At 40.5% G+C, this 72,089-nt stretch overlaps 2 protein-coding genes across 2 annotated transcripts in view; one reads left to right on the forward strand and one right to left on the reverse strand.

Moving 5' to 3' along the window:
* Positions 1 to 743: 743 nt before the first annotated feature.
* Positions 744 to 30,393, reverse strand: VPS4B (vacuolar protein sorting 4 homolog B). Its single transcript, XM_079718273.1, has 11 exons — positions 30,324 to 30,393; positions 19,166 to 19,277; positions 17,688 to 17,844; positions 14,508 to 14,575; positions 10,745 to 10,864; positions 8,092 to 8,248; positions 7,552 to 7,700; positions 6,969 to 7,050; positions 5,314 to 5,533; positions 2,532 to 2,672; positions 744 to 939 (listed from the first exon to the last, which is right to left on the reverse strand). The coding sequence occupies exons 1-11, from the start codon at positions 30,348 to 30,350 to the stop codon at positions 838 to 840; spliced, it is 1,335 nt and encodes a 444-aa protein (XP_079574399.1). The 5' UTR covers positions 30,351 to 30,393; the 3' UTR covers positions 744 to 837.
* A 32,308-nt stretch (positions 30,394 to 62,701) lies between these two features.
* LOC307062033 (serpin B5) overlaps positions 62,702 to 72,089 on the forward strand; it is a 17,696-nt gene continuing 8,308 nt past the window's right edge. Inside the window, exons 1-4 of the mRNA XM_079717494.1 lie at positions 62,702 to 62,872; positions 66,082 to 66,219; positions 69,156 to 69,273; positions 71,575 to 71,717. Coding sequence (XP_079573620.1) covers positions 62,705 to 62,872; positions 66,082 to 66,219; positions 69,156 to 69,273; positions 71,575 to 71,717 — 567 coding nt within the window. The 5' untranslated portion in view covers positions 62,702 to 62,704. The remainder of the gene's footprint in view (positions 62,873 to 66,081; positions 66,220 to 69,155; positions 69,274 to 71,574; positions 71,718 to 72,089) is intronic.

Genomic DNA, 72,089 nt, shown 5'->3' on the forward strand with positions numbered 1-72,089 from the left:
ACTTCCCATAATCCAAAGGGAGGCTGTTCCTTTTAGCAAAGGTTCCCATTACAGTATTTCATGGCAGAATTATTTAAAAAGTACACATTTATTAACCACCTGTTTTGGTCAATCTTGCTACAAAAAGACACTGAAATAGACAATTTTCTTCTTCAAGATAGAGACAATGCCTAATTTAGAGAGTCTTTCTCTTGAGATTGCACAGTAAAAGGTATTATTTAGTTAATATAAAAAAGCTTGTGGCTTTTATAGAAATTATTTAAATCTACATGGAGAAAAAAGCCAACCTACCAAAAAACCAATAAGAGCCTTGGCTAGAACACAATTCAAAACCTCTCAAACCCAATCAGTGCTCTTTGCTGTTTTACTGCCCATCCCTGAGAGTAAATAAATCATTTTTAATATTTTTAATAAAGTAAATAAATTTTACATTGACAAGAATGATGCTTAAGTTTTTTTTCAAAATAGGAAATAAGCCCCACTTCATTTTAGTTTAAAAAAAAAAGAATGCTCTTTGCAAAGACCACTATTTATAACAATTTTAAATATTTGTATCTCAATTTTAATCTTCTTTTTACTAGGTAATTTCTGTGTTTTTGCTATTTATGTCACTCATTTGCTTATAACCCATTATTTTACAATTTTTGTTAACAGGAGGATTTAATTGGTAATGGAGCAAAAGTACACATAAAACTTAAAAGAATGCTGAAGCGAGATCTCTGTTTTCCTGCAGTGAAAGAGTTTTACTGGAAAGAATCTGACTGCCATCCAAGAAAGGCAAAAATACCTATGAAAGAGAGAACACACATGGTAAACGTCTTCCTTGTTGTCTTTGGTCTAGCCTTCTTGGCCAAAATCTTCTGTAAACTTCTTTAATTTCAACAAGTCATGTTCATTGACTGTGGGCTTTGTGCTAGATAGTGACCGTAACATATCCGACTGTCAGGAAAAAGAAGGGGGGGGAGTATTAGTAATAGATTTAATGGAATAAAAAACATTTCATTATCAACATTCCTAACTTTTGCCTACGGTTAAATCTGAAAATCTGCATCGTGCCATAAACTACTGACAATAAACTCTCCTGTTTTCCTGAAGGACATCTTTGACCAAGTTATTCCTTTGCTTAGAAACTTTCAGTTGCTTGCCTTGTCCCGATCACAACTTTCAAAGGCTCCTCAGCACCCTAAGGAAGTACAGTCCTCTTAGCCTGATGATCAAGGCCTCCAGAATTAAGTCCCCGATCGCTTTTCTGGCCGTATCTGTTTATTCCTAAACAAGAGAGCAGTTGTCCAAGTGCAACTCAAAAGGAATACAGTCATTCACTTATACTTATGTGAAACAGAATAATACCATTTAATCAAAATCAACTAATCAAAAATTTTAACTGTTAGTTAAAATTACAATCAAAGTGGTAAGAAAATATACAAATATCAAGGATTCATTAAAAAATTAACTTCTAGGCCATGTCTCCTATAAAACAGTATGGAAAACAGTCAAAAGAAAACTTTAAAAAATAAACCAAGGATTGCAACAAAAAAGGATTTCTGAATAATTTCTCAGATAAGCATTGTGGTTGATTAACACATAAATATATCTATGTTTACAGATATATTTCTCTCTATATATGCATACAAACTTATATACATATATGTACATATTTGTCTATATATCTAGGTCTACACATCATGTGAAAGTTTCCCCTTTGAAAGTTACTGTTAATTTTGACATATAGATTTGAAAATCTATAACTAAAGCAGAAGATTTTAAAAAGTGACTGTTCATCAATAAGAAAACATAAACATAATAAATGTACCTTTTCAATCGCAGTAAGTTCCCTAAAATTAATATGGCTTACAAAATAATAAAGTCTTATGAATTATTTTATTTCTTCCAATAGAATTTTTATGAATAGTTTAATTCCTCTAATATAAACAGAAATGTAATTTTTTATAATAAAAATTTTGTTTTCAGAACTTTTTAAAAGAGTAGTGCATTATTTAAACTTTCTATGAAGCTTTGAGAATAAAACAGAAAAATAATATTATGAATACTATGATTCACACATTAGCGTTTCTGGATATTTTACAAAATCTGAGATTCAGGGAAAAAAATTTTAACCAATCCCACCATTTTGGTGATAATATCCCAGCTATAAGACCTATAATGTCAGAAACCTGTATGTTTTTAAAAATAGCTTATTCACTTAAAATGTCCTTGAAGCCCAAGAAAACATTTTAAAGATAATTATTTTGTATATTTTACATTCAACTAATCTTTAAAACTTTTTAAGTAGTTAGTATTAACTTTTTTGAACTAATTTTAAAAAACTGAAAATTTTATCTGACAAATTATAAAATACAATTTTTTTTGGCTGCACGGTGCAGCATGCAGGAGGTTTAGTTCCCCAACCAGGACTCGAACCCGTGCCCCCTTCACTGGAAGCATGGAGTCTTAACCATTGGACTGCCAGGGAAGTCCCCATAAAATATAATGTTTTAAGATTTTTCTTAAAAGCAAACAAAATGTCAGACCATGCAAACAACTGGCTCCAAAAGTTTATCCCCAGGGACATCCATCCACGTCATCTCAATGGCACCAGGATCACCTGGAGAACAGGGTGTTAGCAGATCATCTACTATATTGTTAGGATCAGCTTGTGAAGGTCCGCGAACCTGGAATAAACAGTACAACAACAGAACAAATTAAATAAACATTAAGATTTAGACCATTATCAGGAAATCTGAAAATGTACTATTATTTTATGTTTTGTTAAAATGCTTACTTCTGAAAATAAACAGAAGGGTATACAACAAAAAGTGCAATTAGCTCTGGGTGATGGGATAGATTTTGCTTGATTTTAATTTTTTTCTTGGATGATTTTCTATATTTGAAATTTCCTACAATAACTTACTTAGATGATCATAGGGAGAAAATAAGTTAAAATAAAGAAACAATTACCTGTAGCTAAAATTTTCTTTTTTTTTTCCTAATGATTATTAAGTGGTCATAACCCTAGAGACCAAAATTACACACTGCTATATTTAAAATAGATAACCAACAAGGACCTACTGTATAACACAGGGAACTCCGCTCAATACTCTGTAATAACCTAAATAGGAAAAGAATTCGAAAAAGAATAGATACATGTATAACAATCACTTTGCTGTACGAAACTACCACAGCAACGTTAATCAACTGTACGCCAATAAAAAAAAAAAAAAGACCTACTTAAAAATTCCTTTAAGTTACTCTGTTTCCATAGCCGAGAAATTTCTGTGATCTTTGGGAGGTTTATTATTGTGAAATTACTGAATCTTTCTGTCTTTCCCCACAAAAACTCCTTCTTCAAATATAAGTACAAAATGAAATGCCGAATGTAATTTCAGTGCTATCTTACAACTCATAACTGATTTAAAAGAAAAAGTTTTAATAACATTCAGAAAAAGAACCTTTGTGACATACAGTCACATATAATATTTAGAAGGCAACACACTTGTATCAAACCAGGGACTGCTTTCATACTTAATACTTGTTTTACAATGATCAATCTTAAATACTGTCTCAGGATTGGGGTGGGGTAGAGAAATAAATATTTTCACTTTACTATGTGTATTTTAGTGTCTGTCTTTGCTCACAACAATTTCAGTGGCAGGGGTTTTGTGTTTTTTAACTATTGTACTCTGACCTACCTCTGGGCCCAGATTAGTACTTATACATTTAATAAATAAAATACACAGGCAAACTTGTTCTTGCTAACTGAAAAATGGAGAAGAGGGAGCCACAGAAAGATCTACTATAGTTGGTGATACAAAAGGCCTGATGTTAAAAGAGATTTGCCTGGGAACTCCCCAGCGGTCCAGTGGTTAGGACTCGCTGCTTTCACTGCCGGGTTCAATCCCTGGTCTGGGAACTAAGATCCTGCAAGCTGTGCAAGCTGTGCAAGCTGTGCAGCACAGCCAAAAAACAAAAAGAGAACGAAAGAAAGAAAGAAAAATGAAATTTGGCTGCTTCACCTTTATCCTCCTAACAAGGGCCTGGCTTTAGGGTCATACAAGCCATCCCTAGTAGTTATACAGAGAACTGAATGGAAAGTTCTGAGTATGGAAGGACTGAGTTCCTTCTAAATGGCCAAGAGAATTTAAGAAAAAACACAATGGTTGTGGCATAAACTTGATTCTGAGCTAACTGTATTTCTCTCAGTAATGAAATGGCTGAAGAAGAGATGAGTAATATTTACTGGGCTATTCAGGTACCATGACAGCTGTTTTATGAATATTCCTTCATTTCATTTTCATAAGAGCATTTCAAAGTAGTATTATCATCCTTACCTAAGAGATGATAAAAAATGAGACTTAAAAAGGTAATGCAACTTGGTCAAAGAGGTAAAACAAGTAAATTGTAGAGTCAGGCTTCAAATCCAGGTTTTAATTCAAGCTCCTCATTTAAAAAAAAATCTTTACTGTGGTATATAACAGACATATATGTGTATCCGAGTCATGACATATTAATTGGTCATATACTAATGGATTAGGTTTGCTAACAGTGTTTCAGGATTTTCACATCTACGTTCATGAGCATACTGGAGACTGCTGCCCTCAGCAGGAGAGCTGGTCCAAATTACCTAGTCTACTGTTACTTAAATTGAATATCCCAAGACCACGGTCTTTTCACAAAATTCTCTCTCAAACCATATACACTCAAGTCATTCATGCAGACCAAACAGTGCATGGGAGAAGCAGGAGAGGAGAATGGTTGAGGCTTCTGAAGTACACCTTACCTAGAGAAAAACCACACCTCCAATCCTCTCTAGCTGTACCTTGGCAAACTGTGTTAAAAACATCCAAGTCCCAGTTTAATCATGTTAGTCTAGGACTAACCATCAACAGGTGGCTATATGTACCTTTTGTAGAGCTTCTGTGAGGACCAAATAAAATAGGAAGATGATGGAGCAAACACAGTGCTGGGCACGTGAATATTTAAACAATATTAGCTATTATTATTTTTACTTTATTAATGAGGTGTAAACGTACCAGATTCTGCTCGAGGATATTCTAGTTACATCAGAGACAATCATAGATTTAAGTTTCTATATTTACATCAAAATAGTAAATACTTCAAAAATCCCTGCATACAAAGTTTTAAAACACTTTGGGAGAACTTATTTTCAATGAAATGGAAACATAATCTTTTATGTAAATCTACTTATTTATTATACAAAACTGAAATCTTCCTAAAATTCTTCAAAGACAAGTCAATCATGGTCTCAAAACTTGATTTTAAAAATATATGAAAAGATGGATAAAAGTTCCTTACCTTTTTAAAATGAGTAGCTGACTGTACTTTCCTAACTGGCTGCATAAGTGCATCACGTACAATGACACTTATGTCTGCCCCTGAATAGCCTTCAGTTTTCTTCCCAAGTTCCCGGACATCTGCTTCTGTCAGACTGTTCTGAGTGGTCCCCAAGTGCAGTCTAAACATTGCTGCTCGGGCATGGGCCTCAGGCAAAGGAATATAAATTCGTTTCTCAAATCTTAAAATGAAAAAAAAAAAATTACATCAAGAATATTACTATATAATACTATTTAATTTCTATTAAAAATTAGTTTTTCAAGAAGAAACAAGATATTGAGATATTCTCATTTATACAAAGTTAAGCTGAATAAACTAAATGGGCCCATATCCATCAGAGTTAAACAGATACAAATTCAGGTTAATAAAGGGAAAATATCCAGAACACTAACAAAAAACAAATAAAACCAAAATAGCCAGGGAACCAGTCTGGAGTGCTTTAGTTTTTCTCACATGATTTTTGAATTATTTTAGCCAGAGTGTTCACATGTCTGGAATTCATGACACAACATGTCCTACAGGATTACAATTTCCTGTAGAATGACACTCTGCACTCCTGATCAAGGGATTAATACGATTAAAAGTGTGAAATAAGAGATGACAAAAGAAATTACTTAAATTCTAAAGAGTTAAATTACTCAAAATCTTATAATTTTGCTTGCCTTCTTAGAATTTCAGCATTTGGAGATACGGTGGAAGCAATGAGGGACAATTTAAATGGGTCTGTGGAGGGGGTGCTTCCCTGGTGGTCCAGTGGTTAAGACTTTGCCCTCCAATGCAGGGGGTGTGGGTTCGATCCTTCATCAGGGAAGTAAGACCACGCATGCCTCAGGGCCAATAAAACCAAAAAAACATAAATGGGTCTGTGGAGACATTTTCTTCTCCAGGTAATTATTCTCTGTGGCAATAAGAGGAATTTTTAAAGTTTCCACCATCTCTAGAGATGGGTTTAGAATTAGGCCGTTTTTCAAAAATAACCAGCGCATTTCCTTTCTTGATACTGGATGGTAATCTAACATTCTGGCAAACCATCAAGTGAACGGGGGTAAAAGCAGCAAAAACTGAAGTGTTCATTTTTACCATGCACAATTAAATCAGTGGGATAGGGAACTGTGAAGCAGTGAAAAGTAAGAAGTCTGTATACCTTTCCTGTAGCTCAAGTTTCATATTCAGTTAAAAAATTATAGACAGAATTTTTTAACTGAAACTATATCTTTCTTAGCATACTTTAACTTGTAGAATTGCCATTTTGCTAAAATTTTATATTTAGCAAAATGGAAAAACCTTCAATGGAAGGTTTTTCCATTGAAATATCAAACTATATATGTAAATTTCTGAAGCATCAGCGCATCTACTAAGCTTAATTAGAACTAAAGTAAGCATTAGGTAACATACTTTCTGATGTGAAAGATTCCAGTAGGTGTAAATCTTGGATCTTGAACACAGCAGGCAAACAAATGCCTGCCTCTCTTCCCCAAGGCAGGGGTCAACAGGGTTCGAGCACATTAAAAAACATTCTGAAGTTATCAGAATGCCTCCTCAACTAGACAGAATGGGAATTAATATTCACTTGTTATATTGTAATTAGAAATAAGATATTTACTGTCTCATCATACCTTCGCCTAATGGCAGAATCCAGAACCCAGGGTATATTTGTAGCTCCCAGAACCAAAATTCCATCGTTGTCCACACCAACCCCTGCATCAAAATAGGTAATGTTTTAAATAATTTGTCATTTCAAGTGTTCTTTGAACATCATCTGTGTGTTCTCTTATGAACGTGGTACTTTAATGTTAAAATGCCTCATCTTGACACTTTCTGAAAAAAACTGTATTTAACCACATTTCTTATTACTAGAATATGATGCAAATATTCCCTAGAATTTCCTAAACTGTGGGAAAATACTATTAATATTCTTTTCAAAATATTTCTTGAAAGATTTAATTTGAAGTTTACATATTCCTTTTATTGATATTGTTTCTGGCATGTTATAAGTGAATATATTAATCTCTTCACTATTTATACCAACGAGATGATTACAACTGGGTAAAAATTATGTATGCATGTGGATCAGAATGAGACATGGCATAAGACTTGGCCTATAAGAACGGAGAAATTCTGCTTGAAATTTTTTCCATTACTATCATAATAATGGTTATACAATAAAGAGAAACTATTTTAAAAAATCAGTAACACTACCTTGCATTTGAACTAGGAACTCTGTCTTAATTCTACGTGCAGCTTCACTTTCATTTTCACTTCTTGAACCACACAGAGAATCAATTTCATCAATGAAGATAATGGAAGGTTTATTCTCTCTGGCAAGTTGGAATAAGTACTTAACTTGCCTAAAAATAAATAAAGGTTTCAATTTCTAAAAAAAAAATAGTAAATGACACATGGCAATGAAAAAATTAAAACAAAACTATATACCAATATTATAGGAACTCTACAGACTAAAAAGTCTCATCACGTTTTGATCTTTAAAATAAGATTACTACATTTGGATAATTCATTTTATGATTTACTAAACCATGCACATATCATATATGCTATCTTCTCTCTGTGAAATAAATTCCAAACTAGGGACTAATCTAACAGAAATGAATACCACCTGTATTTATAATAGCACTTTTTTTGAATGTCTATTAATGATATAAGAAACCTATTACTTTATAGACTGAAATAGTGACTATCAGGCAAAGAAAAATTTTTTTAAAAAATCAATTTACTACTTACTTTTCACTTTCACCTAGCCACTTAGAAACAAGGTCAGAGGAAGATATTGAGAAAAATGTTGAGTTGTTTGCTTCTGTTGCTACAGCTTTGGCTAAATAGGATTTTCCTGTTCCAGGTGGCCCAAATAACAGGATTCCCCTCCAAGGTGTTCTCTTGCCTAAAATTTGCATTAGAAAAATAACATGAGATTTTCAAGACTGTTGACTTCAGTTACCAGAGACATCATCCACAGTGAAGAGTACCGTGAAGAGGTTTCCACTCTAAAGCTAGCCGTAGAATAAAACAAAATTTAAATAAATCCATCTAAGGTAAGTATGTCCCAAGTGTACTTTGCTTTTTCTAGAGACCACTTTGTCAAACTGTGTTTATATAGCTATAATCCTTCTAAGAGGAAGTTCATTTGCTTGCTCACTCATTCAACCACTACGTATTGAAACCATGACATGTAGGCAGAGAACTATGAATACAAGGATCTCTGCCTTCCAAGGCCTTCCAGTCTATTAAAGAGAAAAGAATTCAGTTAGAAGGTACTTCCTGATCATCTACTATGTGCACTGCTCAACATCAGAATATTGTAGGAGGAACTACACTCACAGGGGAAGGGCATCTGGAAATAGATTTTTTAAGTATTTATGACCTTTGGAGGAGTGAAATTAACACAGTTTGGATGACTCGTGAAGTTCTACTCAATTCCTGATTCCACAAGGAAGCACAGGTTATTTCAGGTGGCAGATTCCCATTCCAGCGCTTGGGTAATGATAAGCGGACTCTACCTTAAGTACTAGTTTTGCCAAAATATAATAGCAAGTGAACAAGTAAATTCTTTGTATCTCAATTCTGCTCATGAGAAATTATAATGCTGCCTTAAATAAACCAGGCTGGGTTACAACTGGCAATAAAATATCAAATACACATTAAAAAAAACTACTAGGTGTAAACTGTGGGTGGACACATGGTGTCTGTAAAAGAATGATAAACAGATGACTGATGGCAAAACTAAATATCATGTTTATTGTTATGAAAGCCTCAACTTTTACTTGAATTCTATTTGCCTATTTTAAATGTCTGCAATTATAAATCAGTGTGCCCTTAAGTGTGGTACATATACCATTGGTGGCAATGAGATGCTTTTAGGTGGTATACAAATACTTTTCAATTAAGTAATGTTTAAAATGCATTCTATAAAAACACTACTTTTTCCATTTACAGAGATACAAAGAAGTCTTCTAAAATAAAGTTACTAAGTAAAAACAAGTGAGCAAAACAATCTATGGTATTGGAAGTCAAATATGGGCAAAACAATCTATGGCATTAGAAGTCAAAAGAGTGATTACCTCTGGGGAGGAAAGAGGCAGAGAGGGAGTTCTAGGTTACCAGCAGTACTTTTTTATCTGAGTGATGATTATACAGGTGTACTCTGATAATTTATGAAGCTGAACAATTATGGGTTCCTGCATATCTTTGTACATTATGTTACAGTTTAATAAAAAGTCTGCTCTAAAAGTGAGTGATTTAAAGAAAAATATTTTAAAAATAATGGTACATGTATATGGAAAAATTCATGAAGATGATACATATAGGACTCATGTTTGGGAAACACTGGTATAAGTAACACAACATAAAATGAGTTCAACCGTATTTTTGTACCTTTATAGGGTTATGATGTCAACTTTTACACTGTTAGTTTCATATTCCTGAAGTGAGGTTGTGAGTCGTACCTCGAAGCTAGGTGGACAATGGGTGGCCCACGGGTTCTCGCTCTTCATCACTGCTCTATACGACATCACTGTCTGGACCTGTTCAGTTTGAGGCCAATATCACAGATTTGCTCTCTACATAAACCAGCTTGTTTTTAAAAGGAAAAACCTCTGTTTCACTGTTAGATTGTGGGTATAGCCATATCACAAACACAGGCTATCAGTCACAAAAAGGACAATGTGAAGGAACGGTTCAGCACAGACAAACCACCTACTGCTGGAGCTGTAACTTCAACTGTACCCAGATGGTGGGTTAGCAATATTCTCCTTGCAGTGATAAAGAGCTACTAGAGGATATGCGCTTCCTATGAAACTGTTAAATAATTTTAACTCCTCTGTTTAAGAAACGGAAATACTCTATAAGACTAGTACATGTCCACTGCAAAAAAATTCAGATGAAAGTCAAAGGAGAAAGTAAAAATCACCCATAATCTCATCTCCTAGACATACATTAACATTTTTATGTCAATCTTTCTACACCTATTTCTCAGCACACACATTTATTTAACAATGTGGAATCATACTATACATACTATGTAACTTGCTTTTTGATCTTTACAATATAGGTGGACATTCTTCTATGCCAATTATAATGTAGATCTAAATTTCTTAATGTAGATGGTATCCTATACTCTAATGAGTGCACAGTATTCTACTGTATGTCCATGATTTACCCTATGCCCTACTGCTTGACATTTAGTTTTTTTTGCAATAAATATATTACAAGTATGTATATGCATATGAAATAAGTATCTGTGTAAAGATATATCACTGCCTTACAACAGAATTAAGGTAACAACTCGTGATATAATGACAAGAATTCACAATACTTTACTTCAGTCATCAACACATTTAAAAAAAAATCATCAAAAATAATTATTTAAAAGTTATCTCACCCGTAAAGAGATGAGGAAATTTAATAGGCAATATCACAGCCTCTTTCAGTGCTTCTTTGGCTCCTTCGAGACCGGCAACATCACTCCATTTCACATTTGGTCGCTCTATAACAATGGCGCCTACAAAAAATTAGGTCATCTTTAAAGAGGACTATTCCATCAAATTTAGAAGACAACATGAAATAATGATGAAATACAGAAATGCATTATAACTTTGTCTGGAAAAGTTCTATGTATTAAAAACATTTCTGGAAGTGTGTGATGAGCACGAAGTTGTTAGGGAGCAGTGAGGGGGAGTTGGGACCTGGGGTGGGGAGCCAGGTAACCTGCGGTAAGGTCACTTAACTTTCCTATCTCCACTTCCTCATGGTGAAGTAAAAACAATACCATCTGCCCAAACTACTTAGACAGGTTAGTATAAAGATCAAATGATGTAATGAACAGGAAAAGCACAAAACGTTACAAAAACTAGTTGTAATGTTTGAGTACGCTGATTCTGGAGTATCTCCTATTTCTCCTTTTAACCAAAAGAAACGGTGATCTAATGCTCTCCTTAACTACAGAAAGAAAATATACTTAACGACTTTAACTGAAGATAGGCAGATGGATGGATGGACAGATAGAGGGACAGGGGAAGGGAGGGGCGAGGAAGGGACGGGGATGATGGAGAGGAGAAGGTGTACTCTTACAGACTTGCAATACTTCCCCAAGATGTGCCAAATTTTCTATTCGGCTTCTGAATAGACCTATTTACCATTTTTGTACATTAACAAAGTCATTCAAATGATTTAGTTTTGGGACACAATATATTCAAAAGCCATAGCAAACTGTTGCAGTAAGGAGAAGTAAAAATCAGTAAGAGTCCACAAAAGATTTCTCTTACTATAGCGTGCTGGCAAAACTTTCCAGATCTTTTATCAAAATCTTTCCCAATTTTCAGTATATAGAAATTGCTCAACTACAAACTACAAAGTAGCCTGTTCAAAGGTGATGTGTAATTGTTTTAAGTATAATATCACCACTCACACAATCTACTATTATCTATGATATTACTTTTATGGGTATTTTTTTTGTTTTGAAAGATCATCTGTTATTCTAAGAATGCTATACTCTGCAACTTACTTCCCTAAATTATGAAAATGATTAGTTATACATTAAAATGAAATGAGGGACTTCCCTGGTGGCGCAATGGTTAAGAATCCGCCTGCCAATGCAGGGGACATGGGTTCGAGCCCTGGTCCGGAAAGATCCCACATGCCGCGGAGCAACTAAGCCCGTGTGCCACAAACTACTGAGCCTGCGCTCTTGAGCCCGCGAGCCACAACTACTGAGCCCATGAGCCACAACTACTGAGCCCGCACACCTAGAGCCCCTGCTCTGGAACAAAAGAAGCCACCGCAATGAGAAGCCCACACACAGCAAGGAAGAGTAGCCCCCGCTCGCCACAACTAGAGAAAGCCCGCGCACAGCAACAAAGACCCAACACAGACGAAAATAAATAAGTTTATGAAAAAAAAATGAAATGAAACCATAAACACTTCTAGCATTCTAAAAGTTCAGACTAAGTATAAATTAAGAAAAAAAGCCAATTCACTTTTTCTCTTCTATGTCCCATACAGATTAGTAACCCTACATGAGAAAAATATTACATCATCTGATAGGATTTTGTGTCAGTTAAACAAAAGTAAATTTATATATAAGCATTATCTGGTCAACTAAAATTTTTTGTTATGAATTTTCTAAATGTGTCATAATTTATCTTCACATTTAACTAATACTTTTCTCTTTAAAAGTTTAAGCTGGGTGACTTTGGAATGTTCAGTGATAAAAGACTATTTAGACAAAAGTAGTATCAATTATTAGACATTGATTTTTAAAATTAAAAGAGAGGGATTATTAGAAAATAAAAGCCAAATAATTTGATAATTCCCAATTGTACAAATTTATCCATTTTTTGATTATACTATTTATTACACTAATATGTTATTTAACCTCAAAGTCACTGAATATCAAAATTAACAGAAAATTCAAATCATGAACTTTAATTTTAATAATAAAATATTACACTTAATGTTATAACCTAAAACAGAAGTAAAAAGATTTGGAAAACTGTTTCAGGAAAAATGAGGAAAGATTCAAAAAAGGATATTATATGATGAAATCCATCAGCAAACCATAAAACTAAAAGATGCAGAAAAAGGACTCTCAGATACAAAAGGCTAGGACTCCTTCACATTCCATTTCATCCTGAAATTCCAAATAAATTTCCTCATTTAAATGTTTTAAGCATCTGTATTTTTATACATCCCTGGGCCTTATCAGCACTCATAGGAAATGTAAAAAAAAATTCCTTATTAAAAATTGTACCTTTTTCAAGATTAAAGATACAATCCAATTTTTACTTCAGTGGGGCAGAACCAGAGAGAGGAGGAACAAAACCGAAAGAACAGATAGAAAAAGCTTTTTGCCTTACAAGTAAAATAAAGCCACTTGGCATGGACCACTGGGTTGCCCAAAAATACTTACTGAGGATGAAGCATGACCACACTGCTTGAGGCAGTGGAAACTCAGTTACTGCCCTTGGACTACACCCACCATTGACGCTGGCGTGGAAAAATACCCTCGTTAACTGTAGTGTTTTCAAAATACTATCCTTATAGTATTACCCTATACATCCCAGAGGGGTCGGTAAGACAAATATTACCAAAATGGAGATTAGAATAGCAAGATTAAAGGTCTGGCCAAGCTAGGTAAGTTCACCAATCACTAACTAAGGCTGAGCCTGTGTAATGGATATCTTTCCCAGATATGTGTTCTATTCAGCAAGATTCAAATGAATAAAACACATGTTACCAGTGACTGAGCATAAAATTCAACTTGAAAAATCATTAGATAACATATCAAAGAACAATCAAGTCTCAGTAACTAAAGAAGCCAGCAATTAAATAGATGCCTTTTTAGATACACAGAGCTACTATTTATTGAGTCCTTAGTACTGTCAGATGTAATATTAGGCAGTTTTTACATTGTCATTAACCTTTTAATTGCCCTGAAAGTATTCTTAACTTCCATTTTAGAGTTGGGTCTCAGACTCTGAGAGGTTAGGGAACTTGCCCAAGACTAAACAGATTTAAGCAGCAGATCCCAGAGCAGAATCCAGATGTGAATGGAGCTACAATCTATGCCCTCTGGATCATGCCACTTCACTACAGTAGAGGAGAAAGGGCTTTTTATAGGTATGGAAGGTAAAAAACTGAAAGCGGAAAGAGGGAAATGTAAATGGGAATGCTGAAATAGGATAAAAAAGCAGATTAGGAAGAGCAGGTAGGAAACATGAAATAAATAGCATCAATGAATAAGCTACAGCAACAGCAATAAAAGCCAAGTGTGAGTCCTAATGCATTCTGTTCCTCTGACAGGAAATTTCAATACCATCAGATTTTATAGTAAGCTAATAGTATAACTGCTACCCTCTCCAAAAGGGGGCAAATAAGACAAAATGAAAGAGAGTAAGCTTTTTAAGGAAGATACAAAATGAAACTATTTTTACTGCATGGAAAAAAACCAACCCATTAGAGACCCTACAGAGCAAATCTTATAAAAATGGTCTCAACAAAGCCAGCATGTAACCACTGGGAACCAAAGCCAGTTCTTGAACCTCATTTAAATACAGGTGGGGAAAAAAAACCCAATTCAAATAGACAATTCACTATGAGCTTTTTAAAAATAAAATAGTAAATTTAAAAATGAAATCTAAAGCAACCTTGAAGTTGACTCTGTAGTTTCTTTTTTTCAGGATCATCAGATTCTCCTTCCCCATCACTGTCATTCCTAATAAAAAGAATTTAATATATTCAAATAATCACTCATTGCTATCAAAGTAAGGCAAAAAATAAAGGAAAAGATTAACCTGAAATATCCGTAATTTAAGTGGCAAAGTAAGACATTCACATTAAAAGTTAAGCTTATTTTATTACTTTTCAGAATATACTAAACAAAATAGTAAGCAGGCATATTACCCATCAAAATGGAATCATGAACAGGAAATGGACAAAACGATCAGAATGAAGTCAGGAACTAGCTCCAAGTTCCCACGACATACCTATTTATGTACTGATATTAATTCATAAATGCATGACCCACACCTCATTCCACAAAAGATTTAAGATGAATTACAGGAGTGTTGTAAACAATTAACAATAAAAAAAATCAGGACCAGGCAAACTATATATTACAACAAGAAGCCATAACTAGGAGGAAAAATATCCCCCAAAACATCAACTATTTAAGGTACAAAGGTGCATAACCCTTAGCCCAGGGGTTCCAAAGGATGGATGAAGCTTTTGATGAAAATGAACCGACCCCAAAGAACAAGGAGATCAATGCACACATTTCATATCTAGGGATTTATTCTGAGGAAACAATTTTAAATGAGTTCAAGGATTTGACTACAAGGAGAATCATGCCCATATTGTTTGCAATAGGGAAAAAATTAGAAATAATGTATATTCAATTATAAGGATTAGCATGTGACAGAATACACTGCAATCTTCAAAGCAAAAAATATGGCATTACATTATTTTTCACATATAAGACATAAGGGGGAATAAAAAGATTGACAGGTTTTATCTCAGAATGGGCTTGCTTGGTTATCACAGGATGGTGGGGTCTATGGGTAAGGTGGAGACTGCAAACTGATTCACCCTGACATTCACCCCAACCTTCTTCTACTGCGCTTTCCTGTACAGTAAAGACTGTACTTGTTATAAAACTGCCCTTCCCAGGCTCCCCTGCAGCTGAGGCTCCACAGGAGACCAAAGTCCTGCTGGAAGGCAGAAGCAAGCAACTGAGGTAGGGGCTGCATGCGAGGAGACGCCTGTAGGTGAAAGCACTGCTTTGCTGAGGGCGCTGTGGCAGGGCCTGCTGCCCACTCCCCGGCACCGGAATGCTGGGCAAGGGAGCTGGCAGCAGTGGGATCCCTGCTGGAACTACCCTGGTGGAGGGGGGCACTTCTCCTAGCCATATGGAATCCAAACTTGACTCCCTGGCCCTCGAATTCTGTAAGGGAATGCACTACAGGGATCCCTGCTTTCCCAAAGTTTGCTTTATGCCACTTTGCTTTTACGAAAGACCTACATTAGTACCTGTTTTCAGTAACTGAACGATATCCAAAGACGATCATCGCTTTAATGAAAGCAAAAAACGGAAATAGCATTTAGTGTTTGTTTTGCAGTGAGCTCTTATGAGGCAGCACGCACCCTGAGCAGTGAGAGGGGCCCCACCAAGAGCCTGCCGAGAACCACACTCCATCTCAGCACCAAGCTGCCACAGCTTTGAACTGTGTCTGTGAGCATCTGTGCTTTAGCTCCATTTATTTTTGTGCATCCATTAGCAAGAGGTAATTGCTTCTCTGCTTTACCCCATTTCAGCTTAAAGTGGGTCCCGCCATCCAACACAGAACTGGTATCCCCCTGCTAGGCAGACATCTTAGGAGGGACACTACACGGTCTCCAAGCAAGACCAGGTGAGGCTCAACTCCCAGGGGAGAGGACGTTTCTGCGGGCCAGGGGGTCTCAGCGAGATCTGGGGGTCCAGGTACTTGAGGTCAACTGATCCTTCCCAGCAGCTTTCATTTCATTTTCATCTGGAGTCCCAGTCTTACAATACATGCCCTAACTTTCACATAAGAAACCCAGTGAGGTTCAACTGATTTTGAAATCCAATAAGCTACGAGATCAGCTGGGGTCTAATTTTTGTCACGCCAATGCTAGAGCTGTAAGATAAAATATTCTTAGGGTATCAACGGAACTCCCCGGTTCCCCGACCATGTCTTGAACAGAGAATATAAAACCTTGAGCTTATAAGTTTTTTCAAACTCTCCCATGTAATTTGAAGCAGGCTGTCAACCCTAGTTCTTAAAATGGCCTTTCGTAGTAGCCACAAAGCCCCCAAAGCACTGCCTTCAGGGCACTCCATGCCTGGTGACCACAGGGATTATCTAAGTTACTTGTACCACTGCTTACCATGAACTGTAAGTATTACATCCTATAATGCTAACCAGAATTTCCTGCCTTCATATCCATCGAGGCCAGATAACCCCACCCCAGAGTCTTGTTTTCTCAGAGTATGTAGTCACTTGGAACCACTTCTGGCACCAATGAATAGAATGATCAGAGGATCTGGGTAGAATATGTTCCCACTGCTCAGCACAGAGCCTGACATGCACACATTAGGTGCTGAATATATAAATTCTGCATCTGTAAGTGATATATCCCCCATCTAGGAAGACATTTCAAAAATGAGTTTTGATGTTTATAAATTATGCTGTGTCGCTTTCTTTACAACGATAAAGTAAAGCAAATCTGATGCAAATCCACATCAAAAAACTTATATATCCAAAATTTGTTTTACATTACCAGAGTTGTTTTTCATTTTGTCCGTGTGCTTAGTACTAAGTCAATACTACTAGTCAAAGATTCAATTCACAGATTACTCCTACAATTTTAAACTTCATTACATAATGGCCAGAGAGTAAAGAAGTGAATAGCATTCCTACCAAATGTTTTTTCTACTACTACCAGGCAGTCAAGGAGAGCAATTTGAGGTATATCACCCCCGAAGCTTGGTAAACTAGGGGTCCACAAACTTTTTCCGTAAAGGACAAGACAGTAAATATTTTAGATTTTGTAGGCCATACGGTTCCTTGTCACAACTACTCAGCTTTGCTGGTACAGCACAAAAACAGCCACCGACAACAGGTAAGTGAAGGCATGAGGCCGTGTTCCAATAAAACTTTAGTTACAAAAGCAGGCAGCAAGTCAGATTTGGCCCATGAGTCACGGTTTGCCAACACCTAATTTAAACAAAAGAAATTTACTTCACAAATTAAATTAAATTTTATCCTGTAATTCGAAACAATACAATCTCACTCTAAAATACATACCCCTTCTCATCAGCTGGACTTGGCTGTCCCTCTTTCACTGGCTTCTGTGGTTTTTTCTCCTTCTTCTTCAGGTACTCCTTCAGTTTTTCTGCTCTATCAAGATACTCTGTACACTTTGCCCTGATGCTTTGCTTGGCTTTATCACCCTGTGCTTCATCTATTGAAGGGAAACGAGAGAGATTTTTCCTTTAGTATTCTTTACAGACAGGTCTAAAACCCCTAGACATACTTTTCCAACAAGGAAAATCTATTTTGGAGGAGAGAGAAAAGATCATCTCTAGCTCATCATAATCCATGATTATCAATCTTTTCTACTCCTTCCTCCAGCAGGGTTGGGGGCCAACAGTGAGTGTGAGTCAGAAAGAGTTCTGAGCAAGACACTAGGATATCTTAAGTTAATGTTAAATAATAGTAAGAAATTATTTAATATTCTGTGGGCTTCATACTGTTCCCTTACATTCTGTGCAGACAGCTGAAAGCTGCTTATCTCATACAAAACCAATTATAAGACAAATATAAGTAAAGCAATATTAACCATTTCCATCAACGTCTACATAAGCTTTATTTCAGAGTATAAAAAGCGACAGAAATCCATATTATGAGTACCACCAGTACAGTAATTTTACTAAAGGCCCGTGAGAGCTGTTTGAAAAGGAGACTTCAGCAATATACGCAGTGTATGGGATTAGCCCCACCTATCTTATATGTTATGATTCATTCTTAGTTTCACTTTAATGTGACAGAAAAACCTCAAAATTAAATAGGGAAGCTCAAAAGAAAATCCTAAATTATCCAACCACTAAAATTTTTATTTAAAAAAAAAAAAACTAAGTTTGCCAGAAAGACACTTTTTCAATGTCTTATTTCACATACGGTTCAGCATTAGGTTTAAGATCCATGAAGGCAGGGGTCTTTATCCATTTCTTCCTTACTGCTGTATCTCAGTGCCTAGAACAGTAGCTGGCAGGTGGTAAACACTGAACACATATTTGGAAATACACAAAATGTCTCCCAAGCTATTTTTGTTTGTTTCTGTTTTGGCTGCACCGCACAGCATGTGGGAATCTTAGTTTCCCCACCAGGGATCGAACCCGCGCCCCCTGCAGTGGAAGCGTGGAGTCTTAACCACTGGACCGCCAGGAAAGTCCCCCAACCTATTTTTAAAACATCTATTTTCAAAGAGATGTTTAGAAAATGAGAAGGTCCAGATTACATAATCTGGGTACATAACCAGTAAAATGAAAACTTTTTCCCACTGACTATATGGCATTTTAATATGTTTAGGTGTACAAAGTAATAACTATGATAGCTGTGCACATTTGTTGGCTGAGTACTTAAAAACTACTAAGAAGCTAGTGGGACTTTTTTGCAAATTGATGGTTTATAATTTTCTGGCATTGTGCTTCAATTTTTATAAATGAAATAGAATAATCTTTTCTTTTAGTGTTTTTAAATAAAAAAACAAATGATGACCTTACATTTAACTACATGGAGAAAATACTGTACAGCGTGTTGGTAGAGTTGAAGGGCTTCCTCGTAGTTCCCAGCTTTGTCTTCCTGGGCTGCTTTGCTAGCAAGATCTATCGCTTTCTGTTTGAAGGGAGGCAAAACCATACCATCAAAATCAAAGCAAAGCATAAGTTTGAAATAAATAATCACATTGAACGTTTTCTTTAAAAATGAAAGCAACCTTAAAACAAATCTATCTTTTTTTCCTAAATCACAACTGCATTGTATTATAAATTATAATTATTTATAAAATGCAAATTACATTTCTTCTATAGGTAAATGCTATCTGAACACCTCTTTATCTAGTACCAATCACTGAGATTCTCACATAATTTTTCACTCAACAAAAGTCAAGCTCAGGGCTAGTAAGGAATAATCAAGTAACATGAAAATTCAAGTTAAAAGCATTTATGGAAATTCTCAAAAATCAAATGTCTAAAGCATATGACAACAGTAAAATTTAAACGGGGTAAAACCCCTGCAGAAGCAATAGGGCAATGAAATCCCAAGAGTCTGAAAAATACCCAAATCTTTTAACTCAGTAATTAACTAAAACGTTCACTGAGCAAAGACAAACCAGAGAGGTCTTTTGAAAAAACAAAAACAAAACTTGAAAACTTAAATTTTAAATAGCAAAAAGATGCCACACAATATAAAAAGTAGAATTGTTAAATATTAAGCAATATTCGTAATAATATGGAAAAATGAATAATGGAAGTTTTTGAAAAGCATTATACAATTTTTACATATAGCATGAGATCAAGTATTTGCAACAACAGCAAACAAACAAATAAATAAACTTTTAGAAAGCACTGAAGAAAGATGGGAAGGAAATTTCACAGTTATCTTTGATAAGACTCAATTTTTTTCATTTCCTACTTCTTCACATCTTCCAGAAATTCCATAATGAAATGGGCAACTTTTGTAGTACTTTTTTTTTAACTTTTTATTTTATATTGGAGTACAGTTGATTAGCAATGCTGTGTTAGTTTCAGGCGTGCAGCAAAGTGATTCAGTTGTACATATACACGTATCTATTCTTTTTCAAGTTCTTTTCCCATTTAGGTTGTTACATAATATTGAGCAGAGTTCACTGTGCTATACAGTAGGTCCTGGTTGGTTATCCATTTTATTTCACTTTATTAAAACTTATTTTATTTGTTTAATTTTGGCTGCGTTGGGTCTTTATCGCCGCGTGTGGGCTTTCTCTAGTTGTGGCGAACGGGGGCTGCTCTGCGTTGCGGTGCGCGGGCTTCTCACTGTGGTGTCTTCTCTTGTTGTGGAGTGCAGGCTCTAGGCTTGGAGGCTTCAGTAGTTGTGGTGCATGCGGGCTCAGTAGTTGTGGCATGTGGGCTTCAGTAGTTGTGGCGTGTGGGCTCAGTAGTTGTGGCTCATGGGCTCTAGAGCGCAGGCTCAGTAGTTGTGGTGCACAGGGCTTAGCTGCTCTGCAGCATGTGGGATCTTCCCGGACCAGGGCTGGAACCCACGTCCCCTGCACTGGCAGGCGGATTCTTAAGCACTGCACCACCAGGGAAGCCCAGATCCATTTTAAATACAGCAGTGTGGACATGTCATCCCAAACTTCCTAACTGTCCCTCCCCCACTCCCGCAACCATAAGTTCATTCTCTAAGTCTGTGAGTCTGTTTCTGTTTTGTAAGTTCAAAAGTTGTAAATAGGGCCTCCCTGGTGGCGCAGTGGTTGAGAGTCCGCCTGCCGATGCAGGGGATACGGGTTCGTGCCCCGGTCTGGGAGGATCCCATGTGCCGCGGAGCGGCTGGGCCCGTGAGCCATGGCTGCTGAGCCTGCGCGTCCGGAGCCTGTGCTCCACAACGGGAGAGGCCACAGCAGTGAGAGGCCCGCGTACCACAAAAAAAAAAAAAAAAAAAAAAAGTTGTAAATAACTTAAAAACACACACACACACACACACACAACTACCAGAAATAGATCCATACAGCTACGTCCAACTGAATTTTGACAAAGATATAGAAAGGCAAGTTAATGGCAGAAAGATAGGCTTTTAAAGAAATGGTTCCAGAGCAAATGAACATCCATAAGCCAAAAAAAAAGAGAGAGGGAGAACATCTCAAACTAAACCTTGTACTCTGTACAAAAATTAACTTGAAATGGATCATGGACTTAAATATAAAATGTAAAACTATAAAATCCTTAGAAAAAACAAAGAGTATCTTCACCACCTAGGGCTAGGCGAAGGGTTCTTAGACTTGACACCAAAAGCACAATATATAAAAAGAAAAAATAAAAACAGTATATGGGCATAAAAAAAGATACATAGATCAATGGAACAGAAGAAAGAGCCCAGGAATAAACCAACACATATGTTCTCAATTAATTTACCACAAAGGAGCAAAGAACGTATGATGGGGAAAGAACAGTCTCTTCAATGAATGATGCTGGGAAAACTGGACAGCCAAATGCAAAAGAATGAAAATGAATACTATCTTATACAATACACAAAAATAACTCAAAATGGATTAAAGATTTGAACATAAGACCTGAAACCATAAAACTCCTAGAAGAAAACACAGATGATAAGCTCCTTGACGTTGGTCTTGGTGATAATTTTTTGGATTTGATGTCACAAAGGCAACAAAAGCAAAAATAAGTGTGACTACATCAAACAAAAAAGCTTCTGCACAGCAAAGGAAATAATCAACAGAATGAAAAGGTAACCTACTGAATGGGAGAGAATACTTGCAAATCATATATATCTGATAAGGGGTTAATATCAAAAAATATAAAATACTCATACAAATCAAGAGCAAAAACCAAAACAATCTGATCAAAAAATGGGCAGTGGATCTGAATAAACATTTTTCCAAAGAAGACACACAGATGGCCAACAGGTACATGAAAAGGTGCTCAACATCATTAATCATCAGGGAAATGCAGATCAAAACAACAATGCGTTATCACCTCACACTCATCACACAATGGCTATTATCAAAGAGACAAGAAATAAAAAGTGCTAGTGAGGATGGAGAGAACAGGGAACTCTAGTGTACTGTTGATGGAAGTATAAATTGGTGCAGTTACTATGGAAAACAGTACGGAGGTTCCTCAAAAAATTAAAAACAGAACTACCATATGATCCAGCAATTCCACTCCTGGGTATTTATCTGAAGAAAATGAAAATATTAACTTGAAAAGATATGTGCACCCCCATGTTCACTGCAGCATTATTTACAACAGCCAAGATATGGAAACAACCTAAGTGTCCACCAATGGATGACTGGATAAAGAAAAAATATATATATCAAATATTATTCAGCCATAAAAAAGGAAATCTTGCCATTTGCGAAAACATGGATGGGACCTGAGGGCATTATGCTAAGTGAAATAAGTCAGACCGAGAAAGACAAATACCATATGATCTTACTTATATGGGGAATCTAAAAAAAAAAACCCCAAAAAACAAAAACAAAACATGAGCTCACAGACAGAGAACAGACTGGTGGTTGCCACAGGTGGGGGGTGGACGAAACGGGTGAAGGAGGTCCAAGGGTACAAACTTCCAGCATAAAGTAAATCAGTCATGGGGATGTCATGTGAAGCATGGTGACTATAATTAATGATACTCTCTTACTTATTTTTGAAAGTTGCCATGAGAAAAAAATTTTGTAGCTATGTATGGTGACAGATGTTAACCAGATGTACTGTGGTGATCACCTCACGATATAAACAAATATCGAACCACGCTGCACACCTGAAACTAAGATAACATTATATATCAATTACACCTCAAAGGAAAAAAAATAATGATAAATTGGACCTCATCAAACTTAAAAATTTTGGGTCTGTAAAAGAGCCTGTTAAAAGGATGAAAAGACAAGCCAAAGAGTGGGAGAAATGTTTGCAAACCACATGTTTGGGAAAGGACTAGCACTTAGAATACAGAAAGAACTCTCAAAAATCAAGTTTAAAAACAACTGAAGTAGAAAATAAGCTAAAGACATAAATAGACATTTCACCAAAGAGGATATACAGATGGCAAATAAGCACATGAAAAGATGTTCAACATCACTAGCCGTTATGGAAATGCAAATTAAAACCACAGTGAGATATCACTAAACACGTATCAGAATGGCTAAAATAAAAAATAGCGACAATGCCAAACAGTGGTGAGGATACAGAGAACTGGATCACTTATACATTGCTGAGATGTAAAATGGTACAGTCACTCTGGGAAACAGGTTTGTTTTTTTTAAAAATCTAAACATGCAACCACCCCATGAATCAGCAACTGCACTCTTGGGCATTTATCTCAGAGAAATAAAGACTACGTTCACACAAAAACTTGTACTTGAACATTCCACATGCCCTTCATGGTTAAACCATGGTACACGCAGACCAGGGAGTACTACTCAGTAACAAAAAAGAATGAACTACTGATATACACAACTTGGATGAATCTTGAGGGAATTAAGCTAGGTGAAAAGAACCAATCCCAAAAGGTTCCATACCGCATGATTCCATTCACATAACCTCAAATGACAAAACCAGAGGTGAAGAACCGTTTAGTATTGTCAGGAGACAGGAATGCAGGGGGAAGAGAAAGGGAAGTAACTGTGCTTATAAAAGGGCAACGAGAGGGATCCTTTGGGAGAGAACTCTTCTGTACCATGACTACGGCAGGGGATACAGGGATTAACTCGACGGAACTCTGTGCACAGACACACACACACACACTTAAGACTGGGGAAATCTGAGTAAGACAGTAGAATGTATCAATGTCAACATCGGGGTTGTGATACTGTACTATATAGTTTTACAAGATGCTGCCACTGGGGACAACTGGGTGAAGGGTACACAGGCTCTCTCTGTATTATTTCTCCCAACTGCATGTGAATCTACAATCATCTCAAAATAAAATTTTCATTAAGAAAACTATCTTTAATATTTTAAAACATGCATACACATACAAATTAAGAACAAGCATGGTTTACTGAAACATTCCACCTGGATTAATTTAGGTAGTAAAACTATCCAACAGAAATAAGAGCCAGTAGAAAAAAGTAATCATGGTTATGCTATGTTAAAAATAAGCATACAATGAAGATAAGACATTATTCAAATAATCCAAAAACTAATCATATGTTGAAAATATTATATTTTGAAGCAGTTGCTCATAGACGGCATACAGATGGGATAAATGGGAGGAACAGGCCTTCCCTCTGCTGTGGCAGGAGGGAAGAAAAGTAAATGGTGTGTCTCAGAACTGATAAAATGTAGCAGTACATGTTTCACAGTTCAAATAGCCTGAACTTGGAGCTAAATTTCCAAGTTTGGTAAACTCAGCAGGATATAAAGGGCGGAGTCACAGCACCTGGTCAACTGGTGGTTTGCTGTACCTGGTCTTATAAAAATGCATCTAGAAGGCTCAGAGGCTAAGTCACGTAGCAGAAGTAAGTTCTTCCTTTTTCTGGCTATAATTTCCTTCTTACGCTATTTTGAATTGCTGTGTCACTCACCTCTTCAGCTATGCATTCCCCTCATTTGCTGTCAGCCCTCTTTTAGGAACCAAAATGACATTTGTTAAAACTCGTGCAGTCAGTATGTAAAAATCTAGCTCCAAATATGGTACCAATCACTCTAAAGCAGCCTTTCTCTGATGATGGATGCATCTGTATTTGCACTGTCCAATACGGGAGCATATGGCTTTTGAAACTTCTGGCTAATGTGACTGCAGAGTTTTAAGTTTTATTTAAGTAAAATTTAAATTTAAATTGCCATATGTGGCTACCATACTGGACAGCACATGTTAAACCTTTAATCAAAGATGAGGACTGGAGGATATGCATCTGTTTTTCCCCTGATGAATGCTCCACTTCACCCTTGTTTCTGTTAGCATTTTTCATTTGAAACAAAATTAACTGTGTCTTGCATGGTTTGGGAGTGCCAATTATTCCTTCAGAATATAATCCTGACCGTCTCCATCGCTACCACCCCAGCTCAATCCACTACCACATTTGTCAAACCTACCGCCTAGCCTCCTCTAAGCGGTCAGCCTGCTTCCACAGTTGATACGGAAGCCCACACAGCACCAGTGAAGGGCACCCTTTGACGGCTTCCCGCTGCAAACAATAAATCCCAAATGCTGGGTCGTGATCTACCTGGGCCCTGGCTCGGTCTGGGTCTCACCTGAAACCCTGTAGCCCTCCTTCACTCAGGCAGCCTGTGGACTAGCACCCCTCTGCCCACAACACTCTCCCCTGCTCTTTCCCCAGATGGATGCACAAGGGTCTCGTTTTCAGTCACAGTTCACGTGCCAAGTCCCCAGAGAGGCCCTCCCTCATCTCCTATTTCAAAGGCTGCACCCCTCCCCTGACCTCAGCTCTCCCCTCACCCTGCACTTCTATCCCATCGCTGTGTTTATCGCTGTTCCCCTGTGTACTCACTTATTGGCCATCTCCTTGAATATACAGGGAAGGCCATCTCCTTGAATGTACAGGGAAGCTCCACAAGGAAGGGGACTGCCACCGCTGGCGTGCAAACAGCTCTCCTTTAGCTGTCCCTGACACTAAAACCCCCTTCGGCTTGGTCCTGTGTCTCTGCGACCTTCAGAACCCAAACCTCACCAGAGCGGTCTCTCCTCTTTCCAGTTCCTTTTTTTCTACTTACCCTTCAGCTGCCAATCTGGGCTGCTGTCCCTTATCTTATCAATAAAACTGCTCATATCAAGGTTCTCTGTGATGCCAGATCCAAAGACCAGCTCTGTGTCCACCTTGATCTCTCGACAGTATTCTGCAACAGCATCACTCCCTTCTGGAGCGCTGCCCTCTGCCGAGCTCCCAAGCGCCACTTTGCCCGTTTTCCTCCCGCTGCTGACAGCTCCTGCTCAGTTTCCTTTGCTGACTCTTCTTCTTGAACCTGACCCTGAAATATCAGGGCTCCTCAGGGCTCGGGCTTCCTTCTGTTTACTCCCTCCCTATGTGAGCTGTTCTCAATGACTGAAGCTGATTATCTTCAGGCTGATGATTCCCAAATTTATTCAATTTTAAAACACTCCACTCTTCTGTTTAAAATCCTTCCAGTGGCTTGTTTCTGTGCATGTGGGTTTTGTTTTGTTTTGGCCTGTCCTCTCCCACTAGAATATAAGCTCCATGAGGACAGGAGTCATGCCTGCTGTACTGGCTTTTTTATATTCTGGAGTCTTGCAAAGAGGCTGGCACAAGACTGACTGAATCTCAGGGTCAGCCAAGATCCAGTCATCGATATGGAGGCACAAAGGCTGGGAACACCTGGGACTGTGCTTTTCAGATTAGGAGACCATGATGTGCCCACGCTAGAAAACCCTGGGAAACTGGGTAAATTCCAGACCCACCCATCTCAGGAGGGAAGATGTCCCAGCCCCTGTCTTTCAAGGCTGATTCTTTCCCTGGTGCTCTGGAGCCCATTCCTACCTTCCTCCTCAGACATCTAGGCCCCTCAATTATATCAGCTCAACTGTTCTCCCCAACCTAACCTTTCCCTTTTTGGGGAGCATTCCTTAGCATAAAAATGTATGCAAGTCCTATCTTAGACTCATAGCTACAAAACACCAACAGAAACACACCAGCTCTCCCCAATTCTAAGGTTCCCATGTAGCTACCATCTTATTCAATACTTGCCTCTTCACCTCCACAGCAAAGCCCCAAAGAGCACCCGAAGTTCATCTCGGTTTCTTGATTCCTCCCACGGCAATGCTTCCTGCCCCCTGACTGCCAGATCTCTCACTTATCTAGTTATGGGTAACTAGGTGAGCACTTAGCCCTCGTAAGAGACACCTCACATGGCCTCCTTTGGCCATCAAGGCACCATCCTCTCCAGGTTTTACTCTTGGCTATGTCACGATTCTTTTTCAGGCTCCCTTTTCTCTCTCCTTAAACGCTGATATTCCACTGGGTCTGTACCTTGGTCCTTGTTTTTCCTCATTCTATAAACTTTCCAAGACGGCCACACCTCTGCTACCATCCATATGCGACTAACTCCCAAATCCTTATTCCCAGCCTAGCCTAAGTTCTATACATATGTACCCAGCTCTCAATGGACAGTTCTACCTGACTGTCCCCACAAGCATTTCAAGCCCCAGAAGTTCAGGACCACCCTGGCCCCAAATATGCCCCCTCTTCTTGTAATCCCCACTGTCAAGCTGTGCCCTGTACACACACAATGGTTTCATTCTAAAACAGAAACGTGAGCTTACTGCCTCCTCTGACTCCCCTCTGACAGCAGGATGGGGACCAACCACCTATGTGCAGCACACACTGCTCCTTGTCATGTGGCTTAACGAGGCTTGACCTCTCACCTGGCACACTCCGTTCCCGTCACACCAAACTACAGGGACAACCCAGATGGCTCAGAATTCATACCTCTGTGTACAGTGTGCTCTCCACCTGGAATACCCTATCCCGTTGTCTCCCTGTAAAACTCCAGCTTCTCCAACACTCAGCACAGTCACTGTGGTCCTCCCGCTGCAAAGCCCTTCCCAGCACCCCCAGGAGGCCTAAACTATGCTTCCTCTAAATTTCCACTGCCTCTTGTACATCCTTCCAAAGGTCACAAAGTATCCTAGGAGTCCCTTTATATGTCTGATGTTTTCACATCAGAATATAAGCCCTTGGAAATCAAGGATGATACATTTCTTTTATGATTCCCCAACATGTAGCAAAATGCATGGCATAGTAGACACTCAGAAAAGTAAATATTCAGGACTGGGTAAACTTCGAGTTCTATACACAATGAACTTGCAGTTTCTCTCAACCCTCTGCAAGGTTTATTACACTTCTAGACTGAGGCATATGTTGTTTTTCTCTGCTTGGAATGCATCTCACTTTCTTGTCCAAGAAGGCATGACTTCATAGTGAAAAAGCACAAACTTATAAGCAGATAGATCTGGATTCAAAACGAATCCAAGTCTTCAGTACTAATTAACTGTATGTCTTTGGGCAAATCATAAACTTAATAAGCTTTGGTTTCTTATACTGTGAAACTGGAGTAATACCTTGAAGAGTTGTTTTGAGGACTAAATGAGATCACATCAAACACCAGGCAGACAATTAGTGTCAGTACCTTTCACTCTTATCTAAGCTCACGTCATCTTCTCTGTGGAACATTTCTCATTTATCCTTGAAGAGTTACACAAGCCCTTCCTTTCTGCCCTCCCACACTAACCTTTAATTCTATTAGAGCACTACTGCATTATTTTATTTTGATATTTAGTTATCTGCATTCCTCCATTTGATTATAAGCATCTGGCTATGGGGATTTTGCCTTTTTCAGTGGGAAAGCTATTCGTTAGTTGAATATTCTTCATCCAAATTTCCTACATTAGAAGGTGGAAAAGGTTGAATGAGAAAGCACACCTGTGACCCAACCACTGATAATAGTATAACGCATTACCTCTCCCTCTGTTTAACACTATCAGTTATGCCTTTAATATGGGTCAATCTCAAGCTGATTCACTGAAGAACATCCACAATCCAATTCAAATATGATGCAAAGGATTACAGAATGAAACTGCAAATGTTGCAAAATAAAAAAGATCAGTAAATAGATGAAAATTATATTGTAGAATACCCAAATCACATGCAAACTCTTGATAAATAACAGTTGGTGTACTATGTATGAAATAGATGAGCAACAAGGATATATTGTATAGCACAGGAAATTACAGCCATTATCTTGTATTAGCTTTTAATGGAGTATAATCTGTAGAAATACTGAATCACTATGTTGTACACCTGAAACTAATACTGTAAATCAATAAAACTTCAATAAAAACATTTTTAAAAGATGGTGGAATAAAACTATACAGTTAACTGACAAACCAACAAGGATGAAGACAAGGCATTTCAAAAGAAATCATCTTTGATCCTCAAAGGAACAACAGTTTTATCAAATGACCAATACTTTTTCCAAGTACATTCACCAAAAAGACCCCTTCTGAATGGGGCTACAAAAAAACTAATGTTAAGTGAAGATTGTTGCATCTTAGTTTAATGAAATCTTGTTGGAAAAAATACACATAAATCAACACGACTTATTCTTTATTCTAAGAAATAAGTCACGTTGCAATTATATTTTGTTAAAGACATAAAACATTTATTTTCATAATCTTTTGGGTTGATTTCCAAGATAAAAGTCCCAATCAAGTGCCCCACCTCCTTTTTGGTGAAAATTTGATCTCGATTTAAATCAGTCTACTTGCAGTGATTTTTCTTCAGGATCAATTATCCTGGGCTCAGTAGGTCCTCTATTAATTATCCCAGGTGCCTGTACCAGGCACTCAACAAAAGCCTTTTCAACTGCAAGATCAAGACAAAGATTCAATATAGGGATTCACGCTACTCTTTTATCCCAAACTTGTCTAGTGGACTGGAGCTCTCGAGGTTAAGTCACATTCTAAACTCCACTGAAGCCCCAGATCCATTCTAGGGATGGGAGGCACTGTTTGAAAAATTTCTCATCTCCATGAATTCCATTCCACAGAGGTCTAACAATTAAGTCTAAAGTATCAGGATTACATGTTTAATGAACAAAACACTGAACTCACTGCGGTAGGGGTGGGAAAGTGAAGTTACAAAGGAGTTTAAGGAAACTCCATGATCTTATTTATATACTATATTTTGGGAGCCATTAGCGTGCACCTGAACGTATAGCTCAATGAATTCACGGATTCCTCAGATTCTGAGACTGTGCTCACGTTTCTATTCACCTGACAGCTCGAAAAGAAAGGCTTTGCTACACCAGCTTGAGGAACTAGGAGAGAACTCGAATCACCCTATTTTCAACTGGTCCAGAGTAATGCACTGGATACGTTATGTTGTTTTCTCTCTCCCTTACACTGACTGCAGCGTTCGTGCCTCTGTTCAAAGCTCTGCCCAGCTCGGTTCAAACTCGGCTGGTGTGAAAAGGAAAAATCAAAAGCCTCAACAAAAGTCAGAAGTCCCACAAAGCCAGTGGGCTTGGGAAACCCCGGAAGCATGCGGAAAGCGTCCGACTCTCCCACCTGCCTCTTGGCCGGCGCGCCGCCGCTTCCTCCCTCTTCCCCGCCCCCCACTTCCCACCCCACGCCCAGCACCTCCCCTTGGCTTGGGCTCTCCAGGGGGCGGGAGGATGGCGATACCTGGAGGTTGCTCGAGGTGGATGCCATGGCGGAGATACGAGGCGGTTCCTCGAGGAGGAACGGGGGCAGAGGAAACCTACAGTGGCAACGTCGAGTCGAGCCCGGAGCTGCCCCAAACGTGCGCAGGCCGGTGGCTCTTGGGCCTCAAGCGGCGGCCTCCTTTCCCGAACTTGTTCCAAAACAACACTGCGCTCCAGCAGCCGGCGGCACCCCCCCTGACAAAACTTCCGCAACCCCGAGCCCCTACGGGCTCTCGTCCGGCCTCTAGCCTCAGTACTTCCGCTTTCGTCATCACCACGCGCGACACCCAGTCCCGAATTAAGCTCGCCGAGGCCTGGCGGAAGTCAGGCTGCGCGCAGGCGCAGCGCGGCTCCGGCCTAGGGGCAGGGAGACCAAACGGGGTCGAGGCCCATGCGCTTTTCTTCCTTTTACGGAAGTCTTATCCTTTGAGATGAGTTATTGGTTCTGGCTTCTTTCACTTGACGGAGCATGGAGAGTGCTGTGTCAATCTATGGCTTTTGTGTGAAAAAAGTTATCTCGTCTCCAACACCCACTGGTTGGGGACTTTGGGTCCGTTACCATTTACTCCTGTGTAAAGTGGGGGTAATTAAAGTACCTACCTCAGGGTTGTGGAGAATGCTAGTGCTGCGCGGTTAGGCGCATTGCAGAGTGATAAGGGAACAGGAAGATCTCAGTACGCCTTAGCGCTTGTTATTGCTCACGCTCTACACTTCATCCCGCAAGCATTTTCCCAAGGGTTATTGTCATGGCTCTAGGAAGCCCAGAGAATTTCAATAAAAGTTATGTATGGCGCTGCCCTCAAGGAGCTTACGGCAGTCTGGTGGGGATGCAGGCTTCTGAACACAAGTCTTGTGAAACTGTTAGATCAGATATTATTTATTCCAGTTAACGTTACAGGGAAGGTTAATGGCTTGAGCAGGTGAGTGCTTTATGCGGGACAACAGATGTCAGGGATTAGTGGTAGAACTAAAATAAGACCTTTTTCCAGCATTCTGTTGTTTGCGGGCACAGTCCTCTTTTTTTTCTTCCGTTCCTAGTTTAGCTTCTCAAAGGAAAGCAAAATAGATGTTTAATCACTCCAACGTTTTACTTCCCACTCCTTCCCTAATTCTTTCCAAACATCTGGTGTCTCCTAAATAAAGAACTTCCCTCCCTCGCTTCTTACTTAGTATTGTCAACTACCCAGTTCTTGAAATCTCTTCCGGATAGTGTCCTAATGTCCTTTCTCTAACCTCTTCACTTTCTCCCCTTCTTACTCTTAAGGGCAGAATTTCCTCAAGAGTCTGACGTCCTCTTCTTTCTCACTACTCATCTCTGCTCATCTTATCCCCTTCCTGGGCTCCAGGTAGCAATAGGCTCCAGGCTTCAAATTTAAATCTCCAACCTGCCCTGTCCTCTGCCCAGCATTTATAGCTACCTCCCAGAGAGCTCCAAAAAACCATAGGGTTTTCCCACAAGAAAAATTCAACACGTTAAAAGCCATATTAATTATCTTAAACCCCAAACTTCCTTCTCTGATCTCTCCTTAGAATAATACATCACCAAATCTCCATCATGCAGGCTCAAAGCTAAAGCCCCCTCTCTGCCTGCGTCTATCAATTCTCCTTCCTACCCACCCTGTCCCCTTCCAGTTACTGATAAAATACGATAGGGACTCCAGCCCTTAGAATATCAGCACATAATAGACATTTAATAAATATTAAACTATTTAACTGAGCTGCTTAAAATAAGTCGCTGGTTCCTTAATGACTTTCAAGCTTGATTTTGCCTGAAGATACAACCAGATTCCAATTTACCTTTCAATTCAATCCCTAAATGTTTACTGAACACCCACTGAAGACAAGTCTACTGGGCATTAGGAACCTACAAAGACGAATAAGGTGTGGTCTTTGCCATTTAGGATTTTACAATTTAGTGGAAGGCAAGACATGTAATAGTGAAAAGAGAATTCATTTGAGTACCACAGTTGAGTACCACCATGTGCCAGGCTGTTTTAGGTGCTGGATATGAACCAAACAGTCAAAAATTCCTCTTTCATCACCAATACAGTAATAAGTCCTGTTGATACCATGTGCTCCCTGATATGCCACGAGGAGAGTGTCACTTGCGGTATTTTAAAAAATCTATAACCTCAGTCTCATCATGAGAAAGCACCATACAAATACAAATTCAGTTGTTTATTTTTTAACTTCTACAAAATACCTAACCAGTGCACTTCAAAAATGTCAAAGTCATTATAAAACAAGGAAAGACTGAGAAACTTGTCACAGATTGCAGGAGACTGACAACTAAATGCAATATGGGATTCTGGACTGGATCCTGGAACAGAACAGGACAGTGGAAAAACTGATAAAATCTGAATAAAGTCTGTATTTTAGCTAATAGTATTATACCGATGCTAATTTCTTAGTTTTGATAAGTATACCATGGTTATTTAAGTTGTTAACAGTAGGGGATGTTGGGTGAAGCATATATGGGAATCCTCTATATCTTTGCAACTCTTTTGTAAATATTATTTTAAAATAAAATGCTTCCTTAAAAAGTCCTGTTCTTTGGGAGCTTACCTTCTAATGGAATAGAAACTTTTTACCTTTTACATGTGTGAGATAAATAGAAAAAATATATTGGTCTCTGCCCCTGGTTCCTGGCACAGAGCTCCTGAACCCTTGGAATTTCCTGGGTGATCAAAATGTCTTTTGTTCTAATGAGGTGACCCTGGGTGGGCTCCTGGATGCGGGCTGGTCACCACAAAGTCCAAGCCATGATTAGAAACTTGGAATTTCCAGCCGCCCCCCCTCCATTCTCTTGAGAAGGCAGAAGGGCTGAAAATGGAGTTAATGATTGATCATGCCTATGTGATGTGATGAATCCTCCATAAAAATCCCCTAAGGATGAGGTTCAGGGAGCTTCTGGGTTGGTGAACGTAGAGGTGCTGGGAGAGTGCTGGGCTCCAAGAGGGCATGGAAGCTCCTCGCCACTTCCCAAGCGCCTTGCCCTATGCATCTCTTCTATCAGGATGTTCAACTGTATCCTTTATCATAACCTTTTATAAAAAACTGGTAAGAGCAAGTAAAATGTTTTTCTGAGTTCTGTGAGCTGCTCTAGCAAATTAATTGAACCTCAGGAGGGGGTCATCGTAACCTCCAATCTATAGCCAGTCGGTCAGAAGCACAGGTAGCATCCCTGTCTTGTGATGGCATCCGAGGACTCTGTGTGTGTGTGTGTGGCAGTCTTGTGGGACTGATCCCTTAACTTGTGGGATCTGACACTCTTTCCAGGTAGATAGTGTCAGAATTGAATCAAATTGCAAAACACCCACCTGGTGTCACAGAGAACTGCTTGGTGTGAGGAAAAGCCTTCAAGTATTTGGTGACCAGAAGTATCAGAAGTGAAGTATGGCATGTGTAGGTAAAAAAGACAGGCAGGGAAGAAAGACCTAGCAGGGAAGAACTGAGTTTTTCCAGTGTAACATGTTTAAATCTGTAAATGTAAAAATGTTATATTCTCTATGGTTTACAAAGTATTTTCACATATATTTTCTCATTTCCTAATTCTGTGAAGTAGATCTTAAGTATCTCATTTTTACAGATGTGGAAACCAAGGCTGAGAGAGATAGAATTTCCCCAATACATGCAGCTCTTAAGTGGCAGAGCTGGAGTTTGAACCCAGGGAACCAGACTTCGGGTCCACTATCAGAAGATGGATGGCGACAAGTGCTAGAACAGAGGCAGGACACACCGTGGTGCCACAGACGGAAGAATGCTGAATTTGGAAGGTGTGGTTAGGAATTTCTTAGGGAAGGTATCAGTTCAACTGAATCTTCAAATCTTAAAACTGATTTTGACAGAGGCTAGGCCATTTCAGGCAGAGGAAAAGCATGAATAAAGGCATGGAAGGGTGAAGTATATGACGTGTTTGAGGGATGGCTGGAAAGTAGGGAGCCAGGGGAGCTGCGGGGAAGGAGTGACCAGAGAGGAAGCTAAAAAGGCACCCGTGGGCACTGCCAGGTCTTCAAGGCTTTGGAGATAAGGAGTCTGGACTTTGTTCTGCAGGGAGTAAGGATTCATTGAAAAGTTCCCCGCCCCCCCCACCCCTATGTCCCTCCTTCCCTCCCTGCCTAACTTTGTTCCTTTTAGAAGAAAGTAGCTAGTAGAGTCCTGACTTGGTCAGATAACAAGTTTCCCCTGCTCTCCGAAAGCAGAGTATTCCTATGAAAGCTTCATAAGCCGACACGGGGTAAAGCAAAGAAACCATCACCTTAGGGCACATCTTGCTAACAGACACACAGAATAAATCGAGATAAAGCGCAGGGGCTCACGGACACAGTTCAAAGTGATGGCGGCTCCATGCTGAGATGCTGAGTGTAGTTCTGGGGAAGGAGTTTGGCGGTGCCACTCTCCGTGGTGGTAACTCTATAACTCACTGCGAAACAAACACTGAACTATAATTTTTCCTGATTTTTCCATTAAAGCAAAAATCCTCTTCAGATGTCTTTCAGTTAGCAAAAACAGGTACTAACTCAGGTCTTTCGTAAAAGCAAAGTGACACAAAGCAATTTTTCAAAAAGTGGGGGAGACCTGTATTGGTTTTAGGAAGATGAATGTCGCAGTTGTTTGGGTAGGAGGGACCAGGGGGAGAGAGGAGGCAGGAAGGTGAAGCAGGAGGCTACTGCAACAGTCTTAGCTTTTAGAAAACAGTGTCTGCAGAGCCAAACAGTCAAATTTCCCCATTCCTGAAGCACAGCTGCAGTTTGGACTTTAATTAAGACATCCTCCTTCCCTCAATCGCTTTCACCAGTTCAACCTGTTAAAATCATACCTACTCTTCTAGTGCCTGTTCCAATGTCGCTTGCTCAAGACACCTGCAAAACCTCTCTGAACTCATAGCACTGTGGGATCTTGAATTGTCCTGAGATAATGCAGGCTAAGTGCCTAATACGGTGCCTGGAGCATAAACAGATACTCAGAAATTGTTAGCCTCGCCTGCATAGTGTTCTTTCTTTCTAGACTGTAAGGTCACCAAGGCCTAAGACTTCATCTTATTCATTTTTATAGCCCCCTCCGCCCGTCCCATGCCTCACTCCCCACATATACACACAAAGTATGCACTTAAGGAGCCATGGTGTGTAAACAAAATGAAGTCTCCTTGTGAATGATCTTTGGCTGGTAGGTGGCACCTGTGGATTCATCTTTCCACAGGGTCTCACATCCAGCCCAACCAGGACCAAATCCATGTCAGACCATCTTAAAGGAAATGCATAATCTTGAAGGCCTCACAACATGAGTGGGCAACCTGCTCATGTCCACTCAGGAGTCAGGTCTCTGCTTGTTGTGTCACCAGCTCCCTCCCTGCCCTGGGACATAGCAGTAAGGAAGGCAAAGCACTGACAGGGCTGATCATGTGAAGGAAGTGACTCATCGGGGATCTCAGGCAGAAAACCTGTTCTCCGTATCAGGCAGCATACCTTTCTGAATGTGCTGGTCACCTGGAAGCCCAGCCCTTTCCCACTTATTGTTGTTCCTTTTATTCATATGAAGCTACAGAGAGTTCCGGCTTGATAGGTGGGTGTGGGAACGGACCCATCAACATCAGTCAGCACTGTGAGGATGGGCGCGTGGACTGAGGCATCCATTCTTCATCGTGGATTATCTAAGGTGAATATGCTCTAAGGCATCAGCTCAGAAGAAAAGGTGAGGCGCCTGCCCTCTAGAAGTTTGCAAGCTAAGTCATCATCCACCAGACTGTGACTCCTTAGACCACAGATAATGTACATATGTACCAAGAGTGGATTTCAAACACTTACCCCACTCCTGCTCAGCCCAAGTCTCTTCCTGAACATTTTCTCCAAGAATGTCTCCTTTGCTCTTGTGCTGGATTCAGTATTCAAGTGATATTGGCTGATAGTGTTCTGCTTGTTGAAGGAAGGTGGGGAAAAAAAAAAAAATATATATATATATATATATATATATATTTTGTGTGTGTGTGGTACGCGGGCCTCTCACTGTTGTGGCCTCTCCCGTTGCAGAGCACAGGCTCCGGACACGCAGGCTCAGCGGCCATGGCTCACGGGCCCAGCCGCTCCGCAGCATGTGGGATCTTCCCAGACTGGGGCACGAACCCGTGTCCCCTGCATCGGCAGGCGGACTCTCAACCACTGCGCCACCAGGGAAGCCCAAGTTGGAAAATATTTGATCTCTTCTCAAAACTCCCTTTTCCCTCTCAGAGTATGAGCTATAGTGTTTTCAGCTTTCTCCCTCTCTCGAATTCCAATTACTTGATCTTTACCAATAAATAGGAAACAGCATTTTATAGCCTTAGATATACTCTCTGATATATTTACAGATAAAATGACTTGCTTCGTAAAAATGCAGTGTAGCAGTGGGTAGGTTGGGGTGGGGGGAGGGAGAGTGTGTGCGTGTGTTATGAGTGAAACAAGAGATGGTTTGTTGACCATTGTAGCTGTGAATAAGTGCAGAGTGTGAGGGGGTGTTCACTGGACCAATTTCTCTGCTTTTCTGTATATTTAAAATTCTCCACAACAAGAGATTTTTTAAAAATTGCATTTCACATTTGTGTCGAACTCCTATTTAAATTCTTTGTCCAATTTTCTACTGTAGTGTGCATCTTTTCATCTTTCTCTTACTGATTTATTAGTCTTTTGTATATTAAGGAATTTCATCTTTTGTGATATGTGCTGCAAATATTTTCCCATTTTATTCTCTCAGTTATTACCTGTTTTTGGTATGAGAATGTAGGTTTCAATATAGTCACATTTATCATTCTTTTTCTTTTTGCTATGTTTAGAAGAGCCTTACTCATTACTAGGTTACCTGAGACCACAGTACACCTGTTCTTCACGTACTTTCAAGGTTTCATTGTTTCATTTAAATCTTTGACCTCTCTGGAATTTATTTTGGTGTAACAATTAAGCTCAGGGTCTAGTTTTGTTGTTTTATTTTTATTTATTCCAAATGGGTGGTCAGTTCCCCCAATGTTATTTATTGAACATCCTTCTTTTCTCTACTCATTTGAATAGCTACCTTTATCATATACCAATTTCTCACAAGAATTTGTCGAAATCTTGATTTTTTTTTTTTTTTTTTTTTGTGGTACGCGGGCCTCTCACTGTTGTGGCCTCTCCCGTTGCGGAGCACAGGCTCCGGACGCGCAGGCTCAGCAGCCATGGCTCACGGGCCCAGCCGCTCCGCGGCATATGGGATCCTCCCAGACCGGGGCACGAACCCGTATCCCCTGCATCGGCAGGCGGACTCTCAACCACTGCGCCACCAGGGAGGCCCGAAATCTTGATTTTTAAAAATATTCCTTTTCACCACCTATTCTTATGCCAGCAAAACTGTTTTTATGACAGTAGCTTTGTAATACAGTATCTTGTGGAGCTGCCTGCCTGATTCACCCTAAGCAGAATGGAAAACTAGCCAAGGGCTCAGGCTCTGATGCTAGAAGGCTTGGTTCAAATCTTGGCTCCAGCAAGTGTCAGGCAATTACTTAATCTCTCTAAGCTGCTATTTTTGCATCTATAAAATGTGGAAATAGGGCTTCCCTGGTGGCACAGTGGTTGAGAGTCCGCCTGCTGATGCAGGGGACACGGGTTCGTGCCCTGGCCCGGGAGGATCCCACATGCTGTGGAGCGGCTGGGCCCGTGAGCCATGGCTGCTGAGTCTGCCCGTCCGGAGCCTGTGCTCCGCAGCGGGAGAGGCCACAACAGTGAGGGGCCCGTGTACCGCAAAAAAAAAAAAATGTGGAAATAGTACTACCTGTCTAATGGGGGAGTTAAATGAAACTAGCATATGGTGGAACTGGGCTTGGAACATGGTTAACACCCACTAAATGTTAGCTATCAATAATTTTCTAGATAGTTAAGATTTTCTCATATTTACTTTTCCATGTTAATTTTAGTATCATTTTGTCCAGGTCCACCTAAAAAGCTTATTGATTTTGTAATTGAATTGATAGATTAGCTTAAGGCAGATGGGGATCTTTAAAATACTGAATTTCCTTCAGGTTTCAAAAACATGTGATGTCTTTTTTGTCTTCTTGTATGCTTCTTAGTAGAGTTTCATTTTTTTTCTTCAGATAGTTTCTGAACATTTCTTTTAGGCTTATTTCTAGGTATTTTATTGTGCTATTGTTGCCATCATAAGTAGTATATTTTCTTCTCATATTTTCTAGTTGGTTATGGTCTATAAGTAGGAAACCATGGGATTATATGTAGGTTAAATTGCCAGACATGTTGTTTCTAATAGATTATCAATATATCCTCTTGGAGTTTCTAGGTAAGCAATGACAACATCTGCAAATAGCCATATCTTTGCCTCTTTCCCATACAATGTTGAAAGTGTCAAGAGTAGTCATCCTTGACTTTTTCCTAACTTTAAAGGAAATGCTAGTAGTGCTTCATAAATAATCATTTTAAATGTTATTGTGTAAGTTTTCTATTGTTGTGTAACAAATTATCACAAACCCAGCAGCTTAAAACAACACACTTCTATTATGTCACACTTTCTATAGGTCAGAAGTCCAGGCATGTCCTAGCTGGGCTTTTGCTCTGGGTCTCACAAGGCTGAAATTAAGATGTAACCTGGGCTGTGTTCTCATCTGGAAGCTCAGTTAGGAAAGGATCTACTACTTTGAAGCTCCCTGAAGTTGTTGGCAGAATTCACGATAGCTCACTTCATCAAATCCAGGAACACACACACACACACACACACACACACACACACACACACACACAAGTCTCAGCTGCTTCAAGTCTGTGACTCCAGGGAAGGGTCAAACCCTCTTTTAAAGGGCTTTCCTGATTAAGTCAGAACCACCCAGGATAACCTTCCTTTTGATTAACTCCAAGTCAACTTATTAGGACCTTCAATATATCTGCAAAATCCCTTCACCTTTGCCGTATTCTGTTGGTTTGAAGGAAGTCACAGTTTCTGTCTGTACTCAAGGGGAGGAGATTATACAAGGGTATGACTCATTGGGTGTCCCTTAGAGTATGTCCACCACAGTAATATTTTACAAGACATCTCTATAAGGGAGATAGGAAAAATTAATATTTTTGCATAAGAGAAATATGTAAGATTTCATATTATAAATACTATATAAAATTTTTTTGGTTCTCTAATTTATATTTTACAGGACTTTGATAAGTATTACATTCATTAAAATAGGTAATTAGAAAAATGGAGTGACTGACAGAGAAAGAAAAATACTGTATTTTATCACATATATGGAATCTAAAAAATAGAACAAATGAATGAATATAATAAAACAGAAGCAGACTCATAGATATAGAGAACAAACTAGTAGTTATTAGTGGGAAGAGGGAAGGAGGAGGGGCAAGGTGGGGAAGGGGATTAAGAGGTACAAATTACTATGTCTAAAATAGATAAACTACCAGGATACATTGTACAGCACAGGGCATATGGTCAATATTTTATAATAACTTTAAATAGAGTACAATCTATAAACTTTTTGAGTCACTGTGTTGTACATCTGAAACTAATATAATACTGTAAATCAACTATATCTCAACTAAAAAAAAAGAAAAAAAGTGGAGTGACTAAAGACAGAGCATATAAATAAAGGCTTCATGAAATATCTCTGGCTTGGAAAATTGTATGGGGTAGAGCATTTGGTTTAGAAAGAGGAATCACCTCTTTGTTCCTCAGAGAGATGCTGACCAACACATACTCTAGCAGCAAAATTGGTTTAGCTATAGAAGCTCTTATTGTCCGCTGAGAGCTCCTTCTCCAGAATGACTTGTTCTTGTTGTCTTTTGAGCAGGCGAAATCTCCCAAGATTGCTACCACCAAATCAACAGAGATCTGGGGTGAGATCGTGGGGATGGAATCATTTTTAGTTCAAAAATCAACCTCCATGTACTTCTCATGGACTAGTTTTAGGAGAAGGATTTACGAGAGTTTAGGTTCCATTTCTAATAACACCCAGCATGGGATAGCACGATTTCCCAAATAACAACATTAGCAACATCAAATAATGACTGTCTAGATTAGCAAAGGAATTTTGCCTATTGTTATCTAAGCCAAGATTTTCCCAAGAATTACAGTCTAATTTAGTTGTTCATTGTCCCATTTGATTGCTAAATTAAGTCAACTCTACAAGATTAAGCAGAAAGAAAATGAATACCCTATGAGAGTAGCAACTATGTATTTTACAGGAGAGGGCTCAAATATGATCTCTGTTTACTAGCGGTTTTTTTTCTTCTTCTGAAAATAGTATAATGCTCTCTTCACTCCTTTATAAACTCATTATTATCAACTTTAAGCAAATCTGTTGAGACCTTAAGCTTTGTTTCCATCTTCCTTTTCAAAGTGTGTAGACTTACATCTGCAGACTTTTTCAAAGAGATATCATTGTGTCAGAAAAAAAATTGGTTGTGGTTTTGTGTACGTGTCATGATTTAATTACTAGCTAAACAGTAAGTGGCACTATGGTAAATTTCTGAGTAATGATGAGAGTAATACTCTGGGTAGAGAGGGGTTTTGAGGCAGGATTGGAGACCCCCGAGTAAAAGGTCAACCTGACCACTGTAAGACAAAATAAGCTGGCAACTTTCTTCTTTGTGATTTATCTGTAATTAAAAACAGATTTGAAAAGGATACATTTCAATGGTGAAATGAAAAACCAAGAATCGCCAAACCTAAAAAATGTTTTATTGGCAGCTGCTGTTTCAACGCAACTTGAGGTCAATATTTTAACTAGATAAGACATTTAATACTCCTGTTTCTATTCTATTTGTAATTGTGTTGGCCTTGGGAATTAAAGCATGTGGGATGGAGTTCTTATTTATATGTGTAAATAAATGTAAACCCTGGGACTTTAAGAGGAAACAATAGAATTGGTGATGTACCTATGTTTGAACCAATAGTACTTTTCAATCACTCAACCAACTGGTACTGATTGAGCTCCTATGAAGTAGTCAGACCTGAATCTGATGTTTCAATGAATCCAAATGAGAAGTCAAACATGACCCTTTCTCTGCAAAACTTCTAATATAGTTGGAAAGTCAGAGCAGTTACAATCAGAAAGCCGTCTTCACCGGGCAAAATGAATACTAAGTACAATGTAGACCTTATGAGTGAAAAAAAAGTGGTGAGAAATGTTGACTGCTGTGATCATAGAAAAGGTTGGGTCTGAATTGTGCCTAGAGAGGACACTTTAGAAGCAACAGAGGAATTTACATTTGTTCCTAAAAATCACTCTGTGGGGCTTCCCTGGTGGCTCAGTGGTTGAGAGTCCGCCTGCCGATGCAGAGGACGCGGGTTCGTGCCCCGGTCCAGGAAGATACCACATGCCGCGGAGCGGCTGGGCCCGTGAGCCATGGTCGCTGAGCCTGCGTGTCCGGAGCCTGTGCTCTGCAACGGGAGAGGCCACAACAGTGAGAGGCGCGCGTACCGCAAAAAATAAATAAATAAAAACATTGTGCTACTGAGGAGGGTTGTCCTTTCTCATTATTCAAATTCTAATTACAAAATGGAAGTCTTGAAAGCTCAAGTGTTTATTCATAATATTGGCCAAATTCCACCTTGGAAGAGTAAGCATAGGTTAAAAACCACAGCCAATTCAATGATTTAATTTCACTATATTAAAGCTCAAGGCTGCCAAATGATCTCATTACCAAATTATATCCTAAGGTCATGCTGGGAAAATAAGCTATTCTATGCCAGACAAACTACTCCCAAGGGCACCTCCTGGCCAATGATATTTTTGAAGTTGCAAAATGGCTGTGTTTTTCATTGCAGAATTCCATCCTCCACCCCTGGTACTCTTGGAGGGTTCCTAGGCTTACCCAGTCTAGTGCAACAAAGCGCTGGGCCAAACAGTTATTTAAAAGACACTCAGTAACACATGAATGACAACTAGTAGCAATCTGAAAAGCAATTTTGTAATAGACTTTACAATGGGACAACTTAGGTCTATAAAAATTATAGGAGAAAGCAGCAAGTCGTAGCGTTAATGACAAGTACCTTCCACATATTTTTATGAGCCGGCATTTACCGGTTGTTAAAACACTATAGTAAGAGATGTCAAGCTAGGGGAAATTACAAATAAAGATGTGAAAAACTGGAAAGTTCAGCTTTCATTCTTCTCGTTTTAGGACCTGTTTTTAAAATGGTGGGACTTTGTAGAAGCAAAAAGTTCAGGTTCCCTCTTAAAAGAGAAAGTATATACCCCTATCAAGGCAAGGAATACCCCCAAAGAAAGTGGTTTTATTGTGCCAGTGAGAAATTCCAGAAAAGGGATATTATAAGAGCCCCTAAGGAGTAGATTCAGGTCAGGGGAAATATATACCTTGGAGAGAGATGGAGACATTAACTTATTTAGAAGCTGGCTCTCTTCAAAGACCCCAGAGTGTAAAGTATCATGTAATTGATCCAAGTGGACAATATGTCAATCAACAAATCTAAATTGAGTTGACTATTATGTGAAAGGCATCTAACCCTCCAAGCTCCTTCTAAATTTTCCGAATGAAAAAGGCCAGCATTGTGCATTGATTGTCTAAGTAATGGGTATTATGACACAAATGTGTTTGAGAAATGCCCACAGAGATGTTGTAATTTTACTGTGTAGTGTCTGCACATTGTCGTGTGGTAGAAAGAGCTCCCTCTGGGCTTGAAGTCTTGACGTCCTAGGTTCTAATCCTGACTCTCCCACTCAACAGCTTCATGAACTTTCTTAGAGAGTTAAGAGAAGAGTTTGGATGAAACTCAGTGTGATTTAATCAGAAGACCCCAGGTCTATACTCAGCTATGCAACTCCCTTGGTTTTTGACCTTAGGAAAGTCATTATTAGCTTCTGTTGTTTTTAGTTTGCTTGTTTGTGACGAGGATGAGCTAGATCATCTCTAAAATCTCTTATTGCTTTGCACCAACCCTTCAAAGTGTAGCATAATTATATTACTCGAAATTACTGTGGGTGCTTAGAGATGTATCTTTGCTTTTATGCCAGATTGTTGAGGCACTGTGGTATAACATTAAGTATTAGAGATTTTGAGGTGAGACCCAAGGACAGGCACTTAACTGCTCTGAAACCTAGTTTTCTTATCTTTAAAACTGGACTAATAATTCCTACTTTACAAGGTCTCTGCAAAGGTAAGAGATAATGAACTACAATGTCTGGCCCATTGTGGACATTCAATAAGTGGTGGTGTTTTTTATCTTCACCTCCGTGAACCACTTGATGCCAAAGTGTAGCATTATTCCTGTGGGAAAATAAAATAGACTTCATAACAATCTACAGTTTCTAGGGGAGCTTTGTGGTAGACAGCATAATACTATCTTTTGTAATGGAGATGGTGATCAGATATGAAATTTTAGGAAAACTTACTAATGGACTCCAGTGAGAGTCCATTACTTTACAAAGGTATTGGATGTTACCTCTGTAATACCTTTTACTCAGATCTTACAGTTAATTCTGACACTTAATGCCCATGGTTTCCACAGGTAGTTAGCTCCAGCAGGCCCCAAATTAACTTAAAGGGCTACAACGCGGACTGGATGAATCTTCTCACCATGGCATTTTTCTTTATCATTCTTTTCAGGCTCCTATTTTTTGCCACCATTCCTGACATGTTGCTTCACCACTGCTCTGTGTTTCTACATTTTAGCCACATCTGGATACTGTTGGATGCTTCCTCTTTCTCGCAGGCAAACACAGAACAGCAGGCAGGTTTCTGCCAACCTCACCACTTCCCTCCATCATGTTTGGAGCAATAGTGATCCTTGTAAGGTGCAAAGTTAGAAACCCTTCACATTTTACACAGTAACGCTTGATTCTGGAATCAACTTTGAATTAATTAACTTATTCCACTTTTGAGCATCTGTCATTCTCTGTTCTTGAACCTGGGACTTCTTGTTGGTTCTCATAAGTAAGCGCTGATTTGTACTTGCTTTGATGCTTTCACTGGCAACTCCCTGTATAAGGCACGATCCCTGTTCTCAGAGTATATAATCCATTGCAGTATGGGGAGATTAGGAGTAGACAGTCCCGAGAGACAAGTGTGAGCTGACTGTTACAGGCAGCAGATGCTGCAGGCGCGAGAAGAGATTGCTCTGGGCTGGGCCGGGCTGCCTACTGAGATTCATGAACTCTTGAGCTGGCCCTTTGCAGCGGGAGAGGAGAGGCCCGGGCCAGGCGTCGGGGCAGGATGGTGCCGACCTCATGGTTTGTGCACAGAAGTTTCACAGAAGATTCTTATTATGCAATCAGTTCATAAACTCATCTCTGCTGTGGACATTCTTCTTAGCCTAACACAGGGAAGAAAATTGGGTGTCATGTACTGGATACATGAACTTGGTTGGATGATATGTCCATGTAAAGTCCAATTTCTTCAACAGTTATAGCCAACATCAAGGGTTAGTGGCACATTTCAGATGGAACACATTACTGGAAGAGAGCAGCGCCTTGGTATATGTGACGTGCCACCTCTCCCTCTGCTGCACGTAAATATACATATGCGACGGGTGGGTTTGGGTCATATTTATCTCTACAGTGTATTCATTTTATGTAAGAACTTATTCACTAATTAATTCTCCTACTTATGTGAATAAATCCACATGTAGTAAATTTGTAGATTTCCTGGTTGTTTGTTATTTCTGGAATATTTCTGTGATGGATTGGAAGATGTTAAAAAATAATTTTAAAGAAACCTTGTCAGATGTCTAAGCACAGAAAGCAGGAGATTGTGTCTGGGGCTTCTGGCGATTCAGCTCCCAAGCTACTCTTTCTCGTTAAGGGGCTCCCAGTGTTTTAGTGTCCTGGTGCTGCTGTAACAAAGTAGCTCAGACTTGGTGGCTTCAAGCAAAAGAAATTCATTCTCTCACCATTTTGGAGGCTGGAAGTCCCCAGTCGAAGTGTTGGCAGAGGCATGCTGCCCCTGAAGGCTCCAGGGGAGGATGCTTTCTTGCCTCTCTTAGTTTCTGGTGGTTGCCTGTAACCCTTGACGTTCCTTGGTTGGTAGACGAATCACTCCAGTCTCTGCCTCTGCTGTCACATCATGTTCTCTTTTTTATTTTTATTTTATATTTATTTATTTACTTATTTTTGGCTGCGTGAGTCTTCATTGCTGCACGTGGGCTTTCTCTAGTTGTGGTGAGCGGGGGCTGCTCTTCTTTGTGGTACACGGGCTTCTCATTGCGGGGGCTTCTCTTGTCGCAGAGCACGGGCTCTAGGTGCGTGGGCTTCAGTAGCTGTGGCACGAGGGCTCAGTAGTTGTGGCTCATGGGCTTAGTTGCTCCGCGACATGTGGGATCTTCCCAGACCAGGGATCGAACCCGCGTCCCCTGCATTGGCAGGCGGATTCTTAACCACTGCACCATCAGGGAAGTCCCACTTCATGTTCTCTTCATGTCTGAACCACTGTGCCCAAATTTTCCTTTTCTTATAAAGACCAGCCATCTTGGATTTAGGGGCCACCCTAATCCATTAAGACTTCATCTTAATTTTTTTAAAAATTGAGATTTATTGACATAAAACATTATACTAGTTTATGGCACACAACATGATGATTTAATATTTGTGTATATTGTGAAATGATCATCACAATAAGTATGGTTAACATTTATCACCACACCTAGTTACAACTCTTTTTTTTCTGTGTACCTCATCTTAATCTGATTACATTTGTAAAGCCCCTACTTCCAAATTAGGCTGCCTTCATGGGTACTGAACACAGCTATTTTGGGAGGACAAAATTTAACCAACAGCCTGAAGGTTGTCCAAGCAGAAGAGGGAGGCAGGGCCGTGCTCCTCCACGTGGAGGTGGCTGGCAGGTAGGGGCACAGTCTCCCTGGTGGACAGAGCATGTGAACTTACAAACTCAGCTTGGGCTTTCTTGCTTGAGTTTGGCATCCTAAGCAGGTGGCCCAAAGCAGCAAGGTTGGACTCCATAAACAGCCAGCTGTGGAGTGAATGGCCCTGTGTGTAGCTATGGCACCCGGGTGGGTGGGTGGGCGTTTCCTCTGGTCCCTGCTTAATTCCTGAGCTGAATTCTCTGGGCTTCCCTTCAGTTCTGTCATCGTCTTTATATCCTTTCACCTAATTCCCTCTCCTTTGTTTAAACTAGACAAAGTCAGTTTTTCCTGTTTGCAAGTAAGAACTCTGAGTAATAGCAATATCAAATTAAAGTAATTTATTATCCAAACATTACCAGAAGGTTCCAAGGGGCAGCAGAATCCGGGGACAATTAGCTTCAGAAGAGTAACTGCCATTAAGAACATTAATTGTGGCAGGACATTAAATATTGACTACCAGGTCACCCTTTTGTTGTAAATATTTTATACAAATGACAAAGGACAAAGCTCCTTTATAAATAAAGGAGTTACAACAGGAAATTTCAGAATTTTACTCTTCAGTATCCAGAGGTCTGAAAGGGAAATTCAAATCATTTTAAAAATCGTAATTCTAAGAGTTTATGGAATCAGTTCCCCAATGGCAGGTCCATCTGAAAATTATAAAGAAATTCTTCCACTCAATATGAATTAATTAATTTTCTTAGTTCAACCAATCTATCTGTTAATCAATTAACAATCTGTTAAAATAATTGATACTCCAAACAGATTTCCCAGTTTTTCAGTCCTAAGTGTGGTAAGAGGTCCCTCTACTGGCTACTCATAGAAGCTACAGCTCTCTACCCATGCGCTGTAACACAGGAATTCAAAAGTAAGCAGTTTACCTTTTGTTGTAACCCCCTCGAAAATTGTCTGAGGTAGTAGCCTCAGGGCAGGAATAAGAAAAGGCACTGATTAGGAAGCCAGCTGTGAAGCAAATCTTGGCCTACGGCTCTCTGAAAAATGAAAATGAAAATGTAAAATGCATCCCTATAGAATAACGCTCTTCAGTAGAAAATATTGCAAAAGCCACAAGTGTGAGCCATGTATTCATTTTTAAATTGCTTAGTGGCCACATTAAAAAAAGAAGTAGGGCTTCCCTGGTGGCGCAGTGGTTGAGAATCTGCCTGCCAATGCAGGGGACACGGGTTCGAGCCCTGGTCTGGGAAGATACCACATGCCGCGGAGCAACTAGGCCCGTGAGCCACAACTACTGAGCCTGCACGTCTGGAGCTTGTGCTCCACAACAAGAGAGGCCACGACAGTGAGAGGCCCACGCACCGCGATGAAGAGTGGCCCCCGCTTGCCACAACTAGAGAAAGCCCTCGCACAGAAATGAAGACCCAACACAGCCAAAATTAAAGAAAGAAAGAAAGAAAGAAAGAAAGAAAGAAAGAAAGAAGTAAAGCAAACCAAGTAAAATTCATTTTAATTATGTATTTTTATTTAACCCAATATACCCAAAATGTTATCACTTCAGCTTGTAATCCATATAAAAAATTAATGAGCTATCTTGCATTCTTTTGTTGCACTTAATTCTTTGAAATCTGGGCTGTACTTTCCACCTGTAGCACATCCCAGTTTGGACTAGCCACATTTCAGGTGCTCCATAGCCCCATGGGGCTAGTGGTTGTTAATTAGACCTCATGGGATCAGGGAAACTCCAATAACAAGGACAGGAACTCAAGAGATAAGGTATTAGCTGTTTCATAATTTACAATTCATAGCTCAGGGTGACATCTCACAAGCTGTCCAAAACCCGTTTAGAAAAGGAACGTCAAAGATGAATCAACTGGTTGTCAAGAGCTTAAAGGTTCATGTTTTCTTTGTATCGTTGTTGGTGACACTTGGTACAAAGGGCTCTGCATAGTGGTTTGACGTCATGTATGCAGAGCTTTCAAACATTCAGAACTTCCAGACCAGGGTTTACACCTGTGGGAATGGTAGCAGGGGAATGTGAGCACAAGCCGGCTCTGGGTATTAAGTTCCTGCTGGACAGTTGTTATGGCTCTTTGTCTTTCCATCTGGCACTTCTCTGTGGGCTCTCAGGATGGCTGCAGCCTTCAGGGGTAGAACTCTACCCATGACCCGCAGGAATAGCCTTGAGACTGCCCGCCATCACACTCTTGGCTGGCTTTCCTTCCCCCTTCTTGTGGGGTCTGAGGCTGGGTGGGCTAGCGAAAAGTAAGATGCATACATAAAATTAAACTGATGAATTAATGTATATAATTTAATTAATTAAAATAAGTATATAATTAAACTAATTAAATTTACTATTGATTATGGAAGTCTTTGTCCTCAAGGGCATTTTTGGTGGGTCCGATTAGAAGGAGCCATGGGTTACAGTGGAAGAGCATGGCTTTTCCAGTGGAGGTGGTCAGAGATGCACCTAGATTCCTGGATGAAGCTGTCCAACACGCTTGACATTATTAGGGAAAAATGGAAACAACTTATTCAACAATAGGCAATTACTTAACAATATATCTCCATAGAATGGATATTATACAGCTTTCAAAGGAAGGTTTCAATGAATGCTTTTCCTCTTTATATTTATTTTTCGGTTTTGTCAGTGTTACCCAAGCTTTGTATGGTTTGTTGTGAAACTTCGGCCCTGCCCACCATTTCCTTCCATTTTCCTCTTCCCACGAGGGAGAACAGGGGAGATTCACCTTCCACTAGAGAAGATTATAAGGGATGTGGTGTCAGTGGGAAAAAGGCAAATTCCAAGTAATTTAATGTATGGAGCTAGAACAGGCATACAAGGAAATGTTTGAAGATACAGGGTAAATTATGCACGTAATGTGATGAAGTTTCAAAAGTCAGACATTAAAATTGTAACTATTTTGACAACTGAATTTAGCTCTAAATATAGAGAAAAGAAAATACTCAGGCTCTTATAAGTCAATTCAGCTACATTCAGTAATCTGGAGGGGACATTACTGATTTAAAACTTTGTCACACTCAGAACAAACTCTGGCACATGCAGGGAGTATCCTGGGCGCTCTTCCGTTCCCCAGGATAGGTATTAGGCTGAGATGGCTTTGTATCGCAGCTGTGTAAGGTCCCCGGAAGAGGGAGACCACGGCACTTCAGATGCCCTCCTGTGCCTACGCACACTCTCGGACTGCCATTTCCCCTGCAGGGCTGCCACAAGCTGGTAACCCCAGGGAGAACCTCTCTGTGGGGCTTGCTGTATCCCTGGGCCTCCTCCAGGATTTGAGGCCCCGGCCCTGCCTGACCCTGGATTCTGAAACTTCGAGGGAGGCTTTATCTCCCTCTACCTCGCAACAACCTGCCGCGGGCTAGAGAGCTTGTGGGATTCCCAAGCTGAACGTGACGTGCTTGCTTCCTTTCCTGACCTCCCTCCTTCTTCCTCCCAAATGAGAGGGTCTTCATTTTACTGGAGTAGGGATAGGGCCTAAGGGGACTAGATATGCTCTATGATTTCTATTTTCACATCTTTCTGCCTTACTCCTTTCAACCACTTTGTTCTCTAGTCCAGGCCATGCTGGGGCTGGTGGGAGGGCCAGAGAGTGTACATGACAGAGGCACATGAGCGTGGGAGCCACATGCAACGACAGCTCGCAAATCTCCCTCTCCCCTCCTCTGTTCACCAAAGCACAGGGACTCTGAAGTGGCCCTGCGTGGTAGGGTGGTGGGTCGGGTGACATGGGTCTTGGGGAGCACTGGAGCTAGTCAGGACAGAGAGACCAGCCTGGGAAGAAATAGGGGCAGGAGTGTGCACCCTCCGCGATGGCAGGAGTTGGAACTGAGTCAAGAGAAGCATCGTGGTAGGACAATTCAGAGCAGAAAGAACTTAACCTACGTTTAGGGACCATTTGTCCCAGGGTTCTAAAAGTTTATTTCTCCTTCTTCTTTTTCATTTATTTAACTTAGAAAGTGTTGTGGTTGGAAACAGATGGCTTATTATTTCTTGGGCATTAAAACTTACTTTCTTTTAACCCTGAGTAAATGCCTAGACAGTTGAAAATGCAATAAATTAAAAGCATGTGCTGGCTTATAGAAATATTCTTTCTCTCTCTCTCTCTCTCTCTCACACACACACACACACACACACACACACACGTGCACACACCCCCAGTATGTCTGAGCGGGTCAACTTGAGGGAATGTCTCTCCAAAATGAGCTGTCTGACGGAGGTGGCAATGATGTCACTCCCTGGCAGTGAACTCATGGGGGCCGTCATCGAGGCTGACAGGAAGTTAGAGAAACGAGTCCCCAGGGAAACCCGTTGCTCTGCCTCTAGTTCCTTGACATGTAAATATGTCTCCGAAAACGAATACTTATATGCGTTCTCTCTTATCACCACGTAAAAATGTATCCCTGAGGTAGAGTGAATGTCCTGATGGATCTGTGTACTCAGCATTCCTTCCTCAAAGGTGCAGTTCAGGACCCTCATTCCTGGGGTGGCTGGGGACCTGAAATGTGATCTTTTTTTAAAATGTATCCCCAACTTCCTTCCCCGCCCTTCTTCAAAGTGTGAGCTCATTGTGTTGAGCCAAGATTCAATAAAGAGAGGCTTGCCCCACACCCTGATGAAACGTTCTTTTTGAATGTGTAACAGAAATGCAATCATTTCTAGAAACTGGGAGCCGGTGATTCTCTGGGAGGGGCTTGCTGGGGTGATCCTTTATTGGAACAAACCTCACTGGGAACTGTGCCCAGTCCCTGGGCAGAAAAGCTGCCCAATCACACTTGCATCCCAAAGCCAAATATCTTGTGTTATCAGGAAATGAATAAGGTCTCCTAGACTTTTTTTTTTTTGCGGTACGCGGGCCTCTCACTGTTGTGGCCTCTCCCGCTGCGGAGCACAGGCTCCGGACGCGCAGGCTCAGTGGCCATGGCTCACGGGCCCAGCCACTCTGCGGCATGTGGGATCTTCCCGGACCGGGCATGAACCCGTGTCCCCTGCATCGGCAGGCAGACTCTCAACCACTGCGACACCAGGGAAGCCCCTCTACAGTTTTTAGAGAGTAGAAATTATGATAGTTAATATTTACTGGACATTTATTGGTGGCAGGCACTATTCTAAGCACTTTACATGTATTATCTCATTTAATTCTCATGAGGAGTTGCTAATGTCACCCCCATTTTACAGATGAGGAGACTGAGGCAAAGGGAGATTTAGTAGTTTGCTCAAGGCCATGGAGTCAGTAAATGGCAGAGCTGGGATCCAGGCGGTCTCAAGTCAGAATCAGCACTACTGGGACTTCCCTGATGGTCCAGTGTTTAGGACTTGGCACTTCCACTGCCAGGGGCTTGGGTTTGATCTCTGGTCAGGGAACTAAGATCCCACAAGCTGTGCACTGCTCAAGGCTATTGGATGGCCTCTGTCGGTGTGTAACCTGACAGAAGCCTGTAATTTTGAAAGCATGAGCTGTGAACAACCAGTTTTGAACCACTGGGAGGATTTCTGATTCCAGGGCCTAGACCCATTGAATCACAGTCTCCAGGGATTTGGGTCTGAGAATGTGCAATCTGATCGTACTTCCTCTCCTGATTCCCCACTCCCCACCCCTACGTGATTCTGAGGCACGATGATGTTGAAGAACCAGTAGCATAAATATTTTGATCTAATTGGGTAAAAAAGAAAACTTTGATTTACCTACTATAATTTTTAATTCTTTACGTTCCTAAATATTCAAACAGCAACTTTCTTTCTTGGAAGTGGATACCATTTCCTTTCATAATGATCACTGTCTGCACCATACCATTGTTACAAATAATTTATTGCTTTCTACTACTAGATATCCTCTCATGTGTCCTTTTAAAAATTTAAGATGGTTATTTAATGTTTAGTGTGCAAAGCACTGCGTGAGTTCTAAGGGATGTATAGATAAATAAAACGTGGTCCTGCTCTCGATGTGGCTCAGGGTCTAGGGAGGGACCAGGCTCAAATGCACATAAGAAGTGGGTGTGTATGAAAGGGTACAAGTAGAGAACGGGGCACAGTGAAGAAATGTCTGGTCTCAAGTTTTTCATTGAATGGACTTGGGGCTACAACAAGCAAATCACAGAGTCCTCCAGGTGTGGGAACAAGAGGACACTGGATGGAAGGAATCACCCTTAAATCCCATCTTAGGAGGTAGAGACCAGGGCTTAACAGTTCTCATCTGAAGAGCCTGCCATGGGGCCTTACATACTGCACAGTGTAGGTTGATTCATACACTTCTTCCTCTTCCCCCAAATTCCTTGGAAGCCTCCTTGAGAATTTCCTCTCGTTCCATGTGAAGCTAGTTGACTTCATGTTTTTGAGACGTGTGAATTCTTACATTCTCTCTCTCATTTAAGCGGTCCTGTCATCACATAGGACTAATGCTTATTACAAGAAGGAGTATTTCTTATATCCCACGTAATATAGCCCACACTCCTCATTAAATGGGTACATTGAATCTCAAATTAAACACAAGACTATGGTGTTTAATACAAGTGTGCTTGTTAAGAGCACTCCCTGGATTTAAATCTGGTTCCATCATTTACTAACGTTGGGACCCGGGGGAAGTGACTCACCAGCCCTGTGCCTCTGTAGTTTTTTCCTTTTCAGTTATAAAATGGAATAAAAATAGAACTTATGTAAAATGGTTATGACAAGGCATGTAGTTAAAGGTCTTACTCATATCGCTTTTAAACATGTGCACACAAGACACTGCGGGCTTAGTTTTTGCCAGGTGCAGACAAGGGATTTGGTTATTTATTTATTTATCTATCTATTTATTTTTGGGTACCAGCTTTATTGAGGTATAGTTCACATACTGTACAATTCATCCATTTAAAGCATACAGTTGAGTGACTTTTAGTATATCACAAAGTTGTGTAACCGTTGTCATGATTAATCTTTATAACATTTTCATCACCCCAGAAAGAAACCTCATGCCCTTTAGCAGCACTACTTATTTGCCCCAGTCTCCACCCCGAGTCTAGGCAACTACTAATCTACCTTATATCTCTATAGATTTGTCTATTCTGGATGTTTCCTTTTAAAAGCATATTATGCTTCTTTCACTTAGTATAGTATTTCCAAAGTTCTTCTACATTGCAGCATGTATCTGTAATTCATTCTTTTTGTGGCTGAAAAAATTCTACGGTATGGATATACCATATTTTATCCATCTGTTCATCGGTTGATGGACATTTGAGTGAGACAGAGATTTGGACTTGGTCACAGCCAGGTTTCCTTCAGAGTTGACCATCGCTTCTCCTTGAATGCTTTATTGCATCAAGTAGTGAGGCAGAGATCACAGTGGCAACTGAGTCAGCACGTGGGCTGGTGCTGTGGAAGAGGAGGAAGAAGGAGGAGAAAGAGGGCCAGGTGTGCCCCACCTGTGCTCCCTTCCTGCTGGGGGATCCTGTGCCCCAGACCCTCGAGCTCCGTCTTCCCTGACCTGGCTCATCTTGAAGGGGTCGGGGTTGCTTGCTGGTCTGGGGTGTGACATCAGCTTCTGCTGGGCCACTGAGCAGTCCTAGACCTCATCAAGGGAAACTCTGGAATTACTAACTTCTTAAGAAGCACAACTTTTTAAAACCTGTGTATCCCTTTATTAACAACTAAAACAGAAGGTATCTGTTGTACAACACAGTAGTAATTGGCTGATGGGAGATTTATTATACCAAGGCCCAGTGGTGGCAGACAGCTTTTGGAAAGTAACTTGTCAAGAAACATAACTTTTGACATATATACACTAATATGTATAAAATAGAAAACTAATAAGAACCTGCTGTATAAAAAATAAATAAAATAAAATTCAAAAGTTCAAAAAAAAGAAACATAACTTTTTAGTCATAAGAAATGACATATGATGACTGTAGGAAATTTGGAAGATACAGGAAAGTATAGAAAGAAAATAAAAATACTCTTTAATTTCATTAGCCAGAACTAACTACTGTTAAAATTATTTTATGCATTTTCTTTGCCTTCTGAGTACACACACACACATGTAATTTCTTAATATAAATCATACAACCTTAAGTGCATTATGGCATGAAACAAAAGTTTCCATATACATATTTAATATATATATATTTAACCTACTCTTAGATAACTTAATTTTGCGAATATTTGTCTTAGAAAACTGTTTTTAGTTATTTGCTTATTGATGGACATTCAGCTAGTTTCTAGTTTTTCTGTTATAAATAATACAAACGTGGACATTTCTGTACATTAATCACTGACCTTATCTGTAATTATTTCCTTAAGAAAGACTTCTAAAAGCTGTATTATTGGGTTGAAGGAGATGATTACTAATAAGGTAACATATTGCTAAATTATTTCCCAGAAGAGTTGACCAATGTACATTCCTACCAGTTGTATTGAAATTCTTATTTCTATTGGATATTTTGGAAAGGTTGCATTTTGATTCTTCTATTTGTTCCTTTTGTCCTGTAAGAATTATATAAGGAAAGAAAATGATAACATTGTGTATACATGCAAATATTTGAACAGCTGAATGTGAAGTCACCAGATCATATAGCTCTGTTACCTAATGAATTAAAACCCAGTCATTAATGAACTAATATGTTTAATTTTTATTTCATTTTTATGTCACATCCAAATGTATTCCATACTATCCATTTTCAAGAGTAATTGAGCTCTGTTTGGTTAGGTAAAGGCAGGCTTTCACTCTTTGACCTTTACATCCAAAAGGAACATAAGGACAATAAGTCCAACCCCTCCCTCCTTTTTACTGTGAAGGATTCCGAGGTCCAGAGAAGTTAAATATTTTGCCGATGATTAATACCCAGTGAGCAGTGGAGTGTGGCTCAGAATCAACTCCGAGATGAATTCTCTTTCCCACACTGTCATCTCTCTTTTCTTTACATCCATCAACCAAATCTAAGTGATGTGAATTTTCTGCTTGGATTATGCCTTTACACACAATATTAAGGATTTTAAAGGCAAATGATACCACCTATGCCATCTGGTTGTCTGTGGTTTACCTCTGGAGTCCTGATCTTTATTTTTTTCACTTAGTTTTTTTCCCCCTTAAGTTTGCATCTTAGTAAAATTTCATGTTAATTCACGTACATTAGCAGAATTCATGTAAATTATTTTCCAGAAAAGGTTGTTGTTGAATATAAAATTTCTTCTAGATGGAATTTTAGGCTTCTCAAACACTAGATGATGATAAGACAAGAAATATGAAAACATGTTAAGCTGTTGGATTCTCGAAATGGACATAGTCAGGGTTAAGGATTATAAATCTGGGTTTTGGAAACTTTTTTCTATCTCAGAAACTCTAAGGTGAAGTTGCCATATTTTTCCTGACTCAGTTTCTCCATGTGCGGAAAGGATATTATAGTCCTCAGTGAGTAGAGGGGAGCCTTTATTGTGCAATTTCTGTAATTTGTTGAAAACGTGTAAGATTCGGGTTATTCCTCTGTTGTACGGGAGAGCTGTCATAGGCGTCGATGGGAATAACACTGATCAGTGGAGAAAAAAATCCACTTGATGATTTGTAGGTATTTGGGGAGGGTGCTTAAGAATTTGCGGCTGAAATTCATCTTCTTGGAAGAGAAGAGAGGGAGGGAGAAAACGACTCTAAGCGTGCTGTAACAGCACCCCTCTGAGTCATTCTGGGAGTGGCTGGGTGTACCAAGCCACCGGCGCCGGAATGCTGAGCAATCAAGTTACAATATTTGGAACATTTCAACCTACAGGTAAGGAAAAGCACAAACAAAACAGTCTCCTAGGTTATTAAATATTTGAGCTGATGATTACTGTTGTTGAACTAGAGGAAATTATTGCTTGATAAATTTGTATGATGAATGAATGGTTAATTCATTTTTTGAGCTATATTTCGTCCCTCCCACACACAAAATCTACTTTTTTAAATACAAAGTCAATAACATGTTTTGTTTTGTTTTGTTGTGGCACATAAAAGAGAGAGAAGGCAATTATAGATTAGTTTTGGAATTATAAAGAAAATGCTTCTTCCTACAAACAGTTATATCATTTCCCACTAAATATTTTTAAAGAAACACTTATTTCCAAGAGTCAGAGTTACGTTCGGGCTTCCTTGGGTATTGCTGAATTCCTCAGGCAGGAAAACTCTGGAATATGCAAAGAGCAGACTCCGCAAAGAGATTCCAGGGCAAAATAATCCTTTTTTTTTTAAAAGGCTTTTTTTTTTTTTGATTTGGACCATTTTTAATGTCTTTAATTTATTAACAACAAATTTATTTAGTCTTTATTGATATTGCTTCTGTTTTATGTTTTGGTTTTTTGGCCGAGAGGCATGTGGGATCTTATCTCTCCCACCAGGGATAGAACCTGCACCCCCTGCGTTGGAAGGCAAAGTCTTAACCACTGGACCTCCAGGGAAGTCCCTAAAGCTGGTTAATCCTAATCACAATATTTTATTGGGAGCCCCATCAACAATTTCTCCCATCAATTTGGTATTACATATTCTGCTAAGTCTAATGTATTTAATGTATATATTCTTTACTTTCTTTTGTGATCACCTTTCTGTTTAATAGGTAGCTAGCTACCTCTTTGGCATCTAGCAGAATGAGCCATGGAGGTGAGAGTGCTTTCTGTGGCACCACCATACTTGAGAAGTATGAATTATTACAACCATCACATAGTCCTTCTATTTTATATAATATTTCACCTTTCGGTCCCACATGGGCTACTAGGGTTGCCCTTCTGTACGTATGCGTGTATTCAGCCTAAGGCACGATCCGCCGACAGCCCTGTCCTGCCTGAGCATGTTGCAGGCCTTTAGAAGCTGTGCAGGCAACAGCAATTCCAGCGTGAATCATTTTTTTCAATCCTGGACAAGCTGCCAAGAGGCATGAGTAAGGGCCAGGGCAGAGGTGGGAGGGACGGAGGGAGGGCAGGCTGGGCGTGGTCACAGTGGGCGTGGCCCCGGGCAGCACTCAAGTGAGCAAGCAGCGTGCTTCGGCCCCACATCAAGGTCCTAACGCATCTGGTTTTCCTTTTCCCTGGCCGTACGATCGCTGTAACTTCAGGTAAGCAAAGTGCAGGTAGCAAGATGGTGATTTCCCTCTTTCTGGCAAGTCTTAAAAGAAAATAGTTCTTTGAGATGGTGAACACAGTGGACGGAATGGTTTATTTTCAAGAGTAGGCTGTCAGCTTCAGTACGGCTATTACCCCCTACATGGGCAGCATTTCCAGCGCCCAGTCCTTTGGGAACCAGGCATGCCGTGTAGGGAGCAAAATCACTTCAAAGTACAAGGTAAGAGCATGAAGAAACAGCATGGCCGGGAGGTTTTGGTGTTGGGAGGGCCCAACAGTGATTCGCAGAGGAGAAAGTATTCCCGAGGACGTTTCCAGCCCTACCTTGGAACTCAGAATGAGTTTTGCGGTGCTAGTTTCGGAAAGGGTGTGGTGCCCCAAACCTGAAGAAAGTGGAGACGCACAGGAGTGTCCGGCGCACCTTCTTGGGTTGGCACTGTGGGCTGAGATTCAGACTGCGGAACTGCTGTCCTTTTTGGCATTTTAAAGCATCCAGTGGGTGTCCATTTACTTGCAACTGCGTTCTTCCAGGCAGGAAGTATTCTCCCTCCCTATTCCTGGGCTTTAAGATACTTGAAGCAAATTACAGATTTCAAATGTGTGTTCTTGGACGACTTTTCGAATAGGCTGGCTCACAGTTTCTTCCTCATAGAAGCTACTGTTTTGATGGCTTTCTTTAAGCGTGTCACACTAAAGAGCAATTTAACGGGCCAGGCTGTTCTGTAGGCTCGTCATCAGAGGAGGCGCAGATTCCCAGGGCTGAGGGGTCTCATACATCCTTCGGCTCACGTCTCCCCCACCCCCCATTTTGTGGATGAGGAGGGGAGGCTCACGGAGCAGAAGTGGTGTCCAAAGTCCCCTGGCTTATATGGGGCAGCATGAAGTGGAATCCAAGTCTTCAAACTCATGGCTCCTGGACTTTTCCAGGTCACCACGAATTTTCTTAACAGCTTTGTCACCCCTACATGACTGAAGAGGTTTTGAATAGAATTGGGTACGTCAGAACCTCAGTCCCCACCAACACATGCAGGTGTTTGATGGGTTCCTGGATGGGTGGAGAGATGGAAGCTTGTCTGAAGAAAGGATTCTCTCCGTGAGTCAGTGGGTTTATATCTTTGCTTCTTAGCACCTGAATTCTGCCCGTTCAGTCCCTCTGGGTTGCAGGTTCACTTTGAAGGTATGAAGTCTCAGCAATCTTGGTCATCCTGGTGTGGTGAGTCTGGCCCTGTTTTACTGCTTTAGGCAGCGGTGGGATGGCTCCATGGTCGAGATCAGGCTTCTAACCAGATGGGAGCAGATATGATGGCTCAGAATATGTGAGCAAAGCAGAGGCTCCCCTGCCATTGGAAATTAAGCAGTTGACCTTATTACTAAGAGCCACATTGTCCTTTCCCACTGACAAAGCACTTTCCATGTACATTGACTCATTCCATCACCTCATTAATCCTCATGCTATTCTTTCACGTGGCAGAAGCTGCAGGATCTCCTATTTTCTTAATCTGCCTCTGACTTTTTTCCTTGTGAGGTTAGAAAGTGAACGGCACAGACTGTGTTTTTAGACACTCCATTGTAGTTGTTGTAATAGGCAAAGGTATTGCCTAAGGATTGTTTCCACCAAATGGTCTACAGATGAAAAGTTTGGGGAATATTGGCTTGGATGCATTAAAAACGCTAGAAATCTTGATGCAGGGGCCAGTGAGCACCTGTGAGTTGACAGAATTGACCTCCCCACGCCTCCACCCACCCCAGTGCACATCTGCATTCATCTTGGGACCGCCTGCTATCTCTGAACCAGCAGTTCTCTCTGGCACACATTTTTGCATGGCTAACTCCTCCTTATTCTTTAGGATGCACCTGTGGTGCGACTTATCTGATGTCACTGTCTCTGAGGAGAGCTCACTGAGATTTCTGCTATGAGTGCGCTGTCTCCCCTAAAGGCTGCATGATAACTTGTGCCCCCATCAAAACACCCATCACACCTACAGCACATATCATGCCACTAGGCGACAGCTCCTCAGAGGCGGGAACCATGCTATGTTCACCTTTGATTTGTTAATGTCTAGATCAGGTGCCTGACATGCATTATTAGGTACTCAGTTAATACTTATTAAATGAAAGCAATATAAGATTGATGGTTTGCAACACAAAGAGTGGAGAGAGAACATGAGTTTCTGCCAGTTGGAAAATCAGGAAAAAAACGTTTCGTGTTGATTTAAAAAAAGAAAACATGTAAGGAAAAAAAAAGAAGAAAACATGTAAGGTATCTTGGTATCTCTAAAGGGGTAATCCAGGACATGTAGGATTTTTGGAACTCTATAAAGACTCCTGAGAGAACAAATGCCAGCAAAGACACAATTACCAAGAAGGAAGGTGATAGGTGTGGCTGGGAACTACCAGGCTGGAACATAGAAGAGTGAGTGCCAGGTCTGGTTTGACCACTCTCACTCCCCGCCTGGGTGGCCTGGGAGAATCACTTCGTCTCTGTGTGCCTCCCTTTCCACATCTGTAAACTGAAGAGATGGGGCCAGACTAAATCCATCCAAGGTCTTGTCCCCCTTTAAAGGTTTGTGGCTTTAGGATGTATTGCAAACAATAAAAACAAAACAAGCAACTTTACAATTAAACTCTTACAACTTCTTGTTGTTTGTTTGTTGCATTTCTTTGTTGTTTGTTTATTACTACTTAAACTTTCATTTCACATTTCCCTGATTAAAAGTGCCTTTTAAACATTTAAATCAATAAAAGATGCGGTGTTTTCTATGTTGATGCTGTAAATTAAATTCTCCTCACTTGTTCTAATCATTAGAAGGTTTTCATGAAAATGAAAGAAGTTATCTCTGTAACAATGGAATAATACAATGAAAAGAACCTGCAGCGATTTTAGCACCCTGAACAGGTCATTAGATATGTAAATTTACTACGCAGGAATTGCTAATCTCTACTCTTGTGCCCATAATTTTTATAGCATTTGCTCGGTGCAAAATGGTCTGCATAGGAACCTGACCCATTTTCCTGGGTGTGTATTGCTAAAGTTGCTGAGATTTGTTTAAATGCTTCATCTTGCACTACAGTGAGGTGGCAATTGGCTGTGGCCAAAATCATCCCTTGAACTATCTCAGACCAAATCAGCTCTACAGTGTTTTTAGGTCACTAGCCACTAATCACCAAGCAACTGATTAGATTTACCAGGCAATATTTGATTGATTACTTAGTTGGTAATCATTTGCCCCTATAGACACCTCAGATGTTACATGTGCCCTTATTTACATTCTCCAACAGGGACTGAATCTAAGCCTTGAATTGCAACAAAGTGTTAATTATATTGTATAATTAACTGCACTTAAAGCCACCATGATCTTGTATTCACATAGAGCCATTTAGATGAAATGAATTGCAAAATGTTATAATGAATGAATGAATAATACTTCAGTGGAACAAAATGGCATTTCCTTACACTTTGATCCACTTCTGGGATCCACTTTTAGGTGTCTGCCATCAAACTCCCTCACCAGATTACTCCAAGGCCTTAAAAACACAAAGGACATCAAACTTCAAAGTTTGTTATAAATGATGCAAAATTATTCTAATTTCTCCTCCTGGGTGGTTGGAATTATGGGCTGAGAAGAACTACTTGGGCTTGTTAAAACACAATTGGTATGTTTTCATACTATCATTGGTGTGGTTAGGCCTTGAGTTGTTGAAGCTTTGAGAAGTTCGCAGGGGTTTGGGTTTAGGTTTCTCTATTTGGTGAAGAAATACCTCATTTAGGCTTTTCTATTTGGTAGAGAAATAGCTCCTATTGAATTTTACTCATAGATGAACTCAGCATTATCAGTGTTAAACTTGCTGCTGGAGAAAGCCAGACTTCTTGTCCTGAAAGTCTGTTTGGGATTCCCCAAACATTTTAGGAAGTTTCTTTTAATTTCCCTGTGGTGGACACTTGCTTCTGTTTCTGTCTCATTGCCCTCTTCCTTCCTCATGCTGGTCCGCTTCCCCTGAGAGTTCACTCTCATCTCATGGCCCCCAGCTCTCCCCAGATGACAGAGCATAAGGTAGTAGGCCTTAAAGAAATGTAAGGTGCCTGCCCTGACTTCAGGTTACCTTATTGTAGGTGCGTAATGAAAACACTGAGTTCACTTAGCTGTACTTTTTGGACAAAGGAGGAAGCAGTCACTGGAGATGACCAGTGAGCATGAACGGGTCAACAAAACTTTTTTTTTTTTTTGCTCATGAGCTTGATTTTACAGATTCCAAGATATAGTATAATCTTTTTGATTCCATCCTACACACAAGCCACATGTCCCATAAAAGGGAGAATTCCAAAGAACTATTTGAAGATCAAGGGCCCATTCCTGGATCTTATTCTCACGTCTTTGCATTTTGAATTTCTGTTCAGGTATAAGGTGCAAAATTGAGATCCTATTCATGCATTTGACTTTAACACATCCTTGAGTCCCGATTGAGGGAAGTTCTCTGTCTTGAGTGGTGATGCTTTGTCTGACACCGGGGAGCACATCCTGCCTGACGACCATCAGTGTCATGTCTTCTAGGGGTAATGAGAATGAGAGTTCTCAGTCAAGACCAGAGGCTCGCTGCTGCTATTTCCACTTGACCCGGCTCCACATTTTTAGATGAAGCTGCCCTCTCTTTTCTTTTCTTTTTTTTTTTTTTTTTGGTATGCGGGCCTCTCACTGTTGTGGCCTCTCCCGTTGCGGAGCACAGGCTCCAGACGCGCAGGCTCAGCGGCCACGGCTCACGGGCCCAGCCACTCCGCAGCATGTGGGATCCTCCCGGACCGGGGCACGAACCCGTGTCCCCTGCATCGGCAGGCAGACTCTCAACCACTGCGCCACCAGGGAAGCCCTGCCCTCTTCTTAAACGGACACCAGTCTTATTGGCTTAGGGCCACCCTGATGACCTCTACTTGATTCAATCTGCAAAGATCCTATTTCCAAATAAGGTCACATTCACAGTTACCCAGAGGTGGGACTTCAACCTACCTTTTGGGCGGGGGGTGGGGCGGGACACAATGCAGCCCATAACACTTAACTAAATATTAACTTGAATCACACAAAACTGCTGTGACTTGATTATTGTTGATCTACAAAAAACTCAATTTTGTATGCTTTAACCTAAATCCTAATTGAAACAATATGGATAAATAAAACCAACTGATTTTGATCAGTGCTGTCCATTGTTCTGACCATGTGCAGAGGCCATCGTAGCCAAGTGGGCTCGAATTTGGAGATTCCGGGCAGAGCTGTACACACAGAGGACCTCACATGTTGGGTGTTCAGATCTTAGGACATTTGTGCAGGAGTTTCTTTACCACTGGCTTTTAAATTTGCATTTACTGAAAGTTCCTTCCTTCCTCTCTTCTACCCAAGACCATGACTTTGCTTGACTAGAATTCCTATTGCATTGGCAAAATGCAGTTGAGAACACTTTAAAGATGATTTAGAAATAACCTCACTCTTGTTCTTTGTTCTAGGCCCACAATGGATGCCCTGCAACTGGCAAATTCCGCTTTTGCAGTTGACCTGTTCAAACAACTGTGTGAAAAGGAGCCAGCGGGCAATGTCCTCTTCTCTCCAATCTGTCTCTCCACCTCTCTGTCACTTGCTCAAGTGGGTGCCAAAGGTGACACAGCAAACGAAATTGGACAGGTAAGCCCCATGCCTTGTTTCTGCATTTTTTTTTGTGTGTGTGTGGTACGTGGGCCTCTCACTGTTGTGGCCTCTCCCGTTGTGGAGCACAGGCTCCGGACGCGCAGGCTCAGCGGCCATGGCTCACGGACCCAGCAGCTCCGTGGCATGTGGGATCTTCCCGGACCGGGGCACGAACCCGTGTCCCCTGCATCGGCAGGCGGACTCTCAACCACTGCGCCACCAGGGAAGCCCCTTGTTTCTGCTTTGAGTGGAAGCAGAGTTATAAGAACACACAGGTGGTGCCTGGGGAAAAAGGAATGAGGCTCTGTGGTCGGAATTGCTCAGGAATGGGAGTTTTGCCATTTCCAGCACTCTCTTAATCTATTTTTAAATGTGAAAGCTCATTTATGTGTCCTGCAACCCATGTTTAGGTACTATGTTGTTGTGGAGAATGCGGAGATCTGCTAGGCAATCACAAGTTTTCCACTAACAAGTGGCCTTTGGCAAGTCACCTGACATCTTTCTACCCGTTCTATTGTAAGCATCAGTCAAGGTGATGTCTGTTAACTGTCCCACTGCACATATCCTGACCAGAAAGAGTGGAAATCTGCACCCTCCTGTCTTATGCACGAAATTTATTTACAGCATCATCCTTTACATTAAAATGCAGCCTGAACTATATTCTACACTATAATATATTCTACCTTATTGGATAGATAGAATATATCCATGTTTATTTCAATACAGAAATAATGTTTGAAATTATCTACCTTTAAGTTACATGGATAAATAAGAAGATGGATTATGCTTACTTATGTTTTAGAATACTCCCTGGGATTTGAATATCCCATTTGAGAAGAATGGACTAAGATGATGTTTTGCACACACACACACACACACACACACACATGCACGCACATGTATATAGGAGTATGTATATATATGTGTACACATATAAATAAAAAATTTTTAAGAATTTCTTTTTGGGGCTTCCCTGGTGGCGCAGTGGTTGAGAGTCCGCCTGCCAATGCAGGGGCCATGGGTTCGTGCCCCGGTCCGGGAAGATCCCACATGCTGTGGAGCGGCTGGGCCCGTGAGCCATGGCTGCTGAGCCTGCGTGTCCGGAGCCTGTGTTTTGCAACGGGAGAGGCCGCAACAGGGAGAGGCCCGTGTACCGCAAAAAAAAAAAAAGAATTTCTTTTTGGCTATGGCTGAGTATCTTTGTAAAGTTCTTAGACCTTCAAATGAGTTAATTTTCTATACTGTTACATTTTATGTCCTTATTTACTTTTATTATTTAAAAAATTGAGGTATAATTGGCATGTAACATTATATTAGTTTCAGGTGTACAGTATAATGATCAATATTTGTACATTTTGCAAAATGATCACCACAGTAAGTCTACTTAGTGTCTGTCACCATGCACAGTTACAAAAAAAATTTTTTTTTTTATGATAAGAACTTTTAAGATCTACTCTCTTAGCAACTTTCAAATATACAGGATTATTCATCATAGTCACTATGCTGTACATTATATCCCCATGATTATTTTATAACTGGAAGTTTGTACCTTTTGACCTCCTTCCTATTTCGAGCAGCTCAGCCTCTTACCCCCTACCCCCCAATCCTCGCCATTTACCTTTAGATAATAAGTGAAAACCCTTCTAATTCCATTCCATTATTGCTCTTCCATTGATCATTCTAGTTCAACAGAATCTCTCTTTTCATGAGCTCATAAGCATTTTAAAAGGGAACCTCTTTTATCTATAAATCCCCAGAAAATATGACCCACAAAATGTTATTTGTGTCAGGATGACAAATTTACGCTTGAAACCGAGTGGACCTTGAAAAGGAAACTTCCTTTGTGGGAAGAGGAACTGTACCTTTTCATCCGATCTCCTCTTTCAACTCCACCCCACAATCCCTACCCCATCTCTCATTCCTCACTTCTCATCTCCCATTAGAGAAGAGATAGAAAAGAGGACTTCCTGGTAGCGGGTCTGTTCGTCCGTAATAATAATCGAGGTCTTTTCAGTACATGCAATTGTTTCCCCACAGTGGTTACGTGGGTTCTTTAATTTTCTGGTCTTTTTGCCTGTCATTAGGCATGAGGGTTATGTACAGCCTCGGACCAGCCAATTTGACCCTGCAATACGGAGACTGTGTGACTCGTTGGTGCAATGTGCCCATTTAGTGATCACCTGAGGTGTGGCATCAGGGCATGCTTCTTATGAGTTAGGAGAAAATCACCTTATCCTGACATCATGTTTTGGACACCATAGAGCAGAGGCGATGCTGAGCTATTGGTTGAAACAAAAGAAAAGTTAGGAAACAAATAAAAGGATGTAGGTCTGAGCATCCTAGTTTTAAGTGGCTTAGAATATTACTATAAGAATACTTACTAACATTTTGAATCCATACGATATTTTAGGTGTCTTAACATAAATATCTGTAATCCTCATAGCACGTCAGAAGAGTACATGTTCTCAGTTCATTTTACAGAGGGGAAAGCACAGGTCTGAAGAGTTGGGCAATATGACATTTCTAGTAGGTACAGGGTGGGATTCAAAGGCTACCTAACTGTAGCCCATCGATGGCATGGCAGCTGCCTACCATAAATGACATATCAGCCCATCTGGCGCTTGTTAGAGCAACTAAAGGGACTGGACAGGCTCTGGCTAAGGACACCTCTATCCTGGAATCTGATACTTGCCTAATGATTGTCTCTCGGTATTAATTTCTCTCTTCTTATCTCAAAATTGGATAGGAATTATAACGCAGCTTCCTTCTTTTCCAAGTTTGGAAAAGAGCATGGAGGCATCACTTTGGAGAAAGGGTGAAATTTCCTTATAGTTAACTCAAGAGACGTGTATCTTTATGGCAGCGTTCCACAACTGCGAACAATTTGTCCCTCCCCTCCCTCACCCCTCTCCCGGACATTGGACAATGTCTGGATACATTTTTGTTGTCACAAATGGAAGAAGGAGTGCTACTGACACCTAGTAGGTCAGTGATGCCCAGGGCAGCACCTGCCCCCGCCGATCCCCGAACACAGAGTTATCCAGTCTGAACTGTCAACAGTGCTAAGGTTGAGAAGTCTTGTTTCTGGGAACAACAGAGCCAGGAGATACTCAGGACCAACGCTGAGGAGGTTGACCATGACCGTGTGTCCACTGCAGTGGGAAGAGGCAGTGCTTCACAGATAATGGATCTTTTTCTCTTCACAGGTCCTTCATTTTGAAAATGTCAAAGACGTGCCCTTTGGATTTCAAACAGTAACATCGGATGTCAACAAACTTAGTTCCTTTTACTCCCTGAGACTAATCAAACGGCTCTACATAGACAAATCTCTGAATCTTTCCACAGTAAGTGGTTCAAAGCAATTAGCAAGATTCAACTGTTTATCAGGGGTGACAAGTTCTCATGGTTAGACCAACAACTTTTTGTCAGTGAAAATCATTCCTAAGATGCTCATTTATGATTTATTTAAAATAAATTAGTCCTAATGGAGAGGTTGAATCTAGAGGGAATCAATTGCAGTCACATATTTTAACTTAAAATATAAAGAAGCTGTGAGTTTCCTTTTCCCTCTAAAACACCCACAGATCCCACCCTTTCTCTTAGCTTCCTCACTGAGAGAAATGGAGAATGGGATTATTACTCTCTAATAAATGTGTCCCTATAGATGCAAGACAGCTCATGATTTAAACATCTTTGTTCTTAAACAGCAGGACATATAGCCTGGGACAACATTTTAAGTTCTTTACCTTATTTGTTCATGCACACAATGTTCTCCTGATGTTTCTCAAAATCAGTGAGAAAAATCGTAACTGTATGAATTAAAAGTTTTCATCGGTCATAGACTGGTTTTGTTTGTTTTATGAGGCTGTTCAGGTGGGTATCTATACAAGGTAGAGATGGTAATTTCAGCTATTTCTTGAAGGAATCATATAAAGAACACATATATATTCTTAAATTTGATCCAGAGTATATCATAATACTTTAAAAAATATGCATTTGAAACACACAGTCAACATCCTCATCTGCATAGTGTTCATTCTCTACTGTAGTAATATCGACTTGATTCAATTTGTGCCTGGATGGTCAGAATTGCAAGCTTTCCAAATCTAAAAGGTAGACTACCAGTTAAATATTTTGCCATAGTTTTACTACTTTCCACAATAGGTATTTGTTTTTCTGGTGGGGATCTTTTGAGGACATAGGTCATTAGATGTTGTTGTGAGTTTATTCTTACTGCTTAAAGACACATACACACAGCCATTCTTCTTCCAACAATCACCTGGGGAATTAAAGAAATACTGAGATGTGGGTTGGGGCCTGGGCATGGAAAGAATTTAAAAACTCCCTAGGTGGTCCTTAGTGATGCTTAACGCATTTTGTTGCTGGCAGTGAAGATAGTGGAGGCCCTTCATCTTGCTGAGTCTCTGGAATGTTCTTAGCTCTGTCAGTAAATGGTAACACTCAGTCCCAAGGTTGGGTTGCAATGAACAGAATCAAATTGGGCAAGCCTGTAGCTGTTCTGAAAAAAATCCAAGGAGTCCTGTGCTTAGGAAGTGAAGTGACATGACATTTAATCAAGCTGTGTTTAGTTTGGTTGACCTCCCACTCAACATTTTGAATTATTACAAACCGAGAGTTGCAAGAAATTTTTTAAAAGGCTGTTTCCGTTGTTCCTGTTGGTTGTATATCATCTATAATTTTACTAGTAACAGTACAAACAAGTGTGGTCTGAGGAGGGCCACCTGTATCAGAACTACCTGGGTGTTAGAAGTGCAAATTCCTGGTCTTGGTTCACTAGAATCAAGATCACCAGGGACCGGATTTAGGGTTTTCCTTTTTTTTTTTTTTAATGCCTTTTCTTTTTTAAAAAATTTATTTAGGGCTTCCCTGGTGGCGCAGTGGTTGAGAGTCCGCCTGCCGATGCAGGGGACACGGGTTCGTGCTCCGGTCTGGGAAGATCCCACATGCCGCGGAGCGGCTGGGCCCGTGAGCCATGGCCGTTGAGCCTGCGCGTCCGGAGCCTGTGCTCCGCAATGGGAGAGGTCACAACAGTGAGAGGCCCACATACCTCAAAAAAAAAAAAAAATTATTTATTTAATTTATTTCTTTTGGTTGCATTGGGTCTTCGTTGCTGCGCATGGGCTTTCTCTAGTTGCGGCGAGCGGGGGCTACTCTTCGTTGCAGTATGCGGGCTTCTCGTTGGGGTGGCTTCTATTGTTGTGGAGTGTGGGCTCTAGGCACACGGGCTTCAGCAGTTGTGGCACGTGGGCTCTTGAGCACAAGCTCAGTAGTTGTGGCGCACAGGCTTATTTGCTCCGAGGCATGTGGGATCTTCCTAGACCAGGGCTCGAACCTGTGTCCCCCGCATTGGCAGGCAGATTCTTAACCACTGTGCCACCAGGGAAGTCCTGGGTTTTGCATTTTTCTTTGTGGTACGTGGGCCTCTCACTGTTGTGGCCTCTCCCGTTGCGGAGCACAGGCTCCGGACGCGCAGGCCCAGCGGCCATGGCTCACGGGCCCAGCCACTCCGCGGCATGTGGGATCTTCCCAGACCGGGGCACGAACCCGTGCCCCCTGCATCGGCAGGTGGACTCTCAACCACTGCGCCACCAGGGAAGCCCGGTTTTGCATTTTTAACAAGCATTATAATTAGAAGAACTGCTCTGTTCCTTACAGCACTGTGTTTCAAATTTTAACGTGCAGATGAATCACCTGGGAATCTTGTTAAAAATTCAGAGTCTGATTCTGGGGTGGGGCTTGAGATTCTGCATTTTAACAAGGTCCCAGATGATGCTGCAGGTCTTGGTTCTTGGACCACACTTTGAGTAGCAAGCATCTTTAGAATATTTATTTATTTCAGTGTGGATAAGATTTTTCTTCTCATAGAGTTCTCTTTTCTGTACATTTCTTCCATTCTAAGACATACATATATAAATTTACATTTTATCTGTATGTACATTTTAATGTTTCTGAAATTGGAATTCATATTATAATTGTTGTGTTCATGTAGAATAATGTTTCTTTTCTCCCCCAAAACTGATGCTAAATTGATGGAGGCATTTAATAATTGATATTGTCTTAGAATTGAACAAATGAAACAATACAAAGAAAATTCATTGATTTTTACATAAGGTTTCAATTTATATAGTGTTACAGATTTTGAAGGAGTATCCATCGTAATAGAGATTTAAAAGTCCTTGTGCTAGAATTGTGTACCAACATAATGGTTTAACTACAGACTTTAAGGACTTCGTGATTTTATGAACTGGATGTTTTTCAGGAGTTCATCAGCTCTACCAAGAGACCCTATGCAAATGAAATGGAGACTGTTGATTTCAAAGATAAATTGGAAGAAACAAAAGGTCAGATCAACAACTCAGTTAAGGAGCTCACAGATGGCAAGTATCCTTTACTTATTCTGCTATAAATCACTAAGTAAACAGACCATATCTATCCTCTCATGAATCTGCTAAGTATAAGATTGAACATCTGGAGGATTCCTTGAATGTTTTCGGTGTAAAAGCTAAATTCTTGTCCATCAAGCCATTTCAACCACTTGGATTTCTGGGCATTTCCTGCATCATATCATCAGTTGGCAGAAATTCTGAGTACTTCAGGTTTAGTCTGCTAAAATGGGCTGCCACATGCCCTTCTGGAGGCTTGGATGTGCCCCCAACAAAGTACGGCTCTGGGCCAGTTCCAAGGCTGGTTTTTCAATCTGGAAGTGAAGGGCTTGGACTATAACTTGATGATCCCTGAGGCCACTTTTGGCTCAAAAATTCTACAAATTTGTCAAGGAAAAAAAGACAAAAGGTCTTAGATAATCAAATACACAGGTAGAAAAAACAGAACAAAACAAACCATGGTGGAAACTTGTCCCAGGTCTCACAACTCTCCTTACCCTTGGCCCTCTGCTAGCCCCGGGGCCCGGGGTCTCTTCTGCAGCTTCCACCTGGTCCTGCCTCTTGCTCAGCGCTTCCCTCAGGCCTCTCCCTTTCCTGACTCCTCCCTCCATTAAAATTCTCTGTGAGTTGCGCTCCTTGCTAGAAAGGAATTGGAGCTAAGATGAGCTTGGGTGCAAATCAGTGTTCATGTCGCCCTCCGCAGGGGACATATTTGTACAGTATTTGTATAGAGAGGTAACTATTGGGACAAGTGAATTTTCTTTGGCTTCATATGTAAAGAAAAATCTGGTCTAACTAATACCAGGTTAGGCACAATTTTAAAATGTATATGTGAAAGGCAGCTCCCGTTTAAATTGCTGTGTGACGGTTTTGCTTTAAAAAAAAATTTTTTTTTGGCCGCCCACATGGCATGCGGGATCTTATTTCCCTGACCAGGGATCGAACCTGTGCCCCCTGCAGTGGAAGCTCGGAGTCTTAACCACTGGACTGCCAGGGAAGCCCCCCAGTTTTGCTTTTAAAATTGTTAACGAATTGCATTTTCTCTCCAAGGGACTCTGTTTAAAAATCTTCATAAATTTGAGTTTTTTACTGGAGAATGTAGTTGAGTGAAAAGACTTCTGAATTTGAAACCAGAAGCTCGAGGTTGAAGTTAACCAGCACTTACTAGCTCCCCACTTCTTCAGTGATGCTATTACATATTCGACCCATCATATAGCACTGGCAGGACAGGTTACATCGTTTGTGGGTCCCAGTGCAAAATGAAAACACAGGGCCCTTTATATTAAAAACCGCATTCAGAATTTTAAGATGGCGACAGCAGAGCATGAAACCAGTGCAGGGCCCTTCCCACCTCGTCACAGGCCCAGGAAGTGGGCCTGAGCAGTGGTGTGAAGATCTGAGAGATTAGGTAAATGAAATATCCTTAGCAAAAAAGTCAATGCCATTCAAAGGCGAGGACTTCATTTTATTAAGGGTTTTTCACCGCCTGTTTTGGCTGTTGGGGATTTGAGCACTATGGTAATTACAATTGTTAGGGAGTTTATGGTGGTAATTACAGCCGACCAGGATGCAAACAAAGCAGTGTGATTTGGGGAGGGGGCAGTGAGCTGCGGGGTAAAGCGGAGAGCACTGACCTGGCTTCACACGTGCTTGGCAGCTGAGTGAACCAGGAAAGCTACTTGGCCTCTCTGAGCCTCAGTGTCCTCAACTATGAGATGGGGATAATGACCTTTGCCCTACAGGATCATCATGAGGGAAGTGAGATAAGACACGTGACAGTTCCGAGCACAGGGCCCGGTGGAAAGTCAGCTTTCTTGCATTTTCCTTCCCGAGCACAGGCTCTGGAGTCACAGAGACCTGACTTTGAATCCCGAATTCACCCTTGCTCATGCATCATCTTGGGCGAGGGACTTAACATGGAGTCTCAGCTTCCTCATCTGTAAAGTGGGGAGCAATGCATGATACCGTGCCTGTGCATGCCTAGCACATTGCCCCTGACAGAATGGGGATTCCACAGTGGTAGCTTGTGCTTTTCTTCTTGCTCCTCTTCCGTCTTTTTCCCCTCCCTTCTCTCCCTCACTCTCCTCCCCAGGTCTCTTTGGAAAGTCTGGTTGAGGCAAGATGCAAGGAGAAAAAGGGGTCCTTCTTAAATGAGATGGTCTGGGCTACCAGGCCGTACGTGGCGCGGCTCTAGCCAGGGTTAAATGCCCAGTCAGTGGATTTGCATGGGGACATCAGAGGTGCTTTGCAAGCATAACCCCATGCAATTTTGTGGTTTCCTACCATTGTTTGCAGGCCGCTTTGAGAACATTTTAGCTGACAACAGTGTAACAGACCAGACCCAAATCCTTGTGGTTAATGCTGCCTACTTTGTTGGGAAGTGGATGAAGAAATTTCCTGAATCAGAAACCAAAGAATGTCCTTTCAGAATCAATAAGGTATGTGGGCTGCGTGTTGCAGTCAAAGGATCCCAACTATAGATCTGAAAAATTATAGCAACACAAGGCACCCTAGGAATTCACTCCAATGAGGAAAATTAAGGCACAGGAGGTAGTGGGCTTTTCCTTAGACAACAGCGGGAGGGGCAGGGGCCGTTTAAGTGTAGAAAAAGAACCATAAGCGAGAGACACACTCTTTTTCCAGAATGTCCTCAGAGTCTGATCTGAGTGAGAGTTTATAGAGCTTCTAACACAGTGGGTAAAGCTAAATCACCAACCAGAAAATAACTACAGACGTTTGGGACAATTAGTAAGCAAGGAAAAGAAAAGAAACAAACCAAATCCCAACATTAGAGGCCTTTGGGTCATCAC

Source organism: Hyperoodon ampullatus (genome assembly GCF_949752795.1).
Source record: "Hyperoodon ampullatus genome assembly, chromosome: 13".
In the NCBI taxonomy this organism is placed as follows: Eukaryota; Metazoa; Chordata; class Mammalia; order Artiodactyla; family Ziphiidae; genus Hyperoodon; species Hyperoodon ampullatus.

Excerpts from the sequence above, each read along its gene's own strand:
- VPS4B (XM_079718273.1), bottom strand. The coding sequence starts at position 30,350 with ATGGCATCCACCTCGAGCAACCTCCAG. Across the intron at positions 17,845-19,165 it reads TTTTCTCCATGTAGTTAAAT|ATGAAGCACAGGGTGATAAA; the intron begins GTAAGGTCATCA and ends TCCCTTCAATAG. Across the intron at positions 14,576-17,687 it reads AGTCCAGCTGATGAGAAGGG|GAATGACAGTGATGGGGAAG; the intron begins GTATGTATTTTA and ends TCTTTTTATTAG.